Source organism: Jatropha curcas, chromosome 10 (genome assembly GCF_041381405.1).
Source record: "Jatropha curcas cultivar XTBG-Jc1 chromosome 10, XTBG_Jcur_1.0, whole genome shotgun sequence".
NCBI classification, from domain to species: Eukaryota; Viridiplantae; Streptophyta; class Magnoliopsida; order Malpighiales; family Euphorbiaceae; genus Jatropha; species Jatropha curcas.
In genome coordinates, this window is record NC_143160.1 from 15,698,046 (window position 1) to 15,770,134 (window position 72,089).

Genomic DNA, 72,089 nt, shown 5'->3' on the forward strand with positions numbered 1-72,089 from the left:
TCCCTGCTTGTTGTCACCACTGTATTCCCCAGAATATGCACTACTCCCGCATCTCGACAATTGCTTAAAAACTCCAACTCATCGATTGCAGTCAGATTGCTCGGTTGACTTGGCCTGATTGCATTTGCATTAGCCGGAGAATTAAGAGTCTCGATCGAATCTCCGGATGAGACTGTTGCATTCATATTGGATGAAACTCCATTACCATTATGATTACAATGTTGCAACGGCTCGGTTTGCTGGTCATCTACACTATAGTCATCAGAGTCTGAACAGTCTTCCATCATAGATTCCAGGCGGACGAATGTGAAAAGGTGATCGAAGAGTCTCTTCTCAAATTCTTCATCTTTCTTATGGAGATCTTTATATCCATATCTTGCAACACAACGGAACATTCGGAAATCCCTTGGTCCTATCCGCCTTATAAGAAATCTCTCTTCTTCTCTGACTGTGTAGACAGGCAAATACTTCACACAAACAAAAACAACTACAGAATGGATGGCAGGTAGGTTGGTGATGAAGTGGGAAAAGATGTGGGGTACCCCTCTGGCTAGCTCGGTGTACACAAAACCAATTCCAGGGACACGAACTAGTCCTAAACTCGGACCGAGTCCAAGAAGCCATGCCATTGAAACCTTACTATGCATTTCAAACTCGTAGCGCTTCAGAGTACCATAGTGCCATGCATACATGATGATAAAAAATGCTGCTGCAATTACTAGGGGAACCCAACCACCTTGATTAACCTTGCAGAGTACAGAAGAAAAATAAGTGCCCTCCACTATGAATGACAAAATAGTGAAAATCAGGACAAGCATCCAATGGCACCGCCAGACTAATAGCATGATTAGAATCATAAGCAATGTGGTCACCAGCATGACAATCACAACAGCAGTCCCTGTTATGCCATGAAAATTTATGTTATTAGAGAAATTTTTACTTTATGAAACAAAAAGATATGTCAATGTAAGAACTAATGGACCTGGTCGCAAAAATTTAATAAAGATTACTGAACTTACCAGATGCATTTCCAATTTGGCTTTGATTTTTAAACCCAGCTGTCACTGAAACACAAAGAATCATAAGGATCCAATTTATGTCTGGAATGTATATCCAACTAAGGAACCTTTTTGATGTATGCACAATTTTAACTCTTGGAAAACAGTCAAGTGAAAGAGCCTGTTTGATTAATGAAAAAGTTGCAGATATAGTTGCTTGACTTGCAACAACAGCAGCAGCAGTTGCAACAAGAAGCACTGGCCAATATATGCTATCTGCAGAATAATTAGAGACCAACATTAGAAAATAATCGCCAGACACAGAGAATAACACAATCAAGTCTGTAAATTACCATGATTTTCAAATATGACATATCAAGTCTGTAAATTACCTGAACTTCATCAGCACTGTAAATAAATGAAACGAAACTATCATCTGATACTGTGAACTAGTCTTATGTATAATGTGTTTCACAAAATTGAACTATCCTAGAAAATCCCATGATCCAATTGACTGCTTCTCCAAAGAGGTTTCTCCTCCTATCTCTCTCACAGTCGCTAAATTAAACCATGAGATTCACTTCTTTTGGCAATGCAAGTTTTATATCTCAAATACAGTACAAAATCTTCATTATCATCTTTCTCCAAAATATGGAATTCACACCTCGTTTCTACCGCTTTCATTTGCTACTTTCTACTGATAACTACTTTAATTTTCATTTTTCATCAACAACACGCAGAAGAAAGGTAACAATTCTGGTATATCTGATGCTCACGTGTCTTGTATATGCTCAATTTTAAAAGTTCATATTTAGAGAATCTAACATAAAACCATGGTTTTACTTGCTATATTAGCATCTGAACCCAATAGCTGATGCACATTGGTAGGAAGACAAAACGACAAGGAGATTATTAAAATTTGTTATAATTAATAAGAAGCCAACAAGAATTGTTGCCATATCTATCCCATAGTTCATAAAAATCAATTACCAAATAATTGCAGTAAATATATAACTTCTCCACTTATGTATGGGCTTGTGGCATATCTGAAATTCATTTAGTGGGGGCAAACTTAATAATATTTATAAATCATCATTTTGAAATATATTATATAATATAAGTCCATGTCAACAATCATTCAGAGCAAGGATGGTAACAAACATTCTCAATGTATAAAGAGAAAAAGAACAAAGATAAGAATCGACACCAAGTATATGCATCTCAAATATAAGAGACTGTTGTGCTGCTGATCCTAAGGATTCTGGATAATCCAAAATTTTAGTTCATTTTTCTCTTTCTTGCTTCATGAATTCACAATAGTTAAATAAATTAAAAGACTTTTTAAAATAAACAAAAAGATATTTAAAATGTATTAATAAAAGATGGAATACAAGGATTTAAAGTCGTACCATTTGCCACAACAAAAATGGCACTTGAACTTTAAGTTCCTAGCAAGATGACCAGATAATATTATTAGGTGGAATGATGTAGTTCGTATTATAGCCCCAATCTGAATTGTAATTTAAACACATCTTAGACAGAAGGGAATCTTCATAATTATTATGTTTCTTTTTAGTAGCGGAAATTTAATCACTAATGCTTCAGTAGGGTTGTTTAGAAATTTTATATTTCAAAAGGACTATTCAAGGTTGCAGCCTCCATGAGTATATATATATATATATATATATATATATATATATATATATATATATATATATATATATATATATATATATATATATATTTATTCAGTTGAATTAAAGTTTTTTTGGTTCGAGAAGTCAGGGTAATACACCAATGAAGTGTTTGGAATATGAAATAACCACAGTTCCTGTATTAACTGATGGTTATAATTCTAACCACTTCCACTGCTTTTGTCTTTTTCACATCCCATTCATCGAAATAAGGATATAAGCATGCCTAAGCAGAAGATAGAGAAGATGAGAGCATACCTGGAATAGAACGATAAAATGCTTCAGCTACATTATTTGAGTTTTTCATAAGATAAGCAGCTTGGCCAGAATAAGCGAAAATAAGGCATGGAAAAACAATTGCTGTAAATGCAATCTGTATAGCCAATACTGGAAAATGGGAGAGGTCAGCAAAAAGGGCCTCTGTTCCTGCAATAGTTCACAACTTGTCATCAGAACCAGTTCAATGGTTTATTCTCTCTTTTTTTCAGAGCTTTTACTCTCTGTGGTTGGATAGAATGAAAGGAAAGGTTAATTAAATAAAAAAAAAGAGAACAAGAGCTTACCTGTTATACTAAGCATAATGCCCCCAAGGGAGAGCCAACTGTTTCTACCTCCCCTTTTGAAATAACGATATATGTACACAGGTGAAAAAGCTTTCAAAACGCCTTTATCATATTTCCAAATGTTGAATATACCAATGCCTCCAATCAAGAGAAGCCAGAGTAGCACAATAGGGGCAAAGAGCCAACCAACCCTATCTATACCGTGGTGTTGCATGCAAAACAAGCCTACTAATATCACAACAGCAACAAAAACAACTACATCTGTTTCACGGGAAAAAAAAGGAACTGTTTAAGGCCTCTAAACCAAAAATGGAGTTGATTGCAAGACAATAAAACATTCAGATTCAGGACTGAGAAGATACCACTGGTCATCTTGGGGTGGTCTAATTTAATTCCTTCAACTGCTGATAGTACTGCCAAAGAAAGTAAAGAAAGAATGATGACGACCCAAGACGTATTAAAGTAAATATTAACAAAACTAGAATGAAATATGCTATGAGTATCCTTAGAGCTAGTTTTCAAGCATTAACAGGCAACAACATTTCAAACATTTCCTGAGGGTCATGGTGCCAACCTTTTGTTGCTTTTAGTCTTTGCTCTTACTCTCCTATACAAGGAGTTTCTCCATCTGAAACAAAAATGACTGACTCAAAGTCCTCAATTAAAAAGCACAACAATCCTTGAGTTCATGCCAGGGGTGTTCCACTCGCTAAAACAAGACTCAGATAAAGAAATTTAGAAAGAGAGGAAATATTACATGTAGACCTCAGTAAAATTGACCTTGGAATCTAAGAAATACAGACTTAGAGAGAATTTGCAGTCTCCTAGAGCTCGTTAAATCGAGAACTCTATAATCTCTGAGTTTTAGGACTCAAAAGCTTCTCTTAAAATTGTGCTTACATTTTTACTCATTACACGAACCTAAATGCAAAGATAAAACAACCCACTTCCCACTGTAATAACTAGCCGCTAATAACTACACATTGCAATAAAGAATTTGCTTAAACCACAACCCATTAATAAAGAAACTAAGGTTGTGTTTGGCAACAAATTTTAATGTAACTTTTAGCATTTTGACTGGGTCAAAATACAATTTTTATTAGTTATAGTGCTCGGTAAGGTGATCTATATAGTAGCTTTTAAAGGTTAAGAGAACGTTTAATGAAACATTATTTCACTTAACGCTTAACTTTTCACAATAATTAATGGATAATTTTTTGTGAAACTTACACCTTTTACTTTTTTACAAATAAACAAGTGCTACTTGTAATATAAAATTGTTCCCTTTACTTTTTTTGTCATTTTAAATTTAACAGCTAATTAAATAACTATTTTTATCGAATATTTTGGCTTTAATCGCTATATAAACAACCAACAACCAACACCTAATAGCTACTAAAACAACTAACAGCTATAAAACAGCTAATATTGTGGAATAGACCCTAATTCCCACCTTGTTAGCTGCACATGAGAAAAACAGAAACATGATTGTAAATAAAACTATCCTAAATAAAAAAAAAAAAAAAGTACAGCAGCTCCGTAACAAAAATATTGAAAGAACTTAAAGGTGCAAAATGGAAAAAAAATTCTGCCTCTATTTTGTTCTATTTCATTCAAAGTTATTTGGTTAGTTTTTTAGCAGATTTTTTACTCAAAAAATTTGTATGCATCATCCTTGACTCCTACAGGAGGCAGCAGTGGGGAATTTTCCGCAATGGTCGAAAGCCTGACGGAGCAATGCCGCGTGGAGGTTTTGTCAAACAGCCATTAAGGACAGATAATTGGGTCTCAATTTAGAGCATGAGAAAGGAACCTGATATAGCAGGAGTGAGAATTCCATCTCCAATAACCATGGAGGAGCCAACAAGAACAAGAACAAGAAGTGCATTCTTCCAGATTGTACGTCCCTCCAACCATCTCTTGGTCTTTGCAGCAAATGATTGTTCATGAATTTTTGAGCGGCTGTATGTTGTCAGCTCTTCATCAGTGTGATCTTGGTTAGGAATAGTCTTTACTTTAGCATGTCGGCAAAGTAGTGAGTAAAGAGCAAATGTTCCACCTGCACTAAAATTAGGCAAGTTTAGAGATGCTTGCAAGCAATACCAGCTTCAAGAATAGCTAAGCCACATTCAAAGTGCAGGTACCACTTTGTTATGCTACCAACAAAAGTAGAAGACCTAAGGACACAGTATCATCAAAGGGAATAGAATGCTAAAAGAGCGAAAAGACTCCTTTTATGCTTTTTGTTATAAAATAGAAAGATATTCTTACATATATCGATAAATACTTTTTTTTCTTTTCAAATAGAAATTCACCATGAGCCACATCTATTCAGTTAATGAAACGTTAACACAGGATACAAGGATACTGGGGAGGCAGTCATGTAAACATAAGTTGGTAGTTTGTAAACATTAAAGAGTAAACAAGAAAGCTTAAAGCAACCATGGACACAGCAATGGGTAGTGGAATTTAAGAAGAGAGAACCATGAGACTTTAAGTTTCAGCAATTACAAGTCAAAAAAATGGAATTTTGACTAAAATGAAAATTTGGCAGATGGTTACAAAAACTTATTGCAGAAGTTTGATGTAAATGGAAAGGCAGTAAAGTACCATCAAAGTAAACTTGCTGATGGGATTGGAAGATGAAATGAGCAATCAAGCACAAATAAGAATGTTCCAAAATCCACCATTACCAGAATGGAGGTTGTTCATGAATTGTATAAATTGACACAAATGATACAGTTACTGAGATAGAACAAAGTCTTGATAATTAAAAAAGCATAGGTATTTCTACAACTTGATGCAGAGAAGAGGAGAGAAATGTATGGAATTAAGTCAAATAGTCAAAGATAAGGAAAACAAAATTTGATGGAGGAGGAAAAGATCAAGATGTGGAGAAGTTATTTTGATAAGCACTTTAACACAGGCCATAAAAAGAATCTTAGAAATCTGTAAGTCCATTTGAGAAAAAGAAAGTTGATTGTACTCTAGGGTCAGGACATTAGAGGTTAAAGAACCTTCTAAATATATGAAATTGCAAACACCATGTGGCACAAATGGTAACATTTATCAATAGCTCCAAAAACATTCAACACCAGAAAGCAAGTTAAAGGTTCAAATTGCTTTACCTTGACCATTGTCATTTGCTCTGCAAACAATAAAAACATACTTCAAAAGCGGAATAAGAGTTAGGGAATATATAATCAATGACAAAGCCCCAATCACATCCTCTGGATCTTCAATTCCATCAGGAAATGTATTGTAGAAGACATACAAGGGAGAAGTGCCTAGATCTCCATAGACTACGCCAAGGCTTTGGAATGCGAGGCGCAAAATCAATGAGGTGGAAGATCTCTGAAAGAAACGAAAACCAAATCAGCAAACAGAACAAATTTGGAGAATCATATGACATTATTAACTTCGGAATCTCCTCGCCTTGTTGAGATTGGATTTTATCTTGAAATAACATCAAATATATAGCATGCCAGAATAATCAACGGCTCATAATCTCAGTCATTGACATCCCAAACTCCTTTCCATCATTTTTTTTATGTCATCTTTTAATTATCTAACTGAAATCTAAGAAAATTACACTTTCAATATCTTATCTTGCATCTTCTTTCCTTTCCTTTTTTTTTTTTTTTTTTTTTTTTTTTTTTTTTTTGACAGGATTCAAATTTTAGCATCTTAAATTTTAATCAATGTAACAAAAAAAAAAAAAAGACGGTTATACTAACTAAAGTTAAAAAAAAAATAAAATAAAATTTATGGAAAATAAAAATGCTTCAGTTAATACCTTTTCCTCATATTTGTTCTTAAGCTTCAAGGCTTCTGCATCCATGGACTGATCCAGCTTCTGATCCAAGGCCCAGATTCTGCTTTTGCAATCAGATTCTTCAAAATCATTCCTTTCTCTTGAGTCCATTTTGCAACTCAATTCAAATGGTTTCTCACTCACATTGCATCTATGGTTTTAACTCAAATGATCCTAACCGAACAGAATTAAAAAGAAAATAAAATCAAAACCAATCCCAACTTCAAGAAATAATATTAAGATCAACTTTTTAAAAAGAACAACAAAAAAAAAAAAAAAAAAAAAAAATCAGCTTTCTTGAACAAATAAACCCAAAAGCACTGTTTAAATATTAAAATCAATGCCAACAAAGTGATAATACCAAAATCCTTCAAGAACCCAATAGCTCCCAGCAACCCAGTAAAGATATACTAGCAATGAAGCAAAAGGCACAGAGAAAGAACACAAACCCAGGTAATCATTTTGAACTGGAGAGGAAAAGGAAACACAGAAACAGCTCAGTTAACACTTAACACTTCACTTCAGATGCTCACAAACACTCAACACTTCACTTCAGATGCTCACAAACAGAACAGTGGCCTTTATTTTGGCAGTCAGAGCAAAAATTTTGCAGATATATGATATACAGATCCGTACTTTCATATTAGCCCTCTCTTTAATGATTGAATTATCATAGCCACTGATTTGTTTGTCTCATTGTCTTGTCATGTAATTGCTCCTATTTTTTTTTTCCAACTACTACAATTTTAAAATTTTATACTATGTTTGGATTAAAAAAATTAGAAAGGAAAGAAATATAAAAACAAACTAAAAAGAGAAAAACTTAAAAAATACTTTTTTTGAAGAATTTTTATTTTTTAATATATATATGGAAAGAAAAATAGTAAAGCTCAGTTTAATCTTCACTTTATATTATATGTATATATATAATTTTGCTTAATTTTTTCTACTATTTTCTTAAATTGGAAAGAAATAGTACATGGCCGATGGACCTATAACTTACTTCTGCGACACGTATTTTTGTTATTCCCAGAACAAATAATTAAAAGAAAAAGTTCTCTTGCCAATTTCTTTTCTCTTTATATCTTTCATCACATCAATCCAAATCACAAAGCGACAGGAATTGAAAATAAAAAACAGGAAAAAAATATGTTATGATTTTTTATTATAAAATAATTAATATTTGTCTATATTTTTATTTTTAAATCTCTTAAAATATTTGCCAGTTAAGCCTTTTCCTTTTATGTCTCTCGTAATAACTGATTGTGATGCAAATGTTGAGGAATAATTATTGTATTTTAAAAATGATAAGTTTTAAAAGTAAGGTTACTTTTTATGATCAAATACTATTAGAGTTGTGCATTGTTCCTGTGAGAACAGAATTGAATCAGAAATCGTTTTGAACTGAATGGAAAACAAAAAAGCATTAAGACAGTAAGAGTTAAACTATATTGAACCGAATATAATTTATTATTTCGAATCTAGTATAAAATCGCACCAATTGAATTGAATCGAATCGAAAAATTGATTCATACATATATTTTTTCTTTAATCTTTTAGTATATTATATTACTTATGGCAGATGCCAAATTTTATTACAAAATTTTTATTAGTTACTATTTAATTAATAATACAACTGGGGTATAAGTTAAAATTATTTACCTCACATAAGAATTAATATCTCATTCCCGTTATTTTAATAATACGATAATTCATAAATGTTTATATCGTGTTTTTCTATATCTATAATTTAAACAAAAATATTTTAATTACAAGCGACACATTGTTAATTCATTAATGTTTATATAATATTTACCATTATTTTTAATTTCTATTCTAGCATGATTTGATTTTTTTTAATTAACGTATATTTTAATATTATTTTTTGATATTAGAATAAAAAAATATAAAGGAAAATTATAATGTGTTCTAAAATAAATTTCAGTGGGGGAACTGAAATCGAAACCAAAATCAAATAATTGAAATAAAAAAAATGAAAGATCGTACTGAAAATCTAATTCGATACCGTTTTTACCTTTTAGTTCTTCAGTTCTAGTTTCAATTCTTTAAAACGAAAGAACTGAATTTTTGAAACATAACCTTATACACTATAACATTATAATAGAACAAACATTTTTTGATAGAAGGAGTAATTAATTAATATTTTCTTAGCTAATGTCTTAAACTTTTTGTCCTCGCTCCCACCTGGCAAGTGATCGTCTTCTTCATCGTCCTCATCCAATTTAAAAAACATGAAAAGATTCCCGAGATTGGATCTGCTATGGCCTATGGCTAATTGGCTACTTACTTGTGAATTTGCTCTTTCTAAATCCAAACCTATAAGAAGTAGTTGAACAAATCTGCAAGAAAAGCCATTGGGAATTCAACTTTTTCTCTATTGGGTTAAGCTTACCATTGCTTCTTATGCAACTCCAAATTTAAAAGACTTCCAAGTAAGGAAAAAATATCCTAAAAATGCTAACTTGGAGCTCCACTTTTTCAGCATTTGTGTTTTTTTTTTTTTTTTTTACAAAATTTCTGCATTTTTAATGTATTTCTTTCTCTTTTTTTCGGTTTAATAATTTACAAACTAGTTATTATAAATTATTTATGACTTTAAAAATCTTATTTTGTTATTTTGTTCTAACTATCTATATGTTAAATTAATATATAAATAGTGGTATCTATTTTCTAATATCTCATCTTCTGCTGAAACTCCTTTGTTGGAAGTTAAAGGTCTCTTTCAAGTTTTTGTTTTTTGAAAGTCTTCCTCTCCTGGTAATTTTTAATATCATGTTTAGCGTTGATTAAACAGATCTTTCTTACTGTGGTTTTTGTGTTTCTTTTATTTTTATTTTTTTTGTTAATTAATATTGATCATGTAGTAAATAAAAAAGAAGTGGATAATTTCATTTTGCTGGCCAACCAAAAGTTTTCTTTGAAAAATAATCATTAATGTTTCTTTTTTGTTCTTATTTTTTTCTTAAGCAATTGGTATTGCTACGTCCATCCAAAATGCAGGGGTACGAAACTTTGGTAGGGGAGCGCATCCGGGGGACAGCAGTAAAGAGTAGCCATAGCTCACACCATAATGAAGAGTCTAAAGATATTACTGTTAGATGAGGTTACAAGTGCATTAGATGCAGAATCTGAGAGAGTAGTAAAAACTAAATGTTGTATCAATTTAGAAAAATAGATCAACTAAATATATTCTATTGCTTTTTTACTATACACTACATGTATTGTACACTATATTTATTGGCATGTAAATTGAAGCTGAGCTTTTATATTCAGATTACTATTCCAAAAATCCGAATTTTTTAATTGAGATGGATTTTTTGTCATTTATTCTACTTCTATTTATATTTGAATTTATTTTTTTTATTGAAAATTTATTTTACTGACTCAGTCTTATATTTTTATAGCAAAAATAAAGTGACATGAATATTATAGCAAAAATAAATTGACATTAATAAACTAAATAAAAGAAGTTACTTAAACATTAAAAATTATTTTTTTATATATTGATTAAAGAATAGGAATATTAATTTGATTAATTTTTAGGTTAAATTTATAATTTATTTTTTCATGTATTAAAGAGTCATAATAAAAGCTCTGTATATAATATTTATGTTTTGAAAATTTTTCATTTTTTCTTTCCATTATCTATATCTCTATTTCATTTTTCAAATTTTTCTATATCTCTTTAGTTTTTTATTAGAAATTTTAGATTTATTTAAGATAATTACGCTTTGAAAAATTTTAAATTATTGATATCTATATCTCTCTACTTAACTCTATTTTTAAAATCATTTAAGTTATATATATCAAGTTCGAACTAAATTATTTTTTATTTGAGATTAATATATATTAGTGTACGAATTTTTAAATTTTTTTTCTTTGTTTTTCTATGTTTCATAGAATTAATAATATAAATAATTAAATTATATTTTATTATTAAATAATTAAATAATAAATACTATTTATTTATATATTATCCATATTGAATGATTTGAATCTTAAAACTTTATCTGATAAGATAAACGTTAACTAAAATCTAGATATCATTCATCAAATTTTATAATTATTTAAATTAAATTAATGGCATTACAATTTCTATAACATGAAAATTTATTAAAATTTCTATAACACGATAATTTAATAAAGTAATCCCTGGGAAAAATAAATCTTTTATATAATAATATATTACATACAATTTATAAAATTAAATGTTTAACAATAAAGTAATTTGCTAGAAAAATAAATTTTTAATATGTATTTATGAATTATAAATTATCAAAGCAACCAGTGTAAAACGCGGGCTTTCACCTAGTATATATATAATCCTAAAGCAAAAAAAATTTAAAAAAAAAATTGACATGGCACTCTACTTTTTGAGTTTTCTATTTTTCTTTTCTTTTAGAAATTTTTGAACTTTTTTGCTTTGCATAAATATTTTTTAAAGTAATAATTATGTCCATTTAATAATAGATATTACTTTATAAATCTGATAGTATCTTATAGATAAAACGTTTGAAATTTTTGAAAATTTTATCTATCGCATTTATTAGTTACACTATATAATCAGGTAACCTTTTGTGATGATTAGCCAATTTACGAGGGCTAAAATAACTTCTACGAGGACTATTATTACTCAATGTTCACCTTCTTATTATTACTTATCCAGCAGCTTTTGTAATGTAGAAACTCGGGACGTTGGCTTCTTCAATAATGTTTTGGCGCATTTTCTAGAAGATTGGGTTAAATGATAGTGGTACTCTTTTATACGCAAAAACTCAATTAGACAACCTTCATTTTAAATTATTGTTTGTAATTATATTTTATATCTTATTTCATTTTTTATGAAACTGAAAATATTGAAAGTTTAAATTTGTTAAATTATTGCCAATATATAAAATTCATGGCAGGCTTTCCCTTATTCCAGTTTATAATTTTATTTCTTTTTTGCAAGATATATAATATTATGGTTGTTATTTAGAATTTTTATTTCATAATATCACATCTTTTTTTTTTTTTTTTTTTTTGTCTCGTAGAGTTATATGTCATATCATTCTTTTCCATAGTAAGTAAATTTATTTTGGTCCCAATTTTGCTTGGCAATATTTGAGTATATTTTCTGTTGTATTTGTTTATCTCTTTAATTCTTCTGATTGAGGTTGTCCATAACTAAATTGATTAATACCCGTTAAATTAGTGTTTCTTACTAGTGTTATATATATATATATATATCATGTAAAATTTGTACTCAAAAACTCAATGTAAATACACGAATTTGGTGAATGAAAGTAAGAAACTAAATCATGTGCTCACAAAGTAATAATTTATTTTCTTTATTTTTATATTGTTATGGTATTGTGAATGATTTTAATACTTTTTAACATTCTTTATCACTCTTATATAATTATTTATTTCTTTATTTATTTTTAAAAGTAATTATTTATTTATACTTATTTGGCATTTATAAGAATTTAATTACTCATCTACAAGTCATTAGAAGTTATACTTATAATTTATTTTAACATCGTAAATTAAGAATCAATTATTATTTGATAGAATTACGGTTACATATTTATATTCGGTATATACATAATAGTTTTTTTGAATGGAAATATTTATCCATATCTATCTATATTTTTATATATCTATTCCGAAGATAAATATAGATAATTAGATATTTTTTAAATAAAAATTTAATAATAATTAGTAGATATATATAGATAATTATTTAAAAAATTATATATTTTCTTAAACAAAGTTTATATATTTATATATATCAAATCATACATGTATAAGAATATTTTTCTTTATATATATATTAATTAGATTACTTTCGATGTTTTTAAAAATATATAATGTTGATCTCAAATAATTACTAAGAGAATGCATAAGACTTTTTTTAGGATTCTCAAAATATTAAATTCAAAAATAAATCTACTTTTAGAAAATAATATCAGTGTATCAATTAGATTAAAAATTAGAAAAAATAATTAAATAAATAAATAAATTTCAATACCATAATTATAATAAATAAAATATTATTTTCAAACCTAAAATAAATATCTCAAAATAATGCAACAAATTCAAATAATTGTTTTAAATTTTAAAAATTACACTAGAAAAATACTAATATACAATAATAGAGCAATTACGGTAATGTATTAGTATATGAATTCTCGGTATCATATTTAAAATATATTTACAAATTATAAACTATAAAATACATTAACTAGGTAATCCGCGCAATGCGCGAGCCTAACATAGTTAAAGATAATTGTTACTCCCTCCGTCCCCAAAAGATGGTCCATCTTTCCTTTTTGGTTATCTCAAAATATAGTCCACTTTTCTTTTTTGCATTGTAATTATTTCTTAAATTGTCTTTTATATCTTTATTAAATTTTATCTTATTTTCAATAATTCTCATTAATCTCTTATTTATTATTCCAATATAATAATTGTTCATGTATTATTTAAAGTAGATATAATAGAAAAGTTATATAAATAAATTTGTTCTTTAACCATAATAATTGCTATTTTTTTAATATGTGTGAAAATAGAAAATGAACTATTTTTTTATGACGGAACGAGTAACATATTTATCAAAAATTTACTCATTATTTCCTGTTTTATGCTTAGATTATTTTTGGAGATACAAGAATTAAGATTTAGCACTAGTGATTTAGCCACCCGTCTCATAGTGTTTAAGAATTAAGAATTTTGATAACGTTAGACAACTTTTACTACCAATAATAATTTTTAGAATTTTTAATTTTTATATATAAAATATTGATTTAGTGTTTAAGTAATATAATTTTAAGAATAATGATTTTAATATTTTTAATTGTTTAATATTTAATCAATTTAATTTGCATATTGAAGCATTTAATAGCATAATTTTTATAAATTAATTTATTTAATAGATACATTTTTATATAATATTTAAAAAACGGGAGGAATATTCAATCAGTGTGATAATTGCGCCCTATTAAGTGATTAAAGATTCTCACAACAAGAAAAATTCTCATTAAATGAAAAAATACAATTCAAATAAATAAATATTTTGCCTCATCAAAACTAAGTGTGTGCCAAGTGTTACTTACTTTAAAATCACATCTTTTTATGTGCATGTTGTTTGTAGCTTTCGTTGAAGTTTAGGAATTTAATTTAGGAATAGAAGTCAATTTGCACCATGAATTTGAGAGCAATATTTAATTTAGAAAAAAGTACTATTTAGTCCCTCTAGTTTTATCAAGTTAACTACTTCATACTCCTATTTTAGAGAACCAATTAAAATATTTCCATATTTTGATTCCGTCAAACATATGGTCACTCCGTTGAAAAAGACACATTTTGCCCGTTAAGTGTGTGGAAAAAGACGAAGAAGCCCTCACTTACATTGTATGCTGTTGTTCTAAATTGTGGAATAAAAAATCCAAGTTTTGAAAAGTTTCGCCGCCTTTTTTGTAGTAAATGGCTCTTCATATCCCTGTGTCGTGGTCGAGCAATCTCTAAACTTGAAAGAAAAATCGATTTGCAAAGCTACATTCGGTCGATAGTTACTTGTTTCCTCGTCATCTAATCAAACTGGTAATATAGAGGTAAGAAACGAAAACAAGTTTTCCTTTGCTTTCAATGTTCGGAGCATGTATTTGCATTAAACGATGATAAACTGCTACTATTGTTGTTTGTGAAGGAAAATTTGTGGCATTGTAGTTCGTTAGATGAGTTTTATTTCGAAATGCAGAAATTTTGAAGTTAGGGTTTGAAGATTTTGTGTTTCTTTCTCCTAGTACAACCCTTTTACATTCTTTTGTAAATTTATGAACTCTGTGAAGTTTATTTGATGGGTAACTCTATTTTGCAGATGTCCCTTCCTTCATACTATGATTTTAAGTTGAAATTTGGAGAATAAGAGCGATTCATCGAAAATGTGAATCCAGATAAGTATAGTTATTTGGATTTATTATCTGGTGCATTTAAATTGTTTAGGATAAATGCTGACTTTGTTGAGTTTGTTGATGGGAGTGGTATTAAAATTGCAAATGATGAGGATATCATGTTTATATTCGAAATGTTTAAACATACTGTTGTTATCCTCATTTGTGTAAATGCTATATATATGGCAATTGCTGTTGAGGGTGGACCTAGTAATTTAGGTAGTCAAAGGCTGAGAACAATACAAATTTGGGTAGGAATGAAAGTGAGGTAATTCTTGATGTTGCTATGTTGGTTGAAGCAGAAGCTAGCAATAAAGGAGTTATTAATGTAGAGTTTGTTGATGTGGGAAATGAAATTGTAGAAAATATCCAAAGTGCAGGACATAGAGTAACAGGGGATCGAGAAATAAGGATAAGAGGAGATAGGGAAACAATTCACACTAACTTGAATGAGAATATCGGTAGCTAGAGTTCAAGGACTCAGTTTGTAAGTGGTGCTTTAGTTTGGGATAGCTTCTTAGGGCCTGATCATGCACAGGCATTATTGCCAAGATGTGGCATGGGCAAAAGGGGCATTGTTATGCCTAGAGGCAGCTGTGTTGCTTTTCCTAGAGGTAGGGGTAGTAGAGGTGGCAACACACATAGGGGTGATCCAATTCCAATAGTCCAAAATTCAGAGACTTCAATTAGAGGTTTATATAAGGAGAGAGGCTTACTTAGGGGGACAGATTTGTCTAGAGGAAGAGGTTTATCTAGAGGGAGAGGATTGGCTAGTGGAGGGATCAAATTTAAAGATAGAACTACAAGCAGTACACAAATTTCAATTAATTATAATATCAGTACGGAGGACACTAACAATAGACCTTTGCAGCTTCGCAAGTTTCGCTGTTACACCCAAGCTCTTCAAGTAAGTAATATAACTGCATTTTTCTAAATACGTTTTTTCTTGCTAAATTTGCCAAGACTTATGTTTCTGCTAAATTAAAACCTGGTGAGTCATGCTTATTAGCAGGTCGATGGGCCTGCATAAACAAGGACCTACTTCTGCTTCTAGAGCTTTGTGTTAAAAGGAGGGATTACTTTGCTTTTTGTTTTTGGAATCCCACCAATGCCAAAAAGGAGAGTTGAAAGACCAAAGGATAGGAGAATCAGACATGAGGGCGAAGTAGCTCCAAGCTAGTGAGAAAGAGGTGTGAAACTGTTAGATGTTGCATTTGTAAAGAACTTGGTCATAATAAGAGAACATGTGAAATGGTACCACCTGTTAGAAGAGAGAGCAACTGTTTCCTTTACATCTCAATTTGCATTTTATTAATTGCATTGCATTACACACCTTTGTTTTGTTTGCTTTAAATGTTAATCCTTTGACATTCATCATGGTTGTTTATGTGGAAACGTTCTTTTTGATTTAAGGGCCAATCTCAAAGGACTGTCGATGGAGTAGTGGAAAGTCAAGCAGAAGGGTCTATCTTTGGCGATCCACATGCAAGTGAAGGGGGTCCACATTGAAGTTGTTCATTTCATGTCAAACTCAATTTTTTTGTTGTTTTTTTTTTATTTTTTTTTATTTTTATTTTTATTTTTTTTGTCATTTTGGTAGATTGTGTTGCGGGATGCTATTGGATAGGGTAGGGAGTTTCCAAGGATGTGGTCAGTCCTACACTCATCCAATGCAAGAAATATGCATAGGCAAGAAATTATGGCTTTATTTGCACAAAGGCTGTGATTTTTCTTTTTGGATTATATAAGCTTTTTGGATGCTTGTGTCAGACATTGGCAATGGAACTTCAAGAAGTGCAATTATGCCAACTTTTGTATTTTTTGGACAAATGTTACTCTTGGTGACATGTGTTATATGAATACCAGAATTTAGATAAATGTATGACTTTTGGGACAAGTGTTATTGTGCATGAATAATGAATGCAATTATAGATTTTTTTTTTTACTTTGACATCTCATGTTTTAATAGTTATTTATTTCTCAGTGAATAGGACATTTGAGATAAAATACTTCATTATATTCATTGCACTTACAATTATAGCCAAAAAGAGTGTTATAACCATTAAAAATACAAGGCAACAAAAGTTCCATAAGCATTAAAATTACAAGCTAACAAGAGGGAACCTAAACTCCAACAACCACCGTCATAACTTTCTTCTAACCTACTTTACTAAAGCAACTAGAAAAGTCAATTCACCCACTGTAAATTTACTTAGCACAAATAAGCCTAATGGCCAATACCCAAATACACCATTTTCTATAGCATGATCATTTGCAGGATGAAAATCACAACAATGAAAATCATGCATATTGCAACAAATATCTTCAAGAAACCATTATTTGCATCACCTTTTTCTTTTTTAGTTAAACTCCTTCTAATTTCATTTTGCAATAGTAACACTTCATCTTTTAGATCTTGAATATCTCTCATCTGGGTTTTGTGCCTTACTTTAGAGTCATTTATTTCAGTTGTGTGTGAGGTGGGGAATATTTCTGCAGTCTTGCACCATCCCAAGAAAGAGCTGCATTCGTTTTTCTAGCAAAAATAATAAAGCCAATTTTTGTCTTAGGAGTTTCTGAAATACGAATGTAATATCCTCAACTTTGTAGTTCCTGCTATTATAGTTTTTTCGATGAATTCGGTTATCCGAATGAAAGGAAAACTTAGAATAATGGGAAACACTATATATTGAGGATGTGAATATTAATTAAATAGTAATTAATGTGATTACAAATCAATTTGAAAGATTAAAGGAAATCAAAAATGAGTTAAAGAGGAATGACTTCTTGGTAAAGCACGATTTTACCCGAAAAGCCCGAAAAACGGTAATTTCAGTATGACCTTTCTTAAGCGGGGTTTAGAATATTAAATACACTTGGTTGATACCTAATAGGACTAAAGTAAAATGATTAAAAAGATTGGAGTGCCAAAGGATGAAGGGAAAACAAAAGGGAGGATTATAGTGCAATTTTCATTTAAAGGACATGGAAGGAATTTTTAATAATGTTTAGTATATATTATTATGAAGAGGTGGAGATAACCACACCATTTTCCACCCATTTTACAGTCCAAGTTGGTCAAGAAGAGAGGAGGAGAGTTTTGATTACAAATCAAGCAAAAAGGAGGTGAAAATCAAGGAATTTTCAAGTAATTCTTAAGAAAAGGTTAGTTATCTTCACTTCCTCCTTCTTTTCTATGGATTAATTTTTGAATTCCATGAACTTTGAAGTGAGGTGCTTGCTTGTTCATTCTGATTTGGTGAAGATGAAGTGATTAGACTTGAGTTTAAGGTGATTTAAGATGAGTGAAACTAGTTATGCATGAATTCAAAGTCTAATTTGCATAATTCACCAAGATGGATGATTTTGAGTTTGTATTTGATATGCCATGACCTAGGGATTCTGATATATCTTATATTATGATGTTATGTAAGTAATAGAAGAGTTGAATTGCATGAATTTGTGCTGGAAGTGAGTTGAGAATGCTTAAGCAAACATATCATTGTTGGACCTGTTACAGTTGGGCTGTCTGAACTTCAGCTTCTGTAATTGACCTATTTGACTAAGCAAATGAACTTCAAAATTCATGAAATTTTATATGGAGATAGGCTGAGATGTTGGGTAGGTCGTGTTAAAAGGGAAAGGCCATTGGATAAAAGGAAACAGAGTTATAATTAAATCAATGCAGGCTGCTCAGCATGAGAAAAACTGAAATTCAGATTCTATAATTATGTCATTTGAAAATGCAAATGAGCTTTAAAAATTATGAAATTTTACAGGGAAGTACTCTAAGATGTTGGGAACATTCTGTAAAAATTTCAGGGCAAATGGATATGAGGAAATTAAGATATAGCGAACGGAATGCAAGCTGCTCATATGCTGAAATTCTGCATTTCATAAACATTGAATGAATTTAGCATGCCATTGACTTCTATTGTTTTAATTGTTAGTAGTATGTTTCTAGGATGTGGTTAAGTGTTGGATATGAAGTGTTTCATGCTTAAACTAAGGACATATGACACTTGGACAAGCATAGTGAAAAGGAAAGAAAAAGCATGATACTACATTCTAATGCTTAATTTGCATTCCTATAGAAGTGCATGTGTGTATATTGTGTAGTATGAAGTTAATATGAGTATTAATCTCATGCTATAGCTTCTGAGAGAAAGGGAGTTGAGGAGAGGGTGGTTGCTAGAGGAAAAAGGCTAGGGGAGCCTTCTAGCTCAGGTTAGTGTATTATGCCTTTCCTACTTTTATTTAAACAAAATGATATTGATTTTGCAAAATATTTTCAATGGATTTACTTTATGACTCATAATTATAAAAAGTATTAATGATTTCATAAGTTTTTAAAGAACAAAGCTTATTTTGAAAGCATACGACCTAATGACATATGTAAAAGAATTTTATGATTCTTATACCTTGAAAGAGGAGGATGTTGGCCAATTGATTCCTGTAGTATGAGGGGTGGCCGTGACTGAATGATTTTAATAGTGTTTGCGAAATGAAATGTTGCCCACAGTGATTTTAATATTATTACATGAATGGAATGGTTTAAAAGTCTTACAGCTGATATAGACATGGTTATTACCCCAAATATCACTTCATTTGTTGAGGTTGATATTACAATCGATTGAACATGGATACCATCACTAGATGATATATGATTGATATGAAATTCTCCCTCCATGTTGAGGTTGTAGATTGCTCCCTCTTCTGTTAAAATCATATCACAGATTGAGGTTGTAGATAGCAGGTCTAGATGTGCACATTAAACACTGATGGCCCTCGGAATTGATTCTATAAAAGCTGTAAAGACTACATTATGAATTTATGATTTAAATGGTATTGTTTTTTTTTCTTATTTCCTTTAACATGGTGGGTTTATGACTTATGATTCATTATTTCATATAAAGAATTTGATTTGATAAATTTATGTTTATTTTATAATAGTACACCACTAAGCAAAATGCTTAGCGATAGTTGCTTTTGTGCTATCGCAGGAAAAGGCAAGGAAAAAGAACTAGGAGAAGATCGTTTTTGTTTGATGTAGATAGTATGCTACGGATGTAGCTATTGTATATTTGACTTCTTTTGGAATATGTATGATGTATTAAATATTAACAGAACATCTATGTATATTTGAGCAGATACATGTAAATTATGATTGTATGAATTTCTATTATGTATCTAAGGTTTGAAAAGGATTTCAGTATGTAATTAAACCATCCATGGGCTTATGGGTTATGGAACCATTTTATGTTTTTGCTAATATAATTGATGTTTAAGAAATCATATTGAGCTTAATGGAAGTTATGTTTCATATGTTTAGTAAATTACGGAAAAAAAAAGACATTTCTTGATAACAGATGAAAGAACCAAAAGGAGTTTTACATTTAATAATTAAATCTACTGTTCTACAAGATATAAATGAATGAGTCAACAATATTAAGTCCCTTGTAGTATACTTAGTAAGCATTTATAAGACTTAAGTGTTTATTAAGTATATTACGGGCGACATGCCATGTCTTACAGTAAGGTAAGGTGTGACAACGAATACCTACTTTCTTCTCACATTTACAATACGCATTCAGATACCTTGCCTCCCATAATGAATCGGCTCCACTTGATGAAGACATCGACACATCACAATGTTTTTCTGGCTAATATTAGAAACCTAGTAGTCAAAGTTCTTTGATAATTTGAGAAAGAGTTATATTTTGCCAACAAAATATCTTTCTCACGTTGTATTTTCTTTTTATATTAGTCAATGAGAGTATGAAGGGAACAATTTTATATTCATTATCCTTTCAAACGGATTTTTCAAGGAGACTAACGGGAAAAATATTGTAAATTTACACCAAAAAAATAAAAAGCTTATTTTTTCATTAAAAAATAATTTTTTACTTTTAACTAATAAAAATTATTCAAAAAATTTTAAAATTAAGAAATAAAATTATTTAAAAATATAAAAATAGCACAAAAAATTTATATTGTCTTGTCTTTGATTTTAAAAAGTAATAGTTAAATAAAATATTTGATTCAAAAAACTTATTTGATTGGAAAAATATTTGATTATATGAATATTTAATTTGAAAAATTGGGCTTTTATTTTTTTGGTACAAGTTCAAGGGTAAATTATATAAAAAAATGATTTTGGGCAAATTGCATTATTCTTCAAGTTTATGGGTCGAATTGAGCTTTATTCCATATTTTTTACTTATATTCAAATATCATATATATATATTGAGAAACAAAGTGGAACTCTTATAACCTCATAGAAAGTTTGTCAACAAGAGTAAGATTATTAATAGAACTATTAGGAAACTAGTTGGCTTAATCGGGAAGAATACAACATAAATTAGTTTCCTACTCAAATAATATTTCTTCCTAATTAGGCCAGCTAGTTTCTTACTTAGATTCAAAGACACCCTAAGAAAGTCTATATAAAGAGAAATCTCCCTACTAAAAGAGGTGATTCACAACATCACATCACATATTCCATATTCTTTCTCTATATCGTTTCTCTCTTTAAGACTCAAGTATTCAATTTGGCGTCAAGATTCAAGGAAGCCGGTCAAGCCAAACGTTAACTAGTTTTTATTTCTCAACTCTCATTTTGTTTATTATTTTTTATAGGATTATTTACAAATTTAATTGAATTTGATTTATTTACTATATCGAACTAAATCTTTTTACTAAGGATATGATGTAGCTTAAATCAACTCCAGTTTATAATATTAGATTAAAGTAAAATTAATTATTGATCATAATTCTTCCAGGCAGAGTTTCTCCCCTAGATTGATTTATTTCATTAATCACTGTTGAGAGAAGGGTTTTTAATATGAACCGGGTAATAAATTTCATGGGAATAATAACTTGATGCGAGAGTTAAAGGGTTTGACTCGTGGGAGGTTTTCATAAAATTAAAGGCCTTAATTTGTGGATTCCTAAATAAGCACAAGAACTTAATGATTTAATCTATGTTTGGTTATGTCATTGAGAGATGGATACTTAAACTGGGTTAAAATAGCTAATAAAATATCAAGATAACTTATTAGTGATTTTAGAGTTATTTCTCTTTCTTGAATAATTAAAATTGATTATTCAACTAATAGGGTAAATTGGATAAAATTAAGTGAAGCCAAAATCCCTCGTAATCTTTAAAGCTTGATTTCTTTTCAACAATTACTTACTTGATTTCTTATTCATTGCTTTAATTTATTTCCTTTATTCTTATAATTATTCTCCTTATTGGCGTTTAAATAATAGTAGGTTAACATAATTTTGGTACTTGGTATACAATCTTCGTGGGACGATACTCTACTCACTTTTTATTACTTGTTTGCGATTTCGTACCCTTGCAAAAAAGCTATCTGGTATGGTATGGCCTAAAATATGGACTTGATTATGAATTTAAATTCTCTCTGTAACAGCTATACTGCTTGTTGTCATAGGTTTGACGATACTGAGATTTGAAAGGAAAGTTGTATATCTATTTTTTGTTGGAAAATGGATAAGTTGGTGATTAGGTGCTGAGTTCTGGATAGAGGTTAGGATCTCCTAGCAGTTGACAACAACTAGTTAGAGAAATGTCATGGTTTTGCTTGAACTAAGCTTGTATTAGTGCTCTGAACTTATTCTCTTTAATTGGCAATGATAATAAAAGTATTTATTGATAGAACTTAATAAGAATTGGAAACCCTTTGAAATGGCAGCAACTACTTCACCCAATTATGAACTTTTTCAATGATAGGGAGGGACATGGTATGATATATCTATAATTGATGGGAAATGGATGAGTTAACTTAAAGGTTTTGAATTCTGACTAGAAAACTGATTCTTTCTTGGAATGGTTGTAGCTACCTTAATCACTTTTATGGATTCTTACTATAATAAGATCGAAATGCGTTAGCTTATACATAGAGTATAAGTTTTGACTAAGAGTTAGTTCATTTTCTTATTATGCCAACAAAAATTATTGTTTAATTAAATAAGCTAAGAATGGAATCGGTAAGGAAATAAGGATTCTAAATTGTGATAATAATAAATTGGATTAGAAATGTGGATTCTTGTAGCAATAGGATTAAGTACTTGGTTGTGCATGAGCTTCTTGTTGAATGAGGAGCAATTGATGTGTTAATCATGAAAGTTAAATAAAAAGAAAAAAAGAATGAATTTTTATTATTACAGCAACATTTTAATGCGTTTTTATAGAATAATTATTTGGTTAATAAAGCAAATACTATATATGTAAGCAACAATTGATTAAGGGTGATTATACTAATCGGAGGATAGGATATTAGTTGAGAAAGTTGCCCAATGGATGGACTGTGTGAACTAGATTAAAGAATATTTGACATTTGATATTGTTTAAATAGGTAAATAGTCCTGATTTAAGGGAGGTTCTGTCGAAATTTTGATAGAATCTAGACTAGTTGTATTTATTTAAAGTAATTCTTTATCTTTGTTCATTTAAATAGAGTTCTTTATTTAATTCTCTTCCTTCTTTTGTACTTAAATTTTACCTAGATCGTCCAAGTTCATCTATCGTTCCTACAAGCAAAAAAGAAAAAAAAAAAAATCCAGATTCGAGCTTCTCCTCTTCTTTATCATTGTGATTAATGATAAATGATGCACACTGTCATTAGCATGCATAATCATTTACCATATACAGAATCATATAAATATAATTTAGTGATCATTTCTATATTATTCTTATTATTATTTTATGACTAATATATTATATATTTATAATTATATTATGATTATATCTTCTTGTTTGCATTATAATTATTAATTTGGTGCATCTTGTGTTGAATAAATTGCTTGATTACTTGTGTCGTGATATTGATTTGCCTTTTTTGTGTGGAATTGGGATGAAGTGGGTCACTATGAGGTTGTGAGGGTGGTTTTTGATCCCATCGGCCATGTACGGAGAGATTGGCGCCCCGTGTGCATCTAATGATATGAATGATATGAAAAAACCACAAGGTGGTCTCCTGTTGGTGATGGAAAAGAAAAGAGAGGATGGAAAAACAATGAAAGGGCTGGTGAAGTGAGGATTAGACTAGTCAGCCATGTATAGGGATTGGCTTCCTAGTGCACACGTCATGAAAGGATGGATCATGTGTAAGGATGACTCGTCGGGGGTTTCAGTGACGCAACAGACCAATCTCCACTTGTTTGATTATGTGAAGGTGTACTTGTATGTGGGTGCTAATGTTGTGCCATGTGTTTGACTGATCGAATGCTCATTTTAGTATTTAGGAAAGCATTTCGTGTGAATGCTTGAGTTATGCATTGTTCTCTAAGTTATAAAACACACATCTCTTTTATTCAACTTTTCTAAGAAACAAATTCTTCATTGTCCCATCTAAAACTCTGTTTTCTTCACAGAGCTAGAAAAGTAATCATTAATTTCAATAGCTATTTAAATTATGTAGCCATATGTACTAGAAGTTGTTTATATCTACCTGGTAGTGAACTCCGCAATTGTAGGGTTATAAATAATAAACTTAGAATTGTAGGGTTATAAATAATAAACTTATATGAACATTTTAATTATTCATTTACGTATATGCATGAACCAAGTTAGCTCATATTATGGATGCTATATATCATATTTGGGCCAGAGCCATGAAATGTTTGAGATGTTGGATTGGGCCAGAGTATAAAATAATTATGAGACTTGTTATGTATGGTTATATGGGCTGCTTGTTCTTAAAATACATATTAATGTAGTTGAATTTAGTGGTTCAGGTTTACTACTGGCCTCGGGGGCCTTATACTTAGTTGGACCCTAGTGCCATTTCGGCTCATGGTTTCGGGTCGTGACAATACTTCTAAAGAAAATAAAGGAAACTTCTAAAATCTCTAAATTTCAATCAACAAATAAAGAAAATATGTACATCAAAGAATAAAGATAATAGATAAATAAGACTAATTAGAAAGGTCATGGAAGAAAAAAAATACGTAAAAAACATAAATTGAGTAAACAATCCTTCCTACAAAAAAGAGAGAGATAATCAATAGATTAAATTTAATTAAAGAGGTTATCGGAACTCATTAGACATAGAGAGACTAGATAGATATAAATTTGAAAAAGAAAAATTTAAAAATCTTCGAAGGTCTAATTCTCTATAAGTTATAATTATCTACATATATTTATTTAACAAAACAAATTTTGAAAATTGTTTAGAGTTGAGTTTTTTTTTTTTTTTTTTTTTTTTTTTTTTTTTTTTTTGTAACTATTTGAATGCCATTTATTTACGTGATATTTTATTTTTGATACATAAGAAGAGGCTCAATGAATAAAAATAATATTCTCTATATTGGTGATAATTTCTATGGCAACTCGATCTTATAATTAACTGCCATAATTTTAACATAATTGCATTTAGTAAAGAATAATCTAAATTCTCACAATAGTTTGTAATTTTAGTATTTCTATACATAGTCCTTTTACCTTACTAGTAAATGGATAAAATAAAATTTTGCATTAAAAAATTACATATTTATTGTAGTACCTAATAGTTGAGAGTATTCTCTATTAAAGAAGCTTATATTTATTTGTGCAATCCATTTTTTAGACAAAGATACCCGATATCAACCTAGCATAGAACTCAATTCAAAAAAAAAAAAAAAAAAATGATAAGTACACATAATTGGTTTATTGACAAATAATATATATAAAAAGGCCATATATTGATAGACAAATAGTTAAAGATTTAGATATTATACTCTAATTAAAATTTTATAGAATAATTAGAAATTTTAAATAGGGATATAATATCTATCTAAATTGAAATAAAATCTTAAGAAAAATAGAAATATAATATTTAGACTAAATTATATATGTGTTGTTATGGCTTAAGAGACAACACTTTGGCAGATTATTATAGAGGTAGATGCTCAAGAGGTGTCAAGGACGATTATTTGATATTAATGCCAAATTAGAAAGTTACTAATAAATATAATAAAGGCAAATTCTTATAAACTAATTTGACATAATTAGCTTCACATTGTATTGTATATAGTTTGCTTGGATTTCCACCTCCAAAAGAAAGAAAGAATTGTAATTTTCTCTTTAAGGTTTCTTGAAAAGGAGTGAACCAAAAGGCATCTATTTAAGAGGATACTGTCACATTGAGTGAGTATTGATCTCCAAGCTCACCGAAATTCAAACTTGAAAGAAACTTCTAGTTTTTATAGAAAACTGCATTTGAAACCTCTTTCGAAAAAGCAAGTTTAAAAAATTAAATTGAAAAAAGAAAATAAAAGAGACAGAATAATAAGAATAATAGTTCTTAGGCATATATTCTTTATGTCATGTATCCCTATTACCTTTTCCCATATAGGGGTGGCCACGGTTTTGGACCATCGGTTATGGTTCCAAGACATCTGAAATCGGAATCAAGCCAAAAACTGACGATTCCAGTTGTGGTTTGATACCGAACTATTACAGTTTCGATTCCGATTCCTTAACAGTTTGATATCAACAGTTTCAGTCGGTTCTCTGATTGAATTTACGTCGAATCGCATAATTATAAAATCAAAAATTAAGAAAAATTTTTTTGTTGAAAATTTAAAATTTAAATATTTATGAAATAATTTTAAAAAAAAAACTTTAAGAAAAAATTAATGAAAAGACTTAATTTATTTTTAGAAAAAAAGGCTTGAACCTTTTTTTTTTAGAAAAAGGGCTTGAACTTAATTTTTTTTGGAAAAAGGCTTGAATTTAATTTATTTTTTTAAATGAAGAGGGTACTTATAGTAAATCCAAAAAATCAACTTTTCACAAACACCCTTAAAATTAGTCATTATATAATTGTTAGAAGGGTTAATTTGGAGATTTCATTAAAATATTTGAAAAAATAAAAAAATAGTTGTTGAAACTGGGTGGAATTGTCGATTCCAGCCAGTTCCGGCCGATTTTTGGAACTGCTGATTCATGGTTCCTCAAAGGTTAGAATCGGAACCGAACTGCAGACCTTCGGTTCTGATTCCGGTTTCTACCGGTGTTTTTGGTTCTAAAAACTGTGAAATGGCCACCCCCAGTCCCATGCAAAGTATAGCGGTATGCAAGCAAATCTAAATGTTATACACTGATGATGAATAAGCATCAAGAACGGCAGCATCACGAAAGCTGGATTTGCCAGGAGAGAGAAGGCGTTAGAATGATGGAGAAGCTCATCTCCAAATCCAAAAGATCATCTCCAACGTCTTTTAAATAGAACAATTCTTTAGATCATCCAAGTTTGATAGCACAAAAAATCAACTTTCCAATTTCATAACGACAGATAGAAAAGAAAAGCCATGTGCTTACCCCAAAATTACCTCTCTTTATGGGCCTTTGCAGCTAAAACCTTGAGCTTGGAGGATTCTTGGATGGCAACTTTCTTCCTCTCCTCCATTCATCTTTGGAGAGACTCACCCAGCGGACCATTGGCAACAGCTTTCATTGCAGTGAAAGGAATCGCCAAGAAAACTAGAACTCCAGCAAGCTTCAAACAACAATATTGAAGTACATAGTTCTAATTAATTCAATACTGAATCCAAAATTCACAGACTAAAAATGAAATAATTGAAAATAGGAGAACAGACGTAGTGATGCACAGAGTACCTCTTGGCACGAAGAACTGGTGAAGGAGGAGGAGTAGCCATAAATTCAAATTCTTAAGTGAAAATTCAGAATACAGATCCCTAAAATCTTCAAGAATTCCTTCAAGAACAGAGTTAAATCCAATTGCAAAGGACACAAATCTGTTAGAGCTTAACAAATGAAGTTTCCTAGTCCATTCAATCAATTCTTAGTCTCATCAATATCCAAAACTAAACTAAAATTTGAATCACAAATCGGAGCTTGAATATAAAAATCCCAAATCTTTTCAAAATCTTTTAAACCACTTCCTAGCAAAGAAAAAGGCCTAAGAATGCCATGAAATGCCAAATTTCCTTCGAGAAACAAATCAGGATGAGAAACCAACACATGATTAATCTCTAATAATCTCTATTTTACATCAACCATCGTTAAAGCAACATTCTTTCTAAATAAGCGTACGGAAACAACTACCCTTAGGTTTCTTTAAAAGATCATTTGTTAAAAATAATAAAGGAGAGGTATGGTAGCGAAGGAGATGTATCAGGAACCATGGAGGAAAAGAAGCATTAATAAGAGCAGAGTCTTTAATGGCGAAAATTGTTGAATTTGGAGATGAAAGAAAGATTTTAGGAGAAATTAATAGAAGAGTAGCCATTAAATTGAAACCTGATTTTCTTAAAGCTACTGATGCGTTAAGAATTAGTTGGCATTGGTGTTATTCTGCTTCTTGGAGAATGCATTACATGACCCATCTTTTTCCATTCTTAGCAGTAGCACGATCACAGCAGGGAATTACTTGTGAATTACTTTTGGAGCAGGTGGAAATTAGATTATAAACAATAACATATTAATTCAAAAAAAAAAAAATCTAGCTAGATTTTAGAGCTCTAGTTGGATTAGGTGATTAGATTATAAGTTTCAAAAGTTATCAATTATCAAGAATTATATACTAAATATTAAATTGAAAAATTAAATTAGCCAATCAAAATACAGAAAAATAAAAAAAAACTTTAAATTTTCTAAAAAATGAAAAATAAAATGCTGAACAAAGAGAAGACCTTAAGCCTTCTCTTTGTTTTAGCTTTCGTATATATAGATGAGGTACCTCCTCAATCCAACGGATATCGTCTATAGAATCAAAAGCTATACTAGATATGAGCTACCTTATTCTTAACCCTACTAATATGAGCACACTTAAAAAAAAAAAAAATTAGTAGCTAACAAATCTATTTTTAAAAAGCCTAGTTCCATAATGCAAAGTAGGGGACTTTTGATAATTAATATATTGAACCAAAAGTAGTGAATCCATCTCCAGCATTACTGAGGAGAAATCCATAAAAGAGCTTGGTTCGAAACCCAACTTAGCCTCCATAAAAGAGACACGAGGAAAATACTTTGCTTTTAGCGTTCGACATAACAAAGAATCAAGATCTTCAATAACCTCCAACATTGTTTCGCTAGGAGAGTATATTAAAATTTGTTATATCTTGAAAGCGACGCTCTCTTTACATTTAGAAACACTCAATTATCCAATGAGCACCAATGGATTTTTCTCTTCTCCTGCCTTTGTCCTTACCCAAATTTCGCCATTAAACTTTCATCTTTCGATTAATCTCCATGGGGAAAAGGAAGCAGCTCATGGTATTATTAAGTAGATATGACCAGTTCATTGAACCGCTGGTTTCAGTTCACGGAACTGACGGTTCAAAATTTTTAAAATGTTGAACTTGAACCGGCCCTTGAACCACCGGTTCCGGTGCGGTTCCGATCATGGTTTCCAGCGATATATGTTTTTTTTTTTAAAAAAATCGATTCTAACATTACATCTTTCTTTTGAAAATATTAATATGAGTTTAAAAAATATTGGTAAATTTTATTTTAAATAAATTTTAGAGTGTTCATACTCATATAAGAATAAAATTAATTAATTTTACGAACAAATCAAATAAGTTATCACTTTATTTTGTTTAAATGTTATTAATTAAATAAATTATAAGAAAATTTTGAAAAATGCTTCAAAAGAATGTAATTTTAAACTTAGTAAACAATTTAAAAGGGTAAAAAAAAAGTTAAAAACATTATAAGTTTGGACTAAATATTTCTCTCTTTTTTTACCATTTTACTTTTTAGATTTTTAACTTTTAAAGTAAAGTGTCTTTCATAAAAAAAAAAAAAAACTAAGTAAAGTATATCATGTAGTAAAATATTATTGAGACTTTTAGAGATGTATAAAATAGGATAAGTGATTATTATTTTGAAAATAAAAATAGAAAATTTTCGGTTCGAATCGAACTGTAATCACTGGTTAACCGACGATTCAACGCCGGTTTAGATTCAGATTTTAACATTCATATGAACTTTAATCTGTCCTTGAACTGCCAGTTCTGGTTCAAAACTTTGAACCGACGGTTCCGGTCCGATTTCGATTCATCTACACTATGATTCTGTTCCGGTTCAAAATGAACCGATGGCCATGCCTATTGTTAAGGATTGCCTGAGTTTTAAAAGAACTTCTCTTTCCAACCCTTTTAACGTCTTTTCAATTTGATCACAAATGGTATGAAAAATTTGTTTTTTACTCCTCCCTATCACAATCGGGGGTCCTAGACATTTGGAATGCTGCCTAATTATTTTCACTCTCAACTCCTGAATAACGGGTGAGGTACTCCTACTAAATGATATCTCAGATTTCTATAGATTGATTTATTGTCTTGAAACCCTCTCATAGTCTATAATAATAGTTGCCACAATGTTCGCTTCACCAGCTTTTTCTCTTGCAAAAATTACATTGTCGTCTACAAAAAATAAATGAGTGATAGAAGGTGTCTGATGACAGATATGAATTCCATTAAGCTTCCTATCTTGCTCTACTTTAGAAATTAGACATGAAAACACTTCATCATAAATAACAAAGAGATAAGGAGAAAGAGAATCTCCTTGATGGAGTCATCCTTGAGGAAAGAATTTTCCCATCGGCTCTTCGTTAGTAAGCAAAGAATATGAAGCAGTTGTAACACAATTCATTATCATATCAATCCACTTCATATTCAAGTAAATTTTAAGTACAACATTTTTAAGAAAAAAAGACACTCAACTCGATCATAAGCTTTGGTCATATTTAATTTTAAAGCAAAAAAAAAAAAAAAAACAAAAAGAAAAACCCTCCATCTTTGATCTTATTTTTCATAAAGTGAAATATTTCAAAAGCTATAAGGGCATTGTCCCTTATCAAGCAGCCAAGCATGAAAGCTGACAGGGACTTACTAATTAGAGCAAGGAGAATCAATTTTGACTTATTAGCAAGAGTTTGGAAACAAGTTTATACATAACATTATATCAACTGGTGGACCTATAATCCTTCATAAATTTAGGATTCTTGATTTTGGGGATAAAAGCAATATGCGTATGATTTGAAGAAGACATGGAATCAAAATTATTTAAAATTGACAATACTCTATTTTGTTATTCTTTGACAATAAGGGAATTTCTTTGTTGGACGCAGTTATTTGTGTGATGTGGTCACCAAATCAATCCATGTGAACAACCAAGTTACGCATAATTGGGGTCGATTAAGACACATTTATCTGTCTGACATGACACATCAGTGTGGATCACTTTATTAAATTTTTTGAAAAAGTTTAAGCACTTGATTAAATTTTTAAAAAGTTTGAGCACTATTTTAGCTTGTTCTTGTACACAACTCCTATTTTATAATCAAAATCATAAAAAAGTACTGAAATCACAAATTTTATGAAATCAATGAACTGGTTTCTAGGGTTTTGAACTCAATGACACTAAATGGATATCCTGAGTTGTGAAATTTTGATTTTGATTTTTTGATTTTTTTTAAAATTTTTTTGACAATTAGTCATTTAGACTAAAAACTATTAACTGTTCTGTATTTCATTAAAGCTTCCTAATTCCTTCCAAAAGAAATGGAATCTACAAATGAATTCTAAACTTAAAAAGAATACAACTATCAAAACTAATGAAGTTCAAAGTATAAATCAGTGAAATTACATATTCAAAGTGAATTCTATGATTAATCCAAACATGAAATATTTTTTAACAACTGAATATTTTCAATAAAGTTATTTGCAAATGAAATAAATTTATATATAAGTAAACCATATTAACCATAAGAGCCAAAAAATTTATACATAGAATATTTGTCCTACATTCAATAGACTCTCATGAGGAACATTAAAAATGACACTATTCTCTCTACATATCTTCCTAAGAAATGCATAAATGTAATCAACAGCTATTTTCTTGTAGAACCTTGAGTCTCTTCTTGCCCTCACCACTGTATTCCCTAGTATATGCACCACTCCAGCATCCCTGCAGTTATTCAAAAATTCTAACTCACCAATCTCCATTTGATTGCTTGTTTGACCAGATGAGGTTGTCAGCAAATTTCCCTGTACAGGCATGATCGAGTCGACAGATGAAATTATGGAATCTACCGCAGAACAAGAAGTATTTCCATTATTACTATATTGCACAGTTTGCTGACCGTATAAACTATACTCGTCGGAGTCCGAACAACCTTCCATCATAGACTCGAGCCGAACAAACAAGAAGAGATTATCAAAGAGTTTTTTCTCAAAGTCCTCGTCTTTCTTGTGTAGGTCTTTGTAGCCATACCTTGCAACGCAACGAAACATGTGGAAATTCTTTGGTCCGATCCGCTTGACCAGGAATCTCTCTTCTTCAGGAACTGTGTAGACAGGAAGATATTTCACACAGACAAAAACCACAACTGAATGGATAGCAGGTAGATTCGTGATGAAATGAGAAAAGATGTGAGGAACTCCACTTGCTAACTCCGTGTACACAAGTCCAATTCCAGGAACTCGCACCAACCCTAAACTGGGGCCAAGACCCATAATCCATGCCATCGAAACCTTACTATGCATCTCAAACTCATACCGTTTCACTGTACCATAATGCCAAACGTACATGATTATAAGAAAGGCTGCAGCAATTACAAGGGGAACCCAGCCACCTTGATCAACCTTGAAGAGTACAGCAGAAAAGTAAGTGCATTCCACAACCAGTGATAAGCCTGTGAAAAGCAGGACAATAATCCAATGGCAGCGCCACACTAGTATCATGATTAGAGACATGAGCAATGTGGTCACCAGCATGACAACCACCACAGCTGTACCTGTTGATGTACAAAATTTCTTTTTAATTTAGTGCAATCTATCGTAAACTTAAACACTCTGGAAAATAAATTGAGAGAGGAAAAAAACTAATGGTAAAGAAAATGTAGGAAAAGGAAGTTTTAAAAGGCAAACTTACTTATTTTCTCCCTTTTTTCTGGACAAAGTATAAGGAAGAAGGGATATAAAATTTTCTTTTTACGGTTTCTAATATTGAACAGGTACAGACCTAATGGGATAAAAATGTAGTAATTCACACATCTTCAATGGAGGGTAGGTGATAGGAGGCAGTAGGCTAACTTTCTCCTTAACTCTTAAACTCTGATATAACTGGGATTAATCTTAATAGTTTTGTCCAAATTGCATAAGATTTTGTCAGCCAAGCGAGCAAGTAATTAGACTGTTAGGGACCCTTTCATTTCATTGGGTCATTATGGCTTAAGTAGTGGTTCCTTTTTAGCTTTTATGTTCACATGTATAAAAGTCTGTCCTTTGAATTCTATACAAGTTCTGTTGTAATCTTCCTCACTCATGCGAAATGTTAGCACAATAAGAAAAGATGGAAAACAAATTTTTACACCGTCCAAAAGAAGATAAGCATACCATAGGCATTTCCAATTTGGCTTTGGTTCTTGAACCCAGCAGTTACACAAATGCAAAGAATCATAAGGATCCAATTTATATCAGGAACATATATCTGACCAAGGAACTTCTTTGATGTATGTACAACTTTGACTCTTGGGAAACAACCATGCGCAAGAGCCTGCTTTATTATTGAAAATGTTGCAGATATTGTAGCCTGACTAGCAACTATAGCAGCTGCAGTTGCGACAATAAACATTGGCCAATATATGCCATCTGCAGCAAGAAAATATAAGGGCAATAAATGAGCATCTAAAATCAAACACTTAAAACTGAAAATAAGCTGCAGAACACACATTTTTTTTACCATTGCAAAGAGTTGGATATGTTATAACATAACATGAAATATTCAACATGCTTAAATTATACTCAAACTAACTACTCTTATGCATCACAGGCTTGGGGATCTGCCTTCCCAAAATAAAGTGAAAAGCCCTATCAGTCCAGACCTAATTCATCCTGAAAATAGCAGACTGGGTACCTCAACCCAACCTGCACTGAAAAATTGTTCAACACAAATTAGCGGCATCATACCCCACCGCCACCACCCTTCCAAAGGGCTGCTACTGAATACCTCTATAAGTTGGCATCTGACTAATAACATTTGATGCAACCATCCACTGGGTTCATAACTGTTATTTATATAGTGGAAAATTCAAGGCTAGACAACATGTACAGTCCCAAACCCATTTGTGCATATGCTTTGGGATCATTGCGCATCTTCATACTCTTATTTTAACATTTGATTTTAGTTATTCAATGCTAGTTGTATAGCTCAAACAAGTCCATCAAAAACAAGATATTTAGAGTGCTTTCTTACGTATTGTTTGTATTGTTATTGATTCTGTAACGGCAGTCACCATCACTATGCTATACCAGACTGCTGTTTTGAGAATACAAATTTGGTTTTAATTTAGTGGTTTACCACGGTTTGATAAAACCAATATTAATACAATTCTTAAGAAGATCATAACCATGATGAGCACTCTCTAATAGGCTAAGACTAAGAGCTTCATATTTAGAAGATATTAATCAATTCCCAGAATAGCACACGAAACTTTTTGAGAAGTAACAAATATAGGAACCAGGTTCTATAAGAAGCAAGTCCAGAAATGCAATCATAAACGTCAGCAAATTAGAAAAATGAAATAAGACTAAATAACATTCTAAACCACCTTTCTTTACTTTTGCTGCAATTTTTTTATGCTGAAATCGTTAAGTGGATATTTGTTTGAAAGTAAGATGAGTACTTTCCTTTTTTGGTACCATTCTAAAAATTTGAAGAAACCATATGCGAGCCGACAATGATGAAACTATTAACAACCCTTTCATAGCATAAGTTTTGAACAATTGAGAATCTCATAAAATTACATACCATACATAGCATAACAAATCTGTGAATTTCTTGATGTCCAATTAGGCCATATATACAACATTAAAAAGTACATCAAATCAAATTGTGAGACTGGCTAAATTCTGTTTTCCTTTTCAAGATTAACTAGACGGATTTTAATTGACACTGTTCAGATACAAGCAGATCTACCCTTGTATGACCATAATATCTCTCAGTTAGAAAAGGTTTTTGTAAAACAAGAACATACCATTTACCCTTTGCTTTTGGTATATTGGAAGCTTTTAAAAATTGAAAAAAGGAGGGCATCAAGATTGGAACTCTTAACCTCATGCATTGTGAAGCAAGTACTCAACCACTAGATTACTAGTTTAATGGCAAACCACCATTTACTTTGCATCTCTTACGCACTAAATCTCAAGGGTTTTGAAGGTTAAGTTTGCTAACATGGCAATCCTGATTGTGCTCCTTTACCCTTAATTTACCTTCCTGCAGTTCAGTGTTCAAGTTACTTACTCTTCCTTCCTCCTCCACTCACCTTCTCACACGCAGAAAGGATTTTTGGGTGCATATAATTGCCCCAGACAGTACCCTAGAAGAAGTTTCAAACTTGAAGAAAAATAAAGGAACAACATTGGGAAATTATTCTCAACAGGTTTCATTCAACTAAAATAAACACTTCAGTTAGGGTGCACCAATAAAATATGCTTGGCATAAATCACTAAACTGTAAAATGTGGCTTTTAGAAAGGATCTACATGGTTGCTTAATGTTGATAAGAAAATGTCATTTTTCTATTTTCAAATGTTATTCTACGGTTGTTTCTGTCACTAGAACATTAATCAGCTTTATTTGTATGAGATACATTGCATCAACCTGAAATAAATCAAATCAAACCTGGTATAGAACGATAAAATGCTTCAGCCACATGATCTCTGTTTTGCATAAGATAAGCGGCCTGTCCAGAATATGCCAAAAGAAGACATGGAAATACAATGACTGTAAAAGCAATCTGTACAGCTGAAACTGGAAAATGGGATAAATCAGCAAAAAGAGCTTCTGTACCTGTAATTATTAATAAATAGAAATCAGAATACTGCCATAACCTTGGGTATAAAACAAGGGAAGAAAAGTAGTCATGGATCAAGAGATACAAATGAGTTTGAGACAACTAGACCATGAACAAATACCTGTTATACTAAGCATAACACCTCCAAGGGAGGTCCAACGGTCTTTACCTCCCCTTCTTAAATACCGATAAATATATACAGGTGAAAAAGCTTTCAGAACACTGGTGTCATGCTTCCAGATGTTGAATATGCCAATACCCCCAATTAAGAGAAACCAAAGCAGCACAATTGGAGCAAAAAGCCACCCAACTTTATCCGTTCCATAATGTTGCATGCAAAATAAACCTACTAATATTACAACAGCAACAACTATGACTACATCTGCACCAAAGAAAGCAGAAAAATTATTAAGGATTAAGTTGGAGAATGTGAAAAAACAGATTAATTCATTTCAGGAGAAGAAAAGTACCACTGCTGATATTGGGGTGATCTACCTTAATCCCACCAGCAGCTGAAAGGACTGAAAGAAATAGATCGGTCAAACAAGTATACAGGAATTAAAAATATTTGCCACATCAGCAATAAAAGATAGTAAAAGCTCATACATCATAGAAAGGATTTTCATATGAGACCAAATAATGGAAGCAAATGAAAGTCCTAAAATGGATTCTTTTTGTTACTTGTTTCACTCACTGTGTTGAATGAAAAAAAAGATTAATTCTAAGTTATTCTTCAGCCATTATTCCCAAACAATCTTCAAACATCAAAAACATTTCAATGGCCAAGTACATATGAATATCACTTAATTATAATGCTGTGGCCCGTGATATAATTCCTTTTCCATGTACCACATGAAAGCTGTTAAATTAGCTTTTCATATTTCAAAAAGTTTTCCTGTTGTTAAATATAACTTTATTCAGTAGGCCATTCTCCAACAAGAGAGCAATTAAGCATAAAAGCAGAAAGGTGAAATATCAAACACTAGTGAGAAATACACCTAGGGTAATAAGAAATTATATCTAAGTGATGTTTCTACAAACAGCATTACATACTTTAAGGCACTTTAGTTCCATCTTAGAACATGTGCAAAATTTGAAAATAAAGGATCAATAACTTTTTCCCAATATATAAACACCATATATCTTGTCAATTTCGGCAAGACTATAAACCATAACTTCATCTTGGTGTTGTACATGAATGAATATTTCACCCAAATATATACACATGTGAAAGCATCATTTGTAGATGACACACAAAAATGGCTCTAAGAGTTTGCATGGAGGTACCAGATATAGCTGGAGTGAGAATCCCATCCCCAATCACCATACAAGTGCCAACAAGGACAAGAATAAGAAGTGCATTCTTTCTAGAATATTGTCTCTCCAACCATTGCTTAGTTTTGGCAGCAAATGACTTTTCGTGGAAAGTAGAACGACTATATGTTGTTAGGTCCTCATCTGTTCTGTGTTGATTTGGAATAGTTTTTACGTTTGCATGCCGACAAAGCAAAGAATAAAGAGCAAATGTACCACCTGTTCATCAAGATAGATAAACCCAGTTGCTCAACAGGAATGTGGTTGATATCATAAACTTTTAAAAATTATAATTTCTAAAATGAAAAGGTAAAATGAAGGTATTTTCCATTATGTTCTCATGTAAATAACATTACAAATAATTCAATGAAATATAACTTCAGTTTATGTATAATTTTACCAAAAAGAACCATAAAATAAAATAAGAAGAAGATTCCAGTCACATGATTTAAGTAAAAGAGCAGCAGAATTTAAAAAATAAATAAAAATATATAAAAATAAAAAAAACACGCAGAAGCCCAAGTATCCAATTTTAATTTTTTAGTTTTTCATTTCAATACTCTAAAGCTATATATTTCCAATTATTTATATATATATATATATATATACACCATTATGTTCGTTTCATCCAAAAGCAGGCAAAAGTTAACGGGTTGTGTTTTATAAGCAAGTTGTTATTTAATTAAGCATAGAAGGTGAAAAATGACATCTTTACTATAGCGGTGTTGCTTCTTTCTTTCTTTTTTTTTTTTTTTTTTTTTTTTTTTTTTTTTTTTTTTTTTTTTTTTTTTTTCATTTACGTGAATGACATAGAAAAACTTAAGAAAAAAAAAAATTTCAAGAAAATTACAGGTCTTCAGAAACAAAGAACTAATAAATGTATTTTCACCTATGTCAATCATAGCATATATGAAAAAGCAGCCCAATGGCGTCCACATATCTTCATATAGTATTGTCCATTTATCTTTGCGATTCATTATATAAGAAAGCACAGAAATAAAGTCCTGGCAAATAGTTAGCATGATATACCATGCACTCCTTATTGAATTCACTAGGTCATAAACTCAGAGAAAAGGGGTTGAGCCATGTACTCAACATTTTGGCTTACCTTGTCCATTATCATTTGCTTTGCACACAATGAATACATACTTGAGGAGCGGGATAAGAGTAAGAGAATATATAATCAATGAAAGAGCTCCAATTACATCCTCCGGATCTTTGATTCCACGAGGAAATGTATTGTAGAACACGTACAACGGAGAAGTGCCCAAATCTCCATAGACCACTCCAAGACTCTGGAATGCAAGCCGAAGAAGCAAAAGCAGCGAGAATTTCTGAAGGAATCAAAATCAAATAAAGAAAGAAAGCTAATTAGTATAATAAAAATGCCAATATTCTTTAAACACACCAATTGTATAACGATATATGCAATTACTTCATAATTATATTATAAGTGCATAACTTGCTTTTGCCTCTTACTTATGCAATACTTCAAATTTGATTCAATACATGCAGGACCAAATCCAGTAACTCAGTACTCATATACAGAGATTCCATAAATTCACGTTCTACATTCTTGCTGTTACAAATGAAATCAATCCGTTGCAATTTAAATAACTTGAAAGCCTTCAGAACTAAAAATTCAAACTGGGTATGAGGTTTGACTTCAGACCAGTCTAAACAAGAAGATAATATAGATATGCGCACAGAACAAGAGCAGCTACACTAAAAAAAGTTTATTAATTAAAGACAGAAAGTCCACAAAATGAATTATGCTAACACCTTTTCTCTGTACATATTTCTAAGCCTTCCAGCTTCTTCATCCATTGGCTGATCAAGCTTCTGATCCAAATCCCACATACTGCCTCTGTTGTCGTCACTGTGATCATTAATTTCCGTCCTTGAAGTCATTTCCATAGTAATTAGATTCTGAGTGAATTTCCAAGCTTTAACCAAAATTCTCTCTCAAAATCAAAGGCTACAAAATTTAGGTACAAATCCTAAAGAAAATCCTAAAACGGAAATGACCCGTGTCTTAAATTCTAGTATTCACTTGAAATCCATCCTTCAAAACCAAGAAAGAATTGATAAACTGTAGAAAAAGAACAGAAAACTAGGAATCAAAATCAAGATTTAATAGTAACCCGAAATTGAACAGAAAATTAAAAGCAAGAATAAGTTGAAAAAGAAAAAAACATTAAATGGGTATACAGTAAAAAGGAGAGCTGAAAGTAAGCAAATCTGAAGCTCAATTTGGCAGTTAAATTGAATGCCAAAAAGCTGGCATACCAAAAAAGAAAAACAGAGACCCAAATAAGGATAGACGACCAGCTCAACAACACCTCCTTCCTGTACAGAAAATCCAACAAAAGAAGAGACAAAGATATTTACATTGATTTCTTTTGCTATGTTTCCTAAATTCCCAGGTGGGGTCACTTCGACCTCAGCCACACAGGCTAAAAACCAGTTCTTTCTAGAAAAAAAATAGATAAGCAAATAAAAATTCTTAAGCAAAAGATTTAGAAAAGCAAATCCCAAGTCGATTTTTGAAGCAAGTCAAGAGAAAGAAAGAGAGAGACAAGCTGCAAATATAGAACCCAGAGAGAGACCTTCTCGTGCAGGTTGTAGACGGTCTAGTGCAGGTTGTAGACGGTCTTACTTTGGCTGTCAATTTAATGGAGAGAAACTGAGCTTTCAGTAAGAAGGGGGTTAACAGACAAACCTCCTACCGGTTTTGATTGAGAGATAGAGAGGAGAGAGAAGAGAACGGAGAGGTTAGTTTATTTTGTTAATTGATGTCCCTATCGATAATTCTTTTTTTTATTACACGGTCGCAAGATTTCCTTCGTTTCTTTTGCCTTTTACAGAACAAAAACTCATCTTTTCTTTTTCCTCCCCAAGTCCATTGCGGCAATTATTTTATTTTATTTTATTTTATTGTATTATTGTCAACTTTTTAATTTGAAGTTTTTATATATTTTTTTTACAAAATATGAGAAAAATAGTATGATTTTGAACTGAAATATTTCATTTCAAAAAATATCTGAACATTAAATTACTAAATCAAAAATATATAAAAAAATAAGAGTTTATTATTATAATCATTGATAGAGATTTTTTTTTATTTATTCAGGTTTTTATTCTAATATTTAGAACTCGAATGACCCATTGGATTTTATAATTTTTATTATTTAAATGCCGTTTAAAAATTTTATTAATAGAATTTTCGCCTTATTTTCTTGTCATTGTCCAATTCCTACTTATTCCTTTCTAGTCTCTATCTCAGTAAGAAATGCCTGGCTGCATTTTCCTTGACCAATTACTTAATAATAAACAAATTAATTATATTAAAATAAATATGAATTTAAAAATTAAGGTGCCAATCCTTTTTTTTTTCCCATTTTTTATTGAAACAAGTGGATACTATAACATAGCTTTTTATCGAACTTGTTAGATTTATATAATCAGTACTATAAAAAAGTATATGTATTTTTTTCTGGTCTTTTTGTAATTTTACTAAACTTTTTGGCATGATTGGAAAAATAAAATATAAAAGAATATATTACTAGGCTATTGGGTAAGATATTATTACAATATAATGATTTAATGATAGATTATTAAATTGGGTAGTGGGCCAAAAAGCTGATTGAGTATCTAATGTGATAGTCTTTTATTTTGACAACAAAACTTTGCAGTCTTATCATGTGTCGATGTACTTATCATTTTGTCCCTTGAGAGGAAAATTATGCGAGAGAGGAGAAAATTTAATCGAAAGTCTTGGCATTCATCATATATTCCTACTATATTGGAATATTAGAGTTTAGGTAATATGTAAATTTTATTTTTTTATTTTTTTAGTTTTATTGGATCCTAATTCAAATTTAGACATGATTCTTTGCAAATTGTAATAATATGTTAATTTGATTTATTTTTCTTTAGTGTTATTGGATTTTAATTCAATTTCGAAATGATTCTTTACAAATGTAACAACATGTAATTTCATTGGATTCAATTTCAAATTTAGACATGATTCTTTAGAAATGTGAATAGTTAAGTTTCTTAATAATTCTAAAAACAAAAAAAAGTTAAGTTTCTTAATCTCCCAAAAGATCCCTTAACTTTTAATTTTTTTTTTCAAATTTGGCCAATATTTTCAATTTCATCAATTAAGACCCTCTTCTTATTTTTTATTGTCAATTATAGCCTTTATCCAGAATTCTATTGGGTACGATAGAGTAATAAAGCTTCGAGAGCAAAGAAACCTACTTGGCGGACTTTAGGGTTGTCAATGATGGAAGTTGCTTGCGGAGATTTTAAAAACAAGAATGAATAGCCAAAGAATGACCATGTAGGTGTGAGATAGCGTGTTGTGGGGCCAACTGACTGTTGAATAGGCAACAAACTAATGGACTCTAAATGAAGGCCATAATTGATAAGGAAAAATAAATCTGAGGTAGATTGATAAAATTAAAAGTATTGGTTAAATTTGCTAAAAGCGTCAAAATTTAGACTTTATTTTATTTTATTTTATTTTATTTTTGTGATTTAGCCACTGTGGAAATGCAACTTATAAACTATAAATCGATCCAACAACTTTTTCAAAGATTAAAAAATAAAAACAAAGTGTTCAAACATAAAGGATTCCGTCATATGTGGCTATGGTACCATTATTTTAAAATTTCAATAACAATAATCGACTGCATTGAGTCATTGATATATGAACATGATTTGCCTAACACAAAAATTAAGTAGGTTACAATTGAGTCGAAATGGGTTCATGCCATAAATAGATGATTTGTATATGACACGAGTTTAAATGGGTCGTATCACAGATTGACTCGTATACCTATCTAACATGTTCAATTAAGGGTAAAAAAATTATGTATATATATATATATATATATATATATATATATATATATATATATATATATATAATGATAGGCTAATGAATAGTACTGAGGATATATATGTAATTACACTAGAAAAATTATGCTGAGTGCTACATATCCTGTTTAAAATATATAAGGCTCAATTAAAAAAATCATTTAATGAACTGAGATATCCTCTAGATCATTAACGGTCGTGTCTTCCGCTTGGACTTAGACAAGAACTACTTCATTCTCCTGTAAAACCTTATACTAACATCCTTATGAAGTTGATCAAAGTACATTCTTGTTTATCATTATATATTCGCTGAATTATCCATTTATTTAATTTTACTTCCACATATGTGGTGAGGTAGCATAGAACACACCTTGATTTCCAAATCCACAGTCCTTTGAGCTTTTTCACCAATTCGAAATGGCAACACACCATTCCCAAAATCCTAGTCAAATAATCATAATTCACGTCAAATAATCATAATTCACAAAACCTAGGTTTAGAATCAATTGGTATCCCACATGTAAATCCACCTACAATAGAAATTCTCATAAGTTTAAATCCTATATATCAATAGATCCACAAGTTGCAGTAGCCTTAACACAAGACTATAACAACTTTTTCGCTATTCTTGAGCAATTCATGAATTTAAAATCCCCATTAGTCCACCAATCTTTCCAAACCCATAATTATTTTTTGAGGAGTAATAAACAACTATGAGGCCCTGGCTCGAGCGCCTTGTCTATCCGCTAAAAATGGAGTCGAGCACCTCGATTAAGTTGTATAATGGTGGACAACCTGGTAGTGGCCCTTAGGATGAGTGGATATTTTCATAGCTTTTAGCGCCTCTTTGATTTTAGTGAGGAGAAGGTTGAGAGCATGCTAGTTAATGGACTGGTTGACCTGACTGGATTGGTTACAAAGTTCGCCGATCCTATAGGTTTTGAGGATCAGGTCCATCAGAAGTTGAGGATGAGGGCCCACGTTTTTTGCATGACTGCTGGTTTTTTATTCATTGTCCCTACTGATCGAGGAGAGCTACGCATGGTTAAGATAGTGTTTCAGATGGAGGGCTTAGGGAACATTGCTGCTCTTTTACTGGTAGAGACCATGATGAGCATGTACTTCTGTTCTAGAGGACCTTGGATAGTGAGTCCCGTTATATTTCAAGTGGGTGATACGGACCTTTCTCTTATGATTTTGTTTTGCCTTTTCTTTCCTTGAACTTGATATATGCTTGTAGGTTTGGCTTAAGGACCAACTGAGGGTTATGGCTGCCCCAACCCGATTACCATACAATGGCACCTCTTATCACTCTCGTCCCATTAGGATCCACTTTGAGAGTGAGAGGGATGAGTCCTCGTGGTTGCTAGAGCTTGGCACTAAAGATATTCTCTGGTTCTGTTGTTGGTATGGTATTGAGTCCTTTATAACCATGAGTTTTGGGTCTACGATGGTTTATGTGATGGGGTTATCCCAGGCAACTGTTTACCAGGGTACTCGGATCCTAAGGTGGATGGGTTGTGCACAGCGAGTCCCGCCTAATTGGTCATCTATTTGCTTTGACTAAGATATCTGGTAATATGGAGAAGGCGATTCTTGGGGGATGGTCTAGGTCATTTCACTCTGTTCACCCCGGCTAAGTACCTGAGGTGTTGGATGGATATCTCTTGGTTGATCAATACTATGTGGCCTTGAGAGAAGACTAGGAGAGTTGCGCTACTTGCTGGGCTATTTGAGTGGGCTTTATGTTTAATTAGTTTTAGGATTTCCTAGATATAAATATTTAGCTTTCAAGTATTACAGAATTAGATTTCAGTTTATGTATTTTTATGCAATCAAATTCAAAAGAGTCAAATTCTCTTTGGTTATTCATTAAATTTGTTTTTGAACTTTTGTCTTTAGTTCATTTTTCTAGTTAAGTATTGGGTCATGATCCGCAAATCCATCCAAGAAGAAATTCATAATTTGGGAATTAGGTTTCCTAATTTGGGATTTAAGGTTTATGTCAAATTTGATTTGGATCGTCAAGACGCAATTCTTGGGGTTCCACATCATTATCTGCCTACATATCCCTTATAACCCTAGTCAAATCGAAAATCAGAACCATGTAGTTTTATGGTTGATTTTCGCATTAATTTCTCCTGTTTTCAAAACCTATATTTGAGAAGGAGTAGAAGAAGAGAGATTTAGGATTAGAGAATCATACCTTAGCCTTGGGAACCTTAGAGTTTGGGGACTACTTAAACAATATGCTTGGATCTCAATTCCATCTTGATTTGCGAGAACGGTCCAAATTAACTTAAAGAGAATTAATTATATTAATTAATTTAATGAATATTATTTAATTAAGGATGAGTGAAAACCTAATTAATTGCGAAAACCTAATTAATTTAAAGAAAATTAATTAAAAAAAGGAGGATTAGAGTGTAAAAGGTTGCAACAAGAAAGAGAAGAGAGAGATTTTCAAGTGTCAATGCAGCCAGAAAATAAGAGTTTATGAGAATGAAGCTCAAAAGGCCTATTTATATGGGGAAACAAGGTCAAATTCATTAAAATTCATATCAAATAGGAAGATGACATGTGGCAAAAGGGACTAGAGAGCGTCGACTACCACCAAGGTATAATTCCACGGCTGCCACCAAAGCCATGTGCGGCCAACCGCTTTTTTTAACCATAATTTTGACTTTTGCTGACTTTGAATTTTCTAGCCCTTTGATCTAACTTCTGAGGCTCCATTCTTGCTCATTTTAATCTAGATTTTAGCATGTAATATATTGTTGGAAAGCCTGGGAAGTTTGGTTTGTAATGCCACTCTAATCATTCAAAAACAATGTCTATAGCTCAAGTTATAATAAAAAAAAGTGGACAAAGATCACTTTTGACTTTTTGGGTTTTGATCCGGTTCTCAATCAATTGAACACTAATTTGAACCACACTTTTTATAATTACTTTCAAATAATATAAGAGAGTGAAAAATACATGTTCACAATGGTCCTCCATCATCATTATTAGGAGAATTTTTCCAAAGTTACGCTTAGTGAACCAAGTGTTTTTTTTTCTATCTCTCTCTGTTCTTTTCTTTCTTTCTTTTTTTTTTTTTTCAAGCTATGAGTCTACCAAAATGGTATATTCTCATCCTTCATAAAGAAATCATGGGTCTATCAAACGATAAGTTCTTACCCATCATAAAGTAACATGGGTCGACCTAACAGTAAGTTCTCACCCGTCAGAAAGAAATCATGGGTCTACCTAATAGTAAATTCTCACTCATTTTAAAGAAATTGTTGAGTTGAGACATGTCTGGAAAAGTTTTTCTATTGATTGTATATTGTATGTTCAATGACATTATACATATCCTATTTATATACAAAACATTTAGTTCTAAATAGGAAGAAATTCAAATAAGGAAAATACTACACAAGTCAACACTCCCCCTCAAGTTGGTGTATAAATATTGCACATGCCCAACTTACAAATCAAATTATGAAATTGTTTGTTGTTAAACCCTTTTGTAAGAACATCTACAAGCTGAGTATTCAAGTTCACATGAATATGCTTCAAAACACCTTGGATAACTTTTTCTTTTATGAAATGTCGATCAATCTCTATGTGCTTTGTTTGATCATGTTGAACTGGATTTTGAGCAATGTTGATGACGACTTTGTTATCAAAGTCGAATCCTCTCCCTTTGGCATTCACAATTCTTTCATTATCTTTCTTAGCCATTATTTTGTGCAAACCCCTAGAGCCATAGCTCTATATTCTGCTTCTGCACTTGAACGCGCTACTACAGTATGCTTTTTACTTCTCCAAGTAACTAGGTTTCCTCTAACAAAGGTATAATACCTAGAGGTTGATCTCCTATCATCTTGAGATCCAGCCCAATTAGTTTCAGTAAATGCTTCAGTTTTTAGGTGCCCATGCTTAGAGAAAAGTAGACCTCTTCCAGATGCAGACTTTAGATATCTTAAAAATGCAAAATACAACTTCAAGATGAGAACTACGAGGATCATGAATATATTAACTAACTAGACTTACAACACATGCTATATCATGTCTATTATGTGAGAGATAAATCAATTTCCCAACCAATCTTTGATATTGACCCAAGTCAATCGGTTCTCCCATTCATGCTTACAATTTGTGATTAACTTCAATGGGAGAGTCAGCTAGTTTACAACTCAACAGCTAGTTTCTTTCAAAAGATCGAGGATATATTTCCTTTGAGAGAGAAAGATCCCTTTATCTGATCTATAAACTTCTATACCCAGGAAGTATCTCAAACTTCCTAAGTCCTTAATCTCAAACTTCTGAGCCAATAACTTCTTTAAGCGAGTAATCTCCTCCTTATCATCTCTAGTCACAACCATATCATCAACATAAACAATTAATAAAGTGATCTTACTATGATGATGTTTGATGATCAAGGTATGATCAACATTACTTTGAGAATAGCCAAGGAAATCGTGGCCTTACTGAATCTATTAAAGCCTTATTGAATCTATCAAACCATGCTCTAGGTGACTGCTTCAACCCATACAATGCTTTCTTCAATCTGCAAATCTTACCTTTGGTTTTCTCATCATTAAAGCCTGGAGAAATATCCATGTACACCTCTTCTTTTAGATCACCATGCAAAAAAACATTTTTTTACATCAAATTGATGCATGCTCCGATCTAGGTTGGCTGCACAGGACAACAGGACTCTAATAGTGTTCATCTTTGTAACTGGAGCAAAGGTCTCTTTGATAGTCCACTCCATATGTCTGAATAAATCCCTTTACTACCAATTTGGCTTTCTACCTTTCAATTGTGCCATCTGCCCTGTTTTTTAATGTGAACACCCATTTGCATCCCATCAGTTTCTTCCCTAATGAAGGGGGAACAAGCTCCCAAGTTCTATTTTTGGCTAAAGCTTTCATCTCCTCCACCATTGCTGCTTTCCATTTTGGATCTTGATATGCTTCTTGCCAATTCCATGGAGTAGAAATAGAAGAAACAAACAACATAAAGGCTCTATAGGAAGGAGATAAAGAGTCATAAGAAACAAATTGGGATATAAGACGTTTGGTATAAGTTCTAACCCCTTCTTTAAGAGAAATGAGAAGATCAACATCATCAACGACAGGGTCAGAGTAAGGAATATTAATAGAAGGAATTGCATTAGAATTAGAATCAGGAGTTATAAAAAACTCACTAGATGTATTTTCAGAAGCTGATTACAGAGACGACAATTGACCAAGTGTATCATGCGTGATGGCATTAACCTTCTCTCTTCGACTGTAACTCTTTAAATTTGGCTTATCAAGTCTACCCTTTTTTGGTTCATGTTCATTACTAGTATTCAGATTCACAAATTGTTTAGGAATAGATATAGACATAGGAGCTAAAGGAGCTTCCTCTTCTATACTAATCTGCCCCTGTAGAGGAGCTAGGGAAAAATTAGGCTCAGACTCTCTAAAGATCACATCCATACTCACAAAGTATTTTTGAATTAGAGGATGATAATACTTATAACCCTTTTGAGTGGCAGAATAGCTAACAAATACACATGTCGAAGCCTTAGGTTCTAACTTGCCTCCATGCCTATGATGAAAAAAATAAACACAATCAAATACTTTTGGAGGAACAATATATGATGCATTACCCTTTAAAGTTGCTATAGGGCTTTTAAAATTGAGTGTTTGAAGAGGCATTCTATTAATGAGATATGTCACAGAACGCACTGCATCTACTCAATAAGTCTTAGGAACATTCATGGTGAATAAAAGAGATCTAGCTACCTCTAGTAAATGTCAATTTTTTCTTTCAAACACCCTATTTTGAGCACTAGTGTTCACATAGATAGTTTGATGTATAATTCCATTTGAGTCTAAATATGCTTGAAACATACTATTCACATATTCTGTTCCCGTATCCATTCTCAAAATTATAACCTTTGCATCAAATTGTGTACTAATCATGTTATGAAAAGATTTAAAGCAAGAAAACACTTCATTTTTTGTTCTTAGCAAATAAACCAAGTTAATCTAGTACAATAATCAATGAAGGTAACAGACCCTTTATAACCAGATAAGGAAACAGTAAAAGTAGGACCCCATAAATCATAATGAATAGTCATGAAAGGGACTGGGCTTTTATGATTATGGGAGATATAAGAACTCCTTGTATGTTTAGCAAGTTCACAGGCATCATAACATAAGGACTCTAACTAGCAATGCTACAAAGACCATGATATACTTTTCTTAGAACCAAAAAAGAAGGATGTCCTAAACGCCTATGCCACATAATTATTTCTTCACTAGCAGTTCCCTAATAACCTAATAGAGCTCGAGGGATACTAGGAGCTAAAGAATTGAAACCTTTTTTCTAGAAGATATAGGCCATTGCGCAATCTACCAAAGCTAATTATTTTCCTTGTTCTTAGATCCTGCAAAACACAATGAGTGGAAAAAAAAATTCAACTTTGCAGTTGAGAGCTTTCGTAATGGCATTGACAGATAAAAGGTTTACAAGAAAATAGGTAATATGAAGGACAAAAGTTAAATCAATAGTGGATGTGCACTGAATAGAACTGATGCTAGAAATAGGTGCGAAAGACCCATCAGCAATGCGAATATAAAACAAGATGAATAGGTTAAGAATATACTAAAAGAGTTTGTCATATGTTTTTTGCTCATGAATTTATAACCCATGAATCATTAACAGAATTAGTAAGAAGAACCATATTAGACTGCACAAAATTAGAGGTAGCCATGGTGGATGAAAAGTCAAGTGTTGACAAAAAAATGCCGCAATAATAGTACCTCTTCATTAGAGAATTTTCCAGCAGAAGATGCTTCAGGTAGGTGTGCAACAAGTCTAACTAAAGCAATCCTTTTACGACCATGACCCATTCTTCTATTACCATGACCCCTAGTCAGTCGCTCATGCAATTTTCAACATATTTCATTGGTTTTGATACCACCATCCATTATTAAATAATGGTAATAAACCAAGACAAAAGTAAAAATAGTAGCCGAAAAATAGCAGCAATCAGAAACACAAGCGTAACACTAAGAAAAAATTTGAAAACAAATGACTTGAACTAGATTGGCAGAGGCGCAGATGTCGAAAATAAAACACAGCTGGAAAAACTCAGACACGTTAGAAAAAAAAATCACCGGAGAAGCTGTCACACGCTGCCACCTGACGAGACCTGTCGAAATAGAGTTGCCAGAATAGGGTGATCCTACTGGAGTGGAAAAATGGCTAGAAAGTTCGCAGGAAACTAGGATCACACGCCATTGTGTGGGATAGAAGTCAGAAGTTTCTTCAGGAGCGTGAGATCACGCGCTTGGTTGGACGGTAACTGGATTTTAAGGAGCGAGTTGTCGATGACTGGGCTTCCTTCTAGTGGTGGCGGTGTACTTCAACTCCACCCAGAAAACCTTTGATAGGTCAATAATAATTTGCAACCTTACTGTCGTAAAGACTTTGTTTATGCAGTTTCTAATATTTTCGATTCGGCTTTGATAGCATGTTGAGTTGAGATAGGTTTGGGAAAGTTTTTCTAGTGATTGTATATTGTATGTTCAATGACATTATACACAACCTATTTGTATACAAAACATCTAGTTATAAATAGGAAGAAATAAAAATAAGGAAAATAATCACACAAGTCAACAGAAATAATGGGTCTACCCAATCGTAAGTTGTTACTCATCATAATGAAATCATGGGTCTACCTAATTGAAAATTTTAGGCCAAATAAGTCAATTTTTGAAAACAATGCATTTCAGGACCTAATTGAAAATTTTAGGACTAAATTGAAAATTAGGGACCTAAGTGAAGTTTTTAAGGACTAATATGTATTTTTGTAGAAAAATCCAGGGGTTAACCGCTACAAGGAGCAGTAACGACCATAGGTTGCATTAGCAGTTATCGCAAATTTTCAGCCCTAGGATCCCTTATTTAAGCTAACTTTCACACGTTAAAATGTACATTGTTCCATTTTTTGGGATTTTTGGAGGCTCTTTTCACTTATTTTCTCTCAAATTTTTGTGTTTTCTCATCATGGAACCCTATAATAGCCACTACATGCATCTATGGACTAGAGACCTTAAGAAAGTTGAGTGCTTAAACTTAAAAAGGTACGGTATTGTTCCCGTTTTGACTTTGACAGGGGTAATAATAAATTGGGACTTTTTGAATGCTTATTTGCAATTTTTGGGGTCCCAAAACAGATGTTTTTTTTTTTTTATTTAGAGTGGGTATGTGTGAGATGTGCCCAATTCAATGCTATTTTTAGATGTGGAGTTGATGCACCCTCAGCAAAATCTAAAAGAAAGGTAAAGTAATTTCTTAACTTGCAATACAAGCGTTTTGCTTGGATATCAAAAAAGCTGAAAACATGTTGATTGATAGTAAGGTAACTCTCACTACTTTAATTGAGGAATTTTGAGATCCTGAAGACTTTAAGAATTAGTAAAGACAAAGGCTTTTAGTTTTTATTTGACTGTTAGCTTCTTGTTTGCGAATTCTATTTGGCTGGGTCATCTCTAATTTGTTAAATTAGTATTGCAAATGGAAGAATGCCGTAATATTACTAATTTGGTCCTAGTTGAGACTTTTTTGAGCTTGGACGTTTCATATAGAGCAAGTTGATCATGGTCTATAAACCCTATTATTTTGCAAATTTGGTTGATAGGTCATTTGAAAGTGGTAAGCCCTCCTAGAAAGTTACCTTATGAACCCTCTCTTTATCATAACAGCAAAACCTAATTCGATTCTAGAAAGAAAAGGAGTGGGCTAATTGTCTCTTAGAGTTGGATTCCAAAGATATCAGTTGGACTGTCCTTGGTATAAGATTAATTCTTCTATTATCATGAGCTACGAGTACAAGATGGTATACTTGCTTAGACTTTCCATGACTACCTTTATTGAGGTAGTAGGGTTTTAGGCAAATGGACAATGCCCAAGGAGTTCCACTTGATGGACCATATTTTCCTTCTATTATAATTAATGACTTTGTTACAAAAGCCATTCTTCAAGGTTGAGTTAGATCATACCATTCTATAACCCCTTCTAATAGGACTGATGTTTTGGAAGGATATGCAAGTAGGTTTATTTCTATTGTTTGGCCTTATGAGAAAGAAAGGAGAGTTGCTCTACTGAATGAGCTTAATAGGGAGACTGGAGAGTTAGAGGCCATTGCTATATAGGTTCCTACACCTAAGAGGGAGATTGTTGTTTCTGATAGGGCTATTTAAGAGGTTTTTACTAGACTTACAACTGAGGATGAGGACGTTAATCTTAAAAGAAAGAGGACTGCTTAGACTTATTTAAGAAAGTAGGAAAATCTAGCTTAGGAAGGAAAATTTTATTTAGGACGCATTCTTTTAGAAATGAAAATTTTGCTTAGTGATAGGACAAGAATAATAAATAGTTTGTTATTTTCTTATAACATTATAATTTCTTTATTATTTATTATTTCTCCTAGATTTGAATTAAACAAAATGATTTTTATTTTTTTTTCTTTTTCTTTTTTTAACAAAGAATAAGCAAAGTACTTATAAATTCATGGTCTTTGGAAAAGATAAAAATTTTATTATCAATTGAGTCGAAAAATTAGGCTTTCTAAATATCTCAATTTTCTTAAAACAAATTGCATGATTGCAATAAAAATAATTTTTGAGGGAATCAGGTCCATATAGTTCTAATGAATATAAAGCATGCAAAATGTGTACTGTTTAAACAAAATACTTATTTAGCTGATCTAAATTAGATGGATTATAGAATTTTGTTGCATCCAGATCCATCAAAATAGTAGCTCAACCTGATAGTATCTATTTGATCATATAAGGCCTAACCTAATTTGGTTTGAATTTTCTTCTTGGATCATGTATAGGATTTTTGATTTCCCTTAATATTAGATCCCCTTCTTACAATCTCCTATTCCTGACCTTCTTGTTGAAAATCTTGTTATTATTTGTTGATAACCCTGAATCTGGTACAAGGCCCTCATTCTCTTTTCATCAACAAGATTCAACTGATAATGATACCGTTTTATCCAATATGCTTTTTTTAGCTGACTTTCTTGCATAATTCTAATTGAATGTACTTCTACTTCAATCGGTAGAACTGCTTCCATTCTGTATACCAAAGAGTATGGAGTTATCCCACTTGGTGTTCGAATGGAAGTTCAATTCCATAAAGCAAAAGATAACTACTCATGCCAATTCTTGTGATTCTCAATAGTTTTTTTGTAAGATAATCATAATGGTCTTGTTGACTACTTTAATTGCCCCATTATTATGTGGTCTACAAAGAGAAAAATATGGTGCTAACCCTTATACTCTTTCAATAAGCTTACCACTTCCTTTTGAAAATGTGATCCATTATTAGAAATGATCTCAAGAGGAATTCCATACTTACAAAAGATGTTGGCTTGTATAAAGTATGCTACTTTCTTGCAATTCAGCATATAATAAGAAGTTGCTCAACCCACTTAGTGAAGTAATCAATTGCAACTAAAATGTACTCATGTCCATTAGATGATTTTGGTGTAATCCGACCAATGATATCAATGCCCCAGATAGAAAATGGCCAAGGAATAGCAGTGGAATTCAAATGAACTAGAGGTCATTTCAACAATTTAGCATAAAGCAGACATTTATGGAATCTTTGCATATTCTTTGCATAATCTTCATTCATGGTCAATCAATAGTATCTTATGTTGGCTCAAGGGTCAAATAATAAACTCGAGATTTTGATGATTAAAACAAAATAAATAAATTTAAATTATATTATTTGTGCTAATAATATTTTGTTTAGATTATATATGGAAAGTAACAAATGAACAAGGCAAGTCCTACAAAGTCAAGGATTGTGAAGACATTTGAAGACCCTAGTGGTTAGATTTTTAGGATTCATTATAGGATAGAGAGAACATCCAATTATAAGCACAAAATCAATTTACTCTTACTTTATCAAAAAGGTTTTTCGAAACTATCTCTTTAAAAATCAAAAACTTTTTCTTTCGTTTCTTGTTTATTTTTTTAATAAAAATTTTTTTAGGAAAAGTTTACTTTAATTTTCGAATTTTCTTAAGGTTCTAAATATTCAAATTACCTAAATTAAAGAGACTTTGTCTTTAGCAATTTTGGTAATAAAAATAAATCGTATAAAGATCTTATGCACTTCATTTTCGGAAACAAAACTTTTTGAAGATCCAAAAATCTTGATTTTATTTTCTTACCTAAACGAAGGAAGATTGTATCTTAATTCATTTTTCGTAATAAATCCTTCGAAAAAGATTTTTCAAATATTTACTTTCGAAAATCTTTGTTTTTAAAGGAAAGATAGATTGTCTCTCATTTGCTTACCAAAAAGATAAAATGTTGACTCAAAAGTTTTGGTAACAAAGATTTTTATATCTTCTAAATAAGGAAAAATAATATTCTGATTTGAAAAAGAGATATTCACTTTCCAAAAACGAGAGTCATAGCCCTCTCTATAAAAAGGCTTTTCGTTTTTGAAAGATGTGGAGAAAAGAGTTTTCGTTTTAAGAGCATTCATCCATTGATCATATCTTTTATCTCTCAAAATTTACTCTCTACCCCCTTATTTCTTTTCATCTTAATACTTTACGTTTTATCTTTAAAAGAGAAAAGCAATTTTATAAACAACTTCTTTTGAAAAACAATTCTGTTTTCTAAATGATTTTCTAATCTTAAAGACTGTTTTTCTTGTGTTTATATTTGCATTTCTATCTGTCTATTTAGATTTTGTAATCTTTGGTAGACAGGTTTTTATTTGACAAACTTTTGTGTAATAGCTTAGGTGAAAAGCTATTGTGAAATAGGTTATCAAGCGACCTTCTCCGTGAGAGAGATTCTAATGTCTTGATTTGAGTTAGGAAGAAAGATGTAACATTAGAATTGGTTTTTTTTTTGAAAATAAAATGCGTATATTGCCGGAAATCGTGATAGGAACCGTCGGTTCATCAGAACCGCACCGAAACCAGTGGTTCAAGGGCCTGTTCAGGTTCAATATTTTAAAAATTTTGAACCGCCGGTTCCATTTGGTTCAATGAACTGGCCATGCCTTGGTGGGAACACCTATTTTTTTACACTTGGATGTACAAGGAAAATTCTAAACATCAGTCAAATCGGACCTAAACCAGAAAAATCAAAAGTTAGGGCAAAAGAGACAGGAAAATCACTTGATTCAGCCATAACTCTCTCTACAGAGTGGATTTCGAGACAAGGGCCATTGGAAACTATTGAAATCTTTGTAATTAAAGTAAATGTTATCTTTTCTAGTTTAGATTTATTTCCTATTTAGATTATTTCCTATATGGGAATGATTTTTTGTATACATATATAGAGTAGAGTTGAGATTGTGTAGATATAACACAATATCGAGAAATAAAACTCTCTTCTTCAAAAACTACAAGGTATCAGAGCCTTGCCGTGATTTTTCAGCATCGATTTCAGTCTGCGAACTGGTTTGATATTCACGTAGCGCTGTTAGGAGTGAAAGTTGGTCATCACCGCCCACTTCAAAAGGAGGAGCAACCGCCAATCGGTCTTCCGGTCAAATCCTATTGCCGTCCTACTACTCGCAAGTGCACACGCGTCGCCAGACATTTCTGGCCTTTCTTCACGTGTCGGCACATCCGATGTTTTTCGATGACCTCTGTCGATGATTCTTATTCCAATGGTCTCGTTTTGGTGTTGCAACTCAGACCCACTAGTCTCTTAGTCCTAGTTTTGACTTTGTTTTTGTTCCTTTTTTTTTTTTTTATTTCATCCCACGTAGTGCCTGTGTGATTTTCGATTTTCAGTTTTGAATCAACTATTAAGTTCCTTTTAGTCTAACAGTATGGATGACGGAGAAAAGGTAAACGTAGTGTTTCACTCGGAGAATCCTTCACTCCAGATTAGTCCAGTGAAGTTAGATACACAATTACATGGCTTGCTCTCGGTCCTGTTTGCTATTTATTGAGGCTAGAGGTTTGTAGGGGTACCTTGACACTGGAGCGCCAAAACCAGTTTCAACAGATCTAAGTTTTAACAAGTAGAAATTAGAGAACTCCCTTATTATGTCTTGGCTAATCAATTCTATGCAGCAAACCATTTCACGAGGATATTTACTTCCTGATATAGCTAAGAAGATAGGGGATGCAGCTTCACAGACTTACTCGCAAATTGGAAACTATGCTCAGAGATATGAATTGCGATAAAAAGTTTATAAAACCAAGCAGGGAGATCTGACTATCGCTCAATATTTTGCTGAAATTAGTGGGTTATGGTAGGAATTGGATTATTACTGAGACTTTCAAGCAAAATGTACTGATGATGCAACTCAAGTTCAAAAGTTGATTGAAGTAGAACATGTGAAAGATTTTCTAGCTGGCTTAAATAATGAGTATGATCATATTTAAGTTCAAGTTCTTGGATGGGACCCTTTTCCATCCTTGGGACAAGCATACTCATTTGTATAATAAAAGGAGACTAGGGAGAGAACCATAGGTCATAGATCTATAATTGATAAAGTAGGGTTGATTGCTAATTCTGCAAGAGAATAAATACAAGATGCGAAGAGTAGTTCTTCGAATATAGATCAATTATTTTGTGACTATTTTGGTAAGAACAGGCACACTAAGGAATTCTGCTGGAAGTTACATGGATGCCCAACTAAAAGGCACGGAGGGAAATGGGTCAGTTCTTATAGACAACAGACACACGTATCTGATGGTGGAGCTTTATCTAAGGAACCATCTACTGCTTATAGCTTTTTTGTAAGGAAATTCAGTCCGTAAAACGATTATTATCATACTTGATTCTTCCTTAACTCAGACTGCAGCCTCTAATTTTGTTAATTCAAGTAATGCTTTTCTTACCTTTCTTGCAAAAATTGCAAAACCCCTTGGGTTATAGATTTAGGAGCAAATAAACATACAACAGGCTCTATAAAATATTTCCTCACATATTTTAAGTGTCAAGATACTGACAAAATTCGCATTGCAGATGGCTCCTTAATATCGATTGCTAGCACAAGTCCTATTGACTATGCTCCCATTATTAAACTCTCCTCCGTTCTTCATGTTCCTAGATTTCCTATTAATCTCTTATCTATTAGCTTAATCACAAAAATGCTTAATTGCAAAGTAATCTTTTACCTTACTCATTGTATATTTCAGGAACTGAACATAGGAAGAATGATTGGTAGTGGTAGCTGTGGGTCCCGTATATGTATGGCACAAACCAAGAGGGGGTGAATTGGGTTTTCTAAAAATAAAAATTTAACTTTAAAAAACAAAATCAGAATTTTGTTGTTGGGGAAATATATGCATTTGTGAGAGTAAGTTATTAAGATTAGAACTTCCTCACAAAGCTCTATGCAGAAAATAGAAAGACTTTGTAAAAAGCAGCTATTGATTAAAACTGCTTCGCAATATCTTAATCAATTTCAAAACTACTTTATGAAGGAAAGTTATTATGTTTTTGAACTACCTCATAAAGTTTAGACAAATATTAAAGAGTATGTGAGAGACAGTTATTGAATCTTTAAACTGCTTCACAAAGCTTTAAGTAAACTTAGAAAACTGATTAAAACCCAAATTGTGAAATATACTGAATATAGAAGAATATATTAGAACTTGGTATATTCATAATGTAGAAGTCCAGAGTTCTAATGTTCAATAAAGATAAAGCTTATTCGAGTTTAAAACAACAAAACTATTAACAACTTAGCAGTTTTAAGAGATTAACAGAAGTGTAAGTAAAATTGTATCAAGCTGAACTTCAGAGAGTAAAAAGATTAACACAATGATTTATAGTGGTTCGACACTAACTCGCCTACATCCACTCCCTAAGACTCATTTTGAGATCCTCCACTATGTTATCTCTTTTTAAGGGTAAGAGACAAACTAAGAGAATAAGGCAATAGATCAACACCTAGATCTACCCTTTGTCCCACTAGATTTTCTAAAGGTTCTAGTCAACCTCAACCCTTTTTGTTTTTGCAGAGAACATAAACTCAAATCAAGACATTAGAATTCCACACAAGGAGAAGGTCGCTTGATAACCTATTTCATAATAGCTTTTCATTTAAGCTATTACACAAAAGTTTTTCAAATAAAAACTTGTCTACAATAGATTATAGAATCTATATTAGACAGAGAGAAATGAAAATGTAAGCACAAAAAAAAAAAAAAAAGAAATAGAAATCAAGATTAGAATAAGAAGAGGAAGGGATTGAAAGGCCAAAGGTGGCCAAGAGTGAGGATGAAGAGAAGAAAGCTGCTTAAAATGAAGTGGAAGAGAATAAAAAAGAAAGTGCTGCTGAAGTGACTGAGGATCCTGTGGATCAAGTATTGAAGGAGATCAGAGCGTGCATCGAAGAAAGCTTTGAGGAGGCCGAGTCCCTATCTTCTGTTGTTATCTTTGATGTTGATGAGAACGATTGTAATGAACTATCTTTGCTTTTTAATGAAATGAAGTTCAATTTTGCTTATTTGTTTGATGTCTTTCCTGATTTTTTCATTCATAAAGTAGATAAGCTCATGCACATTTTTGACATAAACTCATCATGCATGCTTGAATTTATTATTGACACAAAGATAACCCACATAATTTATTAATTGGGCCTAACCTAACGCAAAAATTAAACATAAAATTTTGAAACCTGCTCATGGATAAGAAAGAAGCCTTCATATGGAGCTATGAAGACGTGTCTAGTATCGACAGATCTATAGCTGAGCACACTATTCCACTGTATCCTAGGGCTAAGCCAGTGAAATAAAAGAGAAGAAGATTGAGACTGGAATGGGCCGACAAGATCAGACAGGAAGTGACCAAGCAAATTGATGCTGGATTTTAAAAATGGTTCACTATCCAAAATGGCTAGCAAAATCGTTCCAGTTCCCAAGAAGGACAGACGGATTAGAATGTGTGTGGACTACCGTGACTTGAATAAAGCATCCTCGAAAGATGATTTTCATCTTCCTCATATTGAGATCCTAATAGATAGTGCATTTATGATGGGATGCTACTCCATTATGGACAGATTCATATGTTATAATCAGATTCTTATGGCACTGTTGGATAAGGCAAAGACAGCTTTTGTCACAGAATTTAGAACTTTTTGCTACCAGGTAATGCCGTTTGGCTTGAAGAATGCCTGAGCTACTTATCAAAGAATGGTACTGCTTTGTTTTATGACATGATCCATAAGGAGTTAGAAGTATACATTGATGATATGATTGTCATGATAAAGACACTAGAATAGCATCCAGCAACTCTAGAACGATTCATGGATAGAGTTATCAACTATAAGCTATGGTTGAACTCGAAGAAATGTGTATTTGGGGTAACTTCACGTGAAGTGCTAGGATTCATCGTTGGTCCAAATGGGATAGAGATCGATCCAGATAAAATCAAGGCAATCTAAGAAATTGAGTCGCCTAAGATAGAGAAGCAAGTGAGAAGTTTTCTAGGTAAGATTCAGTATATCAACAGTTCATATCGCGTTGTCTATCGTATGTGATTTGACTTTCAAGGTCTTGAGGAAAGATCAACTAGTTAAGTGGAACGATAACTGCCAGATAACTTTTGATAAGATCAAGGACTATTTGTCAAGCCCCTCGATTTTGTGCCCGTCTAAACTAGGGAATCCTTTAATTTTATACTTGATAGTGAAAGATGCCGAAATTGGTGCCATGTTAGCACAAGCTAATGAAGCAGGTTTTGAGCAGGCAATCTACTACTTACGCAAGAAGCTTCTTCCAAATGAGCAGAAATATAACTTGATCGAAAGAATTTGTTTAGCGATGGTTTTGGCAACCAAAAAACTCTGGCATTACTTTCAATCTCACAAGGTTATAGTGGTTTCTAGAATTGATCCGGTCAAGTATGTATATGGAACACTAGCACTGGTGGGGAAATTAGCAAGGTGGTTAATCCTGTTATCTAAATTTGATATTGAATGTACCACAAAGAAGACTATCAAAGGACGAGTGCATAGTAAAGTGGAAAATTGATTTCCCTTATGAACATTTGAACTTAATAGAAAAGAAATAATGGAAGCTCTACAAGTGCATAGTAAAGGAGCCGGAGTAGGCGCTTACTAGAGTCTCCACAGGGTGAAGTTATCCCAATGTTAAAAAGGTTGCAATTTGTAATTACGAATAACATGGTAGAATATGAAGTTCATTTATTCAGATTAGAAGCTCTGATTTTCGCCAAGGCTGAAGAAGTTGAAGTCATTGGTGATTCGACGTCGGTAATCGAGCATGCTAATGGAAATTGAGAAGTAAAAGAAGACAAGCTAAAGCCGTACATTTACTACCTGCATGTTATTCAAAACTTCACAAGAGTAACTTTTACACAGACTAGCAGAATGAATAACAGAGTTCTAAATGCTTTGGCAAACTTATTGTCAGTATGGTAAGAGATATCATCCATGCCTAAGAAGCCCTTTATAATGTCTTCAGGTAGCATCCCGTGTTATGGAGGAGAATGGATTATGGATATTGAGGAAGATGACCGGGCATGGTTTCATGATATTCTGCAGGGGATACCCAAGAGGGTTTATCTAGATTCAACTACTAAAGATGATAGATGAGCCTTACAGCGCTTGGTATTACAATTTGCAGTTTTAGATGGTCAGCTTTGTAAGAGAATATCAGACAGTGTATTTTTGAGATGTGTATCGAGGAAAGAAGCTGAGCAAATAATGGATAGATCCACGCAGGAGTTTACGGTACCCACATGAGCCACAAAGTTTTAACAAAGAAGATTCTTAGACAAGGGTTCTTTTAGTCGATAATAGAAAGAGATTGTATTTCTTTTATGAAAAGGTGCTTCGAGTGTCAGATTCATAGAGACCTGAGTCACATTCCACCATCAAAATTAAATCCTTTTATTTTTCCATGGCCATTTGCAGCTTGGAGAATAGATATTATTGGCAAAATCTCACCACCTGCATCCAATGGACATGAATTCATTATGGTGGTAGTGGATTATTTCTTAAGATGGGTTGAGGTAAAGCCTTTCAAGAACATCGGCGCCAAGCAAATGGCCAAATTCATCAAGAAGAATCTTATTTGCAGATATGGAATCCCCCATCATATAGTGACAGACAATGGAGTTCAGTTTCAAGTAGAAGTGAAAATGTTGTTAGTGAAATATGGAGTTGAGCATCATAAGTCTTCACCGTATCGTCCATAGGCAAATGGGCATATGGAAGCCGCAAACAAAAATATCAAGAAGATTTTGAGGAAAATGGGGGAGAATCATTGTGATTGGGCTAATAAATTACATTGTGCTTTATGAGGTTACAGGACCACCGCCAAATCTGCGACTGGGGCAACTCCTTACTCTTTAGTCTACGAAATGGAAGCTATGCTACCGACTAAGATAGATCTGTAGTCCTTGCACATAATGATGGAATCTAAAATTCTAGAGTGTCAATGGGTCGAAAGCCACTATCAAGAATTAGCTCTCTTGGACGGAAAGAGGCTCAATGCCAGGTTTATGGATCAGTGGTACGAAAGGAGTGTGGGTCCCGTATATCTATGGCACAACCCAAGAGGGGGGGGGTGAATTGGATTTTCTAAAAATAAAAATTTTGGCTATAAAAACAGAACTCAGAATTCTAAGTGCAGCGGAAAAATTAATGAACTTGTGAAAATAAGTTATGGATTAGAACTTCCTCACAATGTTCTATTCAGGAAAAATAGAAAGACTATGCAAAGTGCAGCTATTAGTTAGAACTGCTTCACAATGTCTTATTCAATATCAGAACTGCTTTATGACGGAAAGCTATTGTAATTAGAACTTCCTCATAAAGTTTAGCAAATCAGAAAAGACTATGTGAGAGACAGTTGTCGAAATCAAAACTGCTTTTCAAAGCTTTAATCAAGTTTAGAAGACTGATTAGAAACCCAAATAGTGAAATATACTGAATATAAAAGAACTGTTTAGAACTTGGTATATTCACTTCAGCAGAATTCCAGAGTTCTAATGTTCAGAGAAGATAAGGCTTATTTCAGTTTTCGAACATCAAAACCATTAACAACTTTAGCATTTCTAGAGTATAAAAAGAAGTGTGAGTAAAATAGTATCAAGCAAAACTTCAGAAATTAAAAGGTCCACACAGTGATTTATAGTGGTTCGGCATTAACTCGCCTACATCCACTCCCCAAGACTCATCTTGAGATCTTAAACTATGTTATCTCTTTTCAAGGGTAAGAGACAAACCAACAGTACAAGGCAATAGATCAACACCTAGATATACCCTTTATCCCACTAGATTTTCCAAAGGTTCTAGCTAACCTCAACCCTTTCTATTTTTGGCAGAGTACAGAAACTCAATTCAAGACATTAGAATCTCTCTCACGGAGAAGGTCGCTTGATAACCTCTTTCACAATAGCTTCTCACCTAAGATATTACACAAATGTTTATCAAATAAAAACCTGTCTACTAAGATTACAGAATCTAAATAGACAGATAGAAATGCAAATATAAGCACAGGAAAAATAGTTTTTCAGATTAGAAAATCGTTTAGAAAACAGAACTGTTTTTCAAAAGAAGTTGTTATAAAAATTCTTTTCTCTTTTAAAGATAAGAACGTAAAGTATAAAGATGAAAAGAAATAAGGGGGTAGAGAGTAAGTTTTGAGAGATAAAAGATATGATCAATAGGTGAATACTCTTAAAACGAAAACTCTTTCTTCCACATTTTTCAAGAATGAAAACGCCTTTTTATAGAGAGTCTGTGAATCTCATTTTTACAAAGTGAATATCTCTTTTTGAAATCAGAATATTGACTTTCCTTATTTAGAAGATACGAAAATCCTTGTTACCAAGATCTTTTGAGTCAATATTCTATCTTTTTGGTAAGAAAATAAAATACAATCTTTCTTTCCTTAAAATAAAGAATTTCGAAAGTAAATACTTGAATCAAATATTTTCCAAAAAGATTTTTCTTACTAAAATGAATTAAAATAAGATCTTCCTTCGTTTTAGGTAAGAAGATAAATCAAGATTCTTAGATCTTCAAAGAAGGTTTTGTTTCCGAAAATGAAGTGCATAAGATTTCCATTAGATTTATTCTTATTACCAAAATTGTTAGAGACATGATCTCTTTAATTTAGGTAATTTGAATATTTCGATTTTTAAAGAGATTTAAAAAAAAAAATAATTTTTAGCGAAAAGATTTATTTTGAAGAATCTATTTTCAAAAAATAATTTTGATGAGAGAAAAATTAGTTTTTGTGCTTATAATTGAATTTTCTCTTTATCCTACAATGAATCCTAAAAGTCTAACCACTAGGGTCTTCGGATGGCTTCATAATCTTTGGATTTGTAGGACTTGCCTTGTTCGTTTATTACTTTCCATATGTATTCTGCATAAAATATTATTAGCACAAATAATATAATTTAAATTTATTTATTTTGTTTTAATCATCAAAATTCTGAGATTAGAATTTGACCCTTGAGCCAACAAGGAGAATGACTAAGCACTTTAACAAAAGAGTTAATCCAAAGCTACTCAGAGTGGGAGATTTGGTCCTAAAACAAATGAGGCCAAACATTCATGACCCAAAGGGAAAATTCAAGCTAAATTAAGAAGGTTCGTTTCTAATTAAGAAGATGTTCTCAAAAGGGTGCAGTGAAGTTATCAGATTTGGAAGGCAATGAGTTTACAGAACCAGTCAACTTAGATAGATTGAAGAAATTTTATGTAAAACGAAATGTTTATGGCAAAGTCCAATTAATGAAATTCACCTTTTGTGTTTTTATTAACTTTAAAGCTTGTAGTGTTAAGTTTTAGTCTTTATGCAAATGATGTGAATTTACATGATTGACATGGAATAGTAGGAAATATCTCAAACATTTTCAAGCAAAAAAGGCATTTATTCATAATTAGTGCATACTATAGACGCTCAAATTTTGCCCTTAAAAGGTTCACTAATGATATACCATTTTTTACATAAATTTGGATCGGGATTCCCGATCACCTTGGTTCTCGGACCAAAGGTCTGTGGTTGAGATTATACATGTGTATAACCATTTTTTACTTTTTTGGGTTACCGGGCGTTTCGTGATGAAATCAGGCCTGAGAAGCGCATCGGGCCTGCTCGGTGCAGTTCCCAGTGAACCGCATCATTTTACGTGCCACCTGATCCGATTTGGTAAAAACGGGACCACCCACCCTCATTTGCCTATAAATAGGCATTGGGGGATGTGCCTTAGAGGAGGACTTTTAGTGATTTAAGGGGAAACTCTTGGTTCTTGAAAATTGAATGTAGAAATCAAAGGACATTAGTATTTCACTTTGTTCTAAGATTGAGATTCGTTGATTTCTCACTCAAAAACCCCTAAAGATCAACTAGAAATCCTAAAAAACACATTTACTAATCTTCAATCTGGGATTATTGGGTTAAAAACCAAGTGTTTCGGTTTCTTCATCCATTTTTTAAACCAATCCTCAAAGAATTCACCAAAAGGTCGTTTCTGAGAACCTTTAACTCATCTTTTCGTCTTTTTCTTTACTTTTTCGGTGATTTAATCACCTATTTTGAATTCGGATGTAAGGAAAACCTAGGATTAGCCACGAGGAAGTTTTTGTGCCTCTTTGGCGCACAACCTGAGTTAGTGGCGCAAGCCACTGCATGTGGCATGCGCCACAAGCTTGTGGCATGCGCCACAAGCTTGTGGCTTGCACCACTTTTACCCAAAACTCTTGTTTCTGACTCATCTCTAGCCTAAAGCCTTCTTGATCTTGGAAGGGCCTTGTGCCACTATATGAGGTGCATGCCACACCCCTGTGGTGTACGCCACTTCCCTTTGTGGAGCCAAACCCTTCAATTTAGATGTTCAGATTGTGAAATAATCAATAAATGACCTCGATTTGGAGATCCAGTGGCCAAACTCCAACCTTAAGTGGTTTGAGATGCATATTTGGCCACAAATTGATCAAATAAACAATAAAAACAAGATTGAGAGTAATGATTAGTGTATCTGTTCTTTACATTCAAGCACTTTATTATTTTTTCTTTTAATTTTATGCCTTTTAATTTAATGTATTACCCTTGTTATTACACTAACCCTTTAATTCATTAATCTTGTATTAAGAACATGCATCATATTTCCATATTGTGAATGAATGAATGATTGTTGGTTGGGAATGTATGATCTTTAATTCTATGAATTATATCTATTTTGTGCTTGTGTTGGTTGTATGGATGTTTACTCTTGTTATGCTTTAATGATGTATTATTGCAAAATGTAAAGAGATCTTAATGGATCTCAATGAGTGCTTGTATGTAATATTATTTGGGTTGGGAAATTTGGAAGGTTTAACTGTAGATTGTAATATTAGGTGATGAGATGTAATCTTTTCTCCTCCCCCTTTCTTTGTGAATGTTTTATTTCATGCTTTTATGCTTGAGATTATTTGTATGATTATCATTTCTTCAAAGTTGCATTAAAATCATTTTTACATCTGAATTTTAGTTAATCGCATTATTATTGATTGTGAATTATTGGACAACGAGGAGGCCGGTTTAACCGGGCAATAGGGTTGCCTAACACCTTCCCCTATCTTACCTAACTCTCGGACCCCGTTTATAGTTCAAAACCGAGTTAGTCGATTCCAAAGAATCAACAAATTCGAGAGTTTTTCCTAATAAGGGTGGCGACTCCAAAATTAATAAAACTCTTACCAAAGTAAGAGAACCATTTTCTGAGGTTAAACGAATGGGATAAATAAAGGAAACCAATTTATTAAATAAAATCAACTAAGCCCAATCAATTCTTTCCAAATTCCATTTTGGAAGAAACTCGATATCCTCAGTCTGACGACTCCATTAGGGATCAAGTCTAGAATCTCCGTTTTTCGATTTTGGGTTCAAATAAGAGAGTTGACACTAAAAGTTGTCCACTTATTCATAATCATTAATAATGCTATTAACTTTAAATTGAGTTTACTTTTTGTACGTATAAATGTCATTCATGCATTTATCTCTTCTTCATCTCCTTTCTAACCTAAACCCTAAAGGTGATATTGAGGGTTGTGATCCTTTCACTCTATTCGACTGTTGGGATCCGCCATTAATATACACCACCCATAAGTCAAGTAGCATTTGGTATATCAAAATAATGAGCATAATCCGTTATTACTTTTTGTTTCGACCCAAAGCAAAAGGGAGGAAACAACCATTTCTCGCTTATGAAACCCAAGACTTAATAAGCCCGACCAAGCTCATGTAATTGACTTTAGTTCCTTTCTTTAGGAATACCTTAATAAATTTATGATTGTTGCATTCATAAATGTGAGAGGCGTCGGTCCAAAACACCATGATGGTTTATGGGCCTAACTAATATGTCTTAGGGTTTAGAAAAGACTTTGACCTTGAATCGTGTGTAGGAGATACAACGGTGGAGATCATGCATTTCCTAACTTCCTTCCTCTCTGTTTGTATATAATTGCTACGGTTGTGTTGTGCTTTATTCATGCATCACTTAACTTGTCCTTTTATAGCCATTTAGGTATATTCTATCATGGCTCGATCCTGACGTTCAAAATGCCAAAGGGTGAAGGACTTAAGAGAAGTATTTAAAGCAAAACAAGCCAAAGGAGCTCTTTCTAATAGTGACTATAAGGCCGAAGCCCAAATGCCTAAGAGAGAAGCTCCCCCGGTTCCAACATCGACTAAAGAAGACTAGTTAGAAGAGGCTCATCAACTCTTGCTTGTAATAAAGCAATCGCAACTCGAAGCTATGACTCTCTTTCAAGGCGTGGAGGCGCGATTTACACTCATGCATCAATATCGCCAACCGCCTTGTGGAAATCGGGCACTTCACTCTAGAGGATGCGAAGCCATATCAAACCTCTTAGTCTTTGAGGTTCAAGAATTGTAAATATTTAGTTAGGGCTTCAAAAGAACAATTTAATGTAAAAAGTCTACTTTTGGAAAGTAATGAAATGAGTCTATTTTGAGCCAAATGTTGTTAATGCCAAAAAAACAAAAAAAGAGAGAAGAAAAGAAAACATTATCAAGTGTATATAAATAAAGAACCCTGCTCAAGTAATATCACGCTTGAGGCAAAAAGAAAGGGATGCAAAAAAATAAGCAAAAAAAAGGATCATTATAAATATTTGGCTACGAAAGGGCATGATTTTATCTTATCAGTTCTCAAGAGCCTTTCTCCAATTTTGGTTTTGATCAGTCATGATAAAGCATGACGGAATATAGCATTAGTAGCATTTCACGATGTTATAATTGCGTGATTGCATTTTTGTGTGCCATTCCATGTTCATGCATCCACGCATCCATGCATCATGTCGTGTTTGCTAACATTTATTTTATGTAATCAAGATCGCGCTTTGAAGGGATAAAGCTCCACAAGAAGTCAATTGGTTAGGAGCAGACAATCGCCTGATTAGAGTTGAAGAACCTTCAACCCCCTTTGATTTGCCCGATTCTGCACCTACTAGTTCTTTGGGCTCCCGCACTGGGGTTGAGTACTTTCTAGTTCAAGCAGATTTGGCAGTTTTAGCTTGTACTTCTATTGATAATATGGGTGAGACCAATGTTCCTCTATCGGATATTGAGAAGATGATCGAAAAGATACTGGCAGCAAGCCTCGAAAAGCTCTTACGGACAGATAAAGGTAAAGAGCAGGTGATAGTTGAAGATGAGGAGGCCAAGGGCGAATCCAAAAGAAAAGAGCACATAGATGACACTTGGCAGGATGAAGAATTTTTCACCAAAAAGATGCCTACAAGAAAGTCCAAGCTCGAGCTAGTTGTGTCAAAAAAATTTGAGAAGCTGGATAAGAAGCTAGAAAAGCTGCACGTCTTTATGAAATCCAAGGGAATGGATCAGTATATGGACATCAATGATGACAATGATGAAGAGCTTAAATTGAAGCAAACTACCCTTCTGACCTACAAGATGCCAAAGGTGGCAAAATATGATGGCACTAGTGATCTTAAAGTGCATCTTATGCAATACAAATTAGTGGGTCCGCCGCCAAGGGAAATTCTGAAGATATTCCCTATGTCCTTAACTAGGTCTGCTCATACTTGGTTTTACAATATAGAAAGAAGGTGAGAAGAGATTGCAACAAGCTCACCATGATTTTCTTAAGAGAGTATGCTTATAACCTTTAGGTGAATGTCAATTTGAGGGATTTGGAAGCAACTATGCAGAAAAATGATGAGACCTTTACAGATTGTGGCTAGGTGGAGAGCCAAGGTCATATAGATGAGGAACCGTCCAGATACTAAGGAGCAGATTAAGATTTTTATCAAGGGAACTCTGCCTACTTTTCGTGAGAAATTGTATTATATACCTTTGACAGAATTTTCGCAAGTGTATGAGGTGGGGACTGTCATTGAAGACAAGATTAGAGAAGATAGAAAGTATGGAAACCGTGCCAAAAATTTTAATAAATCTGGGTGCTAAGGGTTGAGTTCATTTATGAAGACCCTAACCCTAAGCACCAACAAGAACACAACCACTGCCACTCTAAATTTGAGAGCCACAATGTGCCACAAAGAAGGTTTTCTAACTTAGGCACTCGTCTTTCTAGGGTATTTGAAAAAGTAAAGTCAGCGGGTCTGTTGCGACTGCTCGTACCAAGACCTCCTCCAATACCTCTGCCAAAGAACTTTTATCATAATGCATATTGTCACTTTCACCAAAGTAAAGGCCACATCACTGACCATTGCCTTCGGTTGAGGCATGAGATCCAAAATTTGATTAATGATGACAAGGTAATTGACCCAGAAAATTCAAGGTGGAGTACGAGATGTAATCCACTTCCTAATTTCTATAAAGTGCCGCCTCCTAAAAACCTTTTTATGGTTGAGTCTGCAAAGATCCCAAGGAGGTGATGGCAGAGTTTGAGGAGGAAGAGGAAGAAAGAGAGAGGGAGTTGCTTTTGGAATAGATATATGTGATGGTCTTGAATGTGTGGGATAGAGACGAAGAGTGCCTAAACTAGGGTAAGGAAGTATGGATAGGGAGTGAAGATGAAGTGGTAGTGAATCTCGTTACATTGGATGTGTGAAGTAGCAAGGAAGAAGAGAAAGCCAGAGCTATAAACCATATGACCCACAGTGGTCAAGTATATCAACCAGACATGATCAAAACTAAAAAGGAAAAGGAGAAGGAAAGCCCATTGGTTGTGCTAAAGACAGAAACTGAAGACGATGCTTTGATAAATAAGTTGAAAAGAACCTATGTGAATGTAAGCATGTGGGACCTACTCGTCTCTTCAAAGAAACACCAAGAAGCTTTGTTGAAAGCAATGGTCAGGATTCTAGTTTTATCATCCATATCAACAGCTGATTTTGTGGGATTGGTTCAGCATAATCCCCTAACAATCACCTTTTCAGATGATGAGCTTCCTCATAAAGGAATGAATCACACCAAAGCTTTATTTATAAAGGCTAAAGTTAGAGGCAGGATCACTGGTAATGTTATGATTGATGACGGATCAACTTTGAATGTGTGCTCGTTGAAACTTCTGTCCAAGTTTAAGATGGAGTTATCTGACCTAGAACCTTTTGATGTTATCATTCGAGCTTATGACGACTCTAAGAGACAAGTGGAAGGCATTTTCAAAACAGTAGTTAAAGTGGGGCCGATCGAGAAGGAGACTGAATTCATTGTTATAGACATTCCCCCTTCATTTGCTTTACTGCTAGGATGCCCATGGTACCATTCATTGGGAGGTGTACCATCAATGCTACACCAAAAGATTAAATTTCCTTTTAATGGTGAATTCATCACCATTCTTACTGCCAATGAAAGGAGTGTAGCTATGCTAAATGTTGACAAGCAGGCTAGCCTTCCATGGAACAGTTTTCAGATTTCTGTATTAAGCATTGACATGGGACCCACTTTCTCTAACATCTGAACAAGATGACTTATGAAAAAGGGAAAGGACTTGGAAAGAACCAAAAAGGCATCACAGAGCTACCAGAAATTCATACACAGAGAAACCGCTTAGGCTTGGGGTATAAATTCGGAAGCACACCAAGGAAGATATACGACTGGTTGGACATGGATGGACATTTCGTCCCTTCGAGTGAGTATTTCTCTCCATGTCTGCCAATAGAGCCATTTGAGCACAAAGAGAAAACATAACCAAGTTTGGAGATCTTTGCAGATGTAATTGAGATCTTGGCGGTTGAGCCAAAGCATTAGAGTGTGAGTCTGAAGAAGAAAAGAAAGAAGAGAAAGAACCAAAGAAAGGGGGGGTTGAGGGGCCACAAGTGTAATGCCCCATTTTTCAGTGTCTTAAATAGTAAGTTACTGGTTTATGAATAGTAGTACCGGTCCGGGAATCAGTATTATTTTGGTCCGGAAAAATTACTATCTATGTGTCATATTTTATTTAATGTTTTTGGAGTATGCATACATGATTTTAATTGGAGATGTTGTGCTATGATGATTATTTGGAGATGTGTAGAGTTTGGAGTTTAATTGGGAGTGTTTTGTATCCACATGTTTGGCGAGCTCATAAAGGGAAATTCTTACAGTATTTCTGTAGAATTTTTCCCAATCTATGAGATTAAAAAAAAACAATGAATGAAAACGAAATAAAATGATTATATGAAAAAATATTATTACTCGCTAAACTTGTGAATACTCAATTACTTCTAATTCATAATCTAATTTCTTATGATTTATAAGTTAAGTTAGGATGGTGTCTTCGGCATCGAATGTTGCATCCGCCATCGGGTCTCTTGGGACTAGGCGGTGGGTGTTACAACAAGCGGTCGAGGAGGAAGAGAATAAAGAAGAAGTGAAAGAGGGGTAAGCTACCCAAGAGAAAGAAGAAGAGGGTAATAAAGAGAAGGGGAGCTGACGAGGAAGAAGAAGACCCTGCAGATCAAGTACTAAAAGCAATTCGTGCTTGTATCGAGGAGAGCTTTGAAGAAGCTAAAGCCCCTTCTGATTTTATAATTTCTATTAAGAATGAGTCTGACTATAATGAATTATCGATGCTTTTTAATGAAATGAACTTTAATTTTGCTAACTTGTTTGACGTCTTTCCTGATGGTTCCATTCATCAAGTAGATAAGCACGTGCACATATTTGACATTAACTCATCATGCATGCTTGAATTTAATATTGGCACAAAAGATAATCCATGAATTTTATTATTAGGCCAAACCTAATGCTAGAATTAAACATAAAATTTCAAGGTCTACTCATGGAAAAAAAATGAAGCCTTCGCATGGAGCTATGGAGACATGCCAAGGATAGACAAGTTTATAGCTAAGCACATAATCCCTTTATATCCTAGAGCCAAGCCAGTGAAATAGAAAAAAAGAAGATTGAGAACAGAATGAACCGAGAAGATTAAAGAGAAAGTGATGAAGCAGATAGATGCAGGATTTCTCAAAGTGGTTCACTATCCAGAATGGTTGGCGAATATGGTCCTAGTTCCCAAGAAAGACAGAAGGGTCAGAATGTGTGGATTATAGGGATTTGAACAACGCATCAACAAAGGATGATTTTCCTCTCCCCATATTGATATCCTAATTAAGAGTGTGACAATGATGGGATGCTACTCCATTACGGATGGGTTTGCAGGGTATAATCAAATTCTCATGGCACTATTGGATAAGGTCAAGATAGCATTTGTGACAGAGTTCAAAACTTTTTGCTACTAGGTGATGCCATTTGGCTTAAAGAACGCCAGCGCTACTTTCCAAAGGATGACAACTACATTATTTCATAACATGATCCACAAAGAGCTAGAAGTTTATATTGATGATATGATTGTTATGACTAAGACACTTGAAGAGCATCCAACAACCCTGGAGCACTTCATGGACAGAGTGATCAAATACAAGCTACAGCTGAACCAGAAGAAGTGTGTGTTCAGGGTAACTTCTGGAAAGGTGTTATAGTTCATAGTAAGACCAAAAGGAATAGAGATTGGTCCAGACAAAATTAAGGTGATCCAAGAGATGGAGCCGCCCAAGACACAAAAGCAAGTGAGAAGCTTTTGGAAAAGATTTAGTATATCAGCAGGTTTATATCGAAGTTGTCGATAGTATGTGATCCAATATTCAAGTTATTAAGAAAAGATCAGCCTTTAAAGTGGAACGATCATTGTCAGATAGCTTTTGATAAAATCAAGGAATATTTGTCAAGTCCCCTCATTTTATGCCCACCAAAATTAGGAAAACCCTTAATTCTGTACTTGACACTGGAAGATGCTAGAATTAGAGCCATGTTAGTACAAGCTGACGAAGCGGATGTTGAGAAGGTAGTGTACTACTTGAGTAAAAAGCTTCTTCCAAATGAACAAAAATATAACTTGATTGAAAAAACTTGCTTAGCAATGGTATGGGTAACTAGAAAGCTTCGATACTACTTTCAGTCTTATAAGATAATAGCAGTATCAAGGGCGGATCCGGTAAGATATTTGTATGGAACACCAGCATTAGTGGGAAAGCTAGCAAGATGGCTAATCTCGTTATCAGAATTTGATATTGAATATGTGTTTTCGCACCGCCCCCGAGCGATCCGAAAAACTTTCACTTTTTAGTTTTGATTTTGGAAAATGATCTTGCTTTGAACATATGATGACAACACATTTTTTGGATGCGATGCCGATAAATCGATCTTATAAAACATTTTGAGTCGCCACCCATTATTTCGGCAATGGGACCGTTTCCAATTTTATTTTATAAAAAATGACTTTATTTAAAACCCAATTTTATTAAAGGCCAAATTATTTAGAAAACTGGTCAGGCGCACCAATGCGATTCTGGGTAAGGGAATTGGGTACATCGGCCCGTTGGAAGCCGACGCCGGGAAAAACCGGCCTCTTTTAACCTTACGTTTTCTAATTTATTTTAGTTAGAAAAGCCAAATTATTTATTTATTTAATCCCAACCCAAATGAATCGAACCGAGTTCCTATATGGAAAATTAATTAATCGTCCCAAACCAAAATCAATCATTGCATCCATACTCATCCAAATCATCCAAATCATTCAAA

At 32.6% G+C, this 72,089-nt stretch overlaps 2 protein-coding genes and 1 pseudogene across 7 annotated transcripts in view; all 3 read right to left on the reverse strand.

Annotated features, from left to right (window-relative positions):
* LOC105641063 (potassium transporter 11) overlaps window positions 1–7,756 on the reverse strand; it is a 7,966-nt gene extending 210 nt beyond the window's left edge. Inside the window, exons 1-9 of one of the 3 annotated variants that reach the window (XM_089726536.1) lie at window positions 7,431–7,756; window positions 7,052–7,243; window positions 6,384–6,609; window positions 5,069–5,314; window positions 3,618–3,668; window positions 3,256–3,516; window positions 2,951–3,118; window positions 1,020–1,274; window positions 1–898 (exon numbers count right to left, since the gene is read on the reverse strand). The exon at window positions 1–898 is cut by the window's left edge and continues 210 nt beyond it. In XM_089726536.1, coding sequence (XP_089582662.1) covers window positions 1–898; window positions 1,020–1,274; window positions 2,951–3,118; window positions 3,256–3,516; window positions 3,618–3,668; window positions 5,069–5,314; window positions 6,384–6,609; window positions 7,052–7,180 — 2,234 coding nt within the window. In that variant the 5' untranslated portion in view covers window positions 7,181–7,243; window positions 7,431–7,756. Of the gene's footprint in view, window positions 899–1,019; window positions 1,275–2,950; window positions 3,119–3,255; window positions 3,517–3,617; window positions 3,669–3,829; window positions 3,890–5,068; window positions 5,315–6,383; window positions 6,610–7,051; window positions 7,244–7,430 lie in introns of those variants that run through there. The other 2 variants (XM_012225518.4, XM_020682078.3) reach the window with 2 other exon arrangements.
* Window positions 7,757–26,763: 19,007 nt separating this feature from the next.
* Window positions 26,764–28,343, reverse strand: LOC105641077 (fasciclin-like arabinogalactan protein 21 pseudogene; annotated as a pseudogene). Its single transcript, XR_016318477.1, has 2 exons — window positions 27,650–28,343; window positions 26,764–27,530 (listed from the first exon to the last, which is right to left on the reverse strand). The product of XR_016318477.1 is annotated as a fasciclin-like arabinogalactan protein 21 pseudogene (transcript).
* A 3,417-nt stretch (window positions 28,344–31,760) lies between these two features.
* LOC105641062 (potassium transporter 11) lies at window positions 31,761–39,998 on the reverse strand. 3 transcript variants are annotated; one of them, XM_089726539.1, is made up of 10 exons: window positions 39,781–39,998; window positions 39,461–39,520; window positions 38,954–39,263; window positions 38,280–38,505; window positions 37,145–37,390; window positions 36,328–36,378; window positions 35,979–36,239; window positions 35,686–35,853; window positions 33,400–33,654; window positions 31,761–32,798 (listed from the first exon to the last, which is right to left on the reverse strand). In XM_089726539.1, the coding sequence occupies exons 3-10, from the start codon at window positions 39,086–39,088 to the stop codon at window positions 31,783–31,785; spliced, it is 2,358 nt and encodes a 785-aa protein (XP_089582665.1). In that variant the 5' UTR covers window positions 39,089–39,263; window positions 39,461–39,520; window positions 39,781–39,998; the 3' UTR covers window positions 31,761–31,782. The 3 variants fall into 3 exon arrangements, with proteins under 3 accessions (XP_089582665.1, XP_089582663.1, XP_089582664.1); XM_089726537.1 differs by lacking the exon at window positions 39,461–39,520; XM_089726538.1 differs by lacking the exon at window positions 39,781–39,998 and having other exon boundaries at window positions 39,383–39,766.
* Window positions 39,999–72,089: the final 32,091 nt, after the last annotated feature.

Bases quoted from the DNA above. Each gene is read 5' to 3' on its own strand.
- LOC105641062 (XM_089726537.1), bottom strand. From the start codon at position 39,088: ATGGAAATGACTTCAAGGACGGAAATTAATGATCACAGTGACGACAAC. The intron at 33,655-35,685 runs GTTTGATTTGAT...TTCTTGCTGCAG, and splicing joins ATTTTATCGTTCTATACCAG to ATGGCATATATTGGCCAATG. The intron at 32,799-33,399 runs GTATGCTTATCT...GTACATCAACAG, and splicing joins CCAAATTGGAAATGCCTATG to GTACAGCTGTGGTGGTTGTC.